Source organism: Chiloscyllium plagiosum, unplaced genomic scaffold (genome assembly GCF_037043375.1).
Source record: "Chiloscyllium plagiosum isolate Xiang-an unplaced genomic scaffold, Cpla_swu_hap1 HiC_scaffold_28, whole genome shotgun sequence".
Classification (NCBI taxonomy): Eukaryota; Metazoa; Chordata; class Chondrichthyes; order Orectolobiformes; family Hemiscylliidae; genus Chiloscyllium; species Chiloscyllium plagiosum.
Genome location: NW_028270166.1, coordinates 34,787,305 through 34,859,393, shown reverse-complemented (window position 1 = coordinate 34,859,393; position 72,089 = coordinate 34,787,305). Strand labels below are relative to the sequence as shown.

General features: G+C 41.2%; 1 long non-coding RNA gene across 1 annotated transcript; it reads left to right on the top strand.

Annotated features, from left to right (window-relative positions):
* Window positions 1-27,424: 27,424 nt before the first annotated feature.
* On the top strand, window positions 27,425-71,882 carry LOC148142525 (uncharacterized). The gene is made up of 3 exons (XR_015751921.1): window positions 27,425-27,595; window positions 41,602-41,794; window positions 71,279-71,882. It is a non-coding gene; the product is annotated as an uncharacterized LOC148142525 (long non-coding RNA).
* The last annotated feature ends 207 nt before the right edge of the window (window positions 71,883-72,089 follow it).

Genomic DNA, 72,089 nt, shown 5'->3' with positions numbered 1-72,089 from the left:
GTACAAGAGACCTGAATTAGAGTGCAGATATCTTGGAGGGTTGTCAGGTTGGAGGAGATTGCAGTGATAGAGAAGACCATGGCACAGAAAGACTTGAATTTAAAATTAGAGCATTACTTAGCTGGGAGTCAATGTCAGAGTGGATGAACAGCAGAACTGGAAAAAGCACAGTAGGTCAAGCAGCATCAGAGGAGAAGGGGCATCAATGTTTCAGGTCAGAACCTTTCATCAGGAGCCAATTTAAGTCAAACACAGGGATGAAGCATGAATGAGACTCAGTGTGAGTTAAGAAACAGCAAAGTTTTAGATGCCCTTTAAGAGATTTAAGAGACAGCTAAGAGGTTCAAGTGCAAATCATAGCAATACAGTGTTGGGAAATATCCAATAATTGGCAGGAACACTCAAGTCATAAATGCTGTTTTACTTCATGAAGTCTTGCAGAAAGACTGAAATACCAGCAGGGTGCGCTGTATTCACATATCTCAACCATATGTTATGGTGTGATACATAAAACATTCCTATGGGCAAAGTCTTTTTAGTTTGATTTGGAATACATTAGCACAACAATGGCAAAAAAATCAATTCAATACAAGCTATTTCTATATAGGATTGTGTTTCTAGTGTACAAAACAGCAGCGTGTTCAACACGCGGACTAGTGTGTGCATCTCATAGTAAAGGATATGATTACAGCAGGCTGGCACAGATAATCCGATATAATTGCATTTCAATCCAAACATCCACTTTTAATACAAAAAATGGAAAAATGACATGCATTATCACATCCAATTTTAGTTTTCCAAATTTCTAAACATGCGCTACTGTTCTTGTGATTTGGCAGTTTGCTATTTCTGTCAGTCTCTGGGTATATGTTACACACAGGTCTTACATTATGCGGGTCTCTCTGTGGAAAGCTTGCGTGTTGTTCTTGGTTGTTCGTCTGGCTGATGTTTGTTCCCCAACACAAATGATGAAATTACTCCCCTATGGGATGTCAGTGAGACAGGACTTGGAGAAACCCTAATGTAATAAGGTCAACCAGTAGGGCAGATCAGGAATGAGTGCCTGACCATTGTTTTTGCCTGTGAACATTTTCATCAATATCTGCCTTAATGTGATGTGCAAAACAGGCAAGGTTGGTGTGAGAACAATTGTTTTCCAACAGGAAACGTGCATGCCATCCAACTAAAAGTGGAGAGTGGATTCTCAGAGCTGGAGAGTGGATTCTCAGAACTGTAAGTGTCAATGAAATTATCCCAGAAGGAAAAACCAGTAAAACTGGTGAAAGGTACATACTGGTCTGACTCATCTTGTATACTTCACAACGGGGGACCTGTCCAACCAGTGCATTCATTACTAAGTATTCTCATTTTGTTAAGTCCTGTTTTTAAAAATCTTGTTTTAAGAGTCCTGTTTCCCTTCAGCGAAGCAGCATCGCAGGAGCCACAGGCTGCAGGAGAGGGTCAGGACTGGCCGTCTCGTTCCAATCTTTTTGAACTTCAAAATGTTTTCATGGACAGGTCACCATTATGGATGGCGGGGTGGGGAGGCTTGTGGAATGTGAGGGTGAAGGAAACCGTTTATAAGCTACCACTTGGCTGTTCACAGGCAGTAGGGCCTTTTGGTCCTGCTTGATCTACTACAGGAGACCGCCCTCTAGGCAGCTAACCTGGTCACTGCACCCTGTGGAGGCCAAGTATCTCGTGCCAATGTTTGGAATTTGTAAAGTGGATGTTTTACCATTTTAAAAGTGAAAAGCTAAGTGCCACTCTGGTGCTTTGTGACAGTTCATCCTTTGCCGCTAATTTCTCACCTTATCCCTTTTACGCTGTGAGCAATGTATCTCATCAATAGAGATCAGCACTTCCAGGAGAGAAGGTGAGAGTCTTGCGATCAGAGAGGAGGGTAGTGATGTCCAATAGCTTTCCTTCTATGTGGTCAAAACTGTACTCATGACATACAAAAAAAAATCCAAAAATCACTCATTATTTTGAGTTAAAAGTTTGGTTCAGCATTAAAATCCTTTTTTTAATCATTTAACAGCTTGGGCTGCAACTCTGAATTTTTATTGAATTTTCACTTAAAGGAAACACAATGAAATGGAAATTTTGTAATAGTGGATTTCTTCAAAAAGGACTCTCTGAGAGTATAAACCACCTGGGTGCTTGAATATTAACTTCTGCCCTGAGCAGTTCCTTTATACTCATCAAATTGAGGGATGTTCATGCTCAAGGCTAAAGCATTTTCCTATTTCATAACTTACTTTTGGCATTAAATATTTCCAGATCAACCACCCAACCTGGTGGATGCAGAAATACGTTCCAAATGCAGAAACACGTTCCTTCCACACTGTCATAGCAAGTAATCCCAGGGCAGGTACAGCATGGATTAGATGTGAAAATAAGCTCCCTCTGTACTGTGTCACAACCCAGTCAGGTAAAGCATAATTAGGGTACAGAAATATTCTCCTCACTACACGGTGTTATCATTGTTCCCAGGGCAGTTAGAACAAGGGTTAGGACAGAATAAAACTCCCTCTACACTGTATTAGCATTACTCCCAAGGTAGTTGCAGCATGGGTTAGATACAGAGTAACTCTCCCTCTGCACTGTGTAATCTTAACTCCCAGTAACTAAAAACCAGAAGAACTGCCGCTGCTGTAAATCAGAAACCAAAACAGAAATTGCTGGAAAAGCTCAACAGGTCTTGCTGCATCAGCGGAGAGAAATCAGTTCTGAGGAAGGGTCCCTAGACCGGAAACATTAACTCTGATTTCTCTGCACAAATGCTGACAGACCTGCTGAGCTTTTCTAGCAATTTATGTTTTTGTTGTCCCTTATCATTACTCCTAGGTCAGGTGCACTGTGCCTCGATATAGACTAACTCTCCCTCTCTATACATTGTAATCATTACTCTCAGGGTAGGTACAGCATGGGTTACATATAGATGAAAGCTCCCTGTACACTGGGGGGGTGCAGGACTCCCACATATGACTCCTGTTGTGCATGTTGCTTGTTTTATGTCCCTACAGAGGTCACTCTAATGTATGTTCTGGCCTATAAACCATGTGTGCTTCTCTCTCTGGTTTTCCCTGTGAACTCCTATTCTCGAGGTGGTCACTAAGCATCCTTTTCTCCTTCTTTGTTTATCTACTTCTTGCCAGCCACCCTTGGATCATCCATTTTGAATATCTTATCACCTCTTGTTACGTGCACAATCCAGTTCATTTGCCTTTTTCTGATAACATCAATCAAGCCAAACTTTTCCTGAATGAAGTGCCTTGCAAGGTCATGGCATTAATCAATTCCAGCCTCCCCACTACTGTTGACCCACTCCAATTTGCCTATCAGACCAACAGATCCACGTCAGATGCCATATTACTTGCCCTTCACTTCTCCCCAGAACATCTTGACACCAAGAACAGCTACATAAGAATCCTACTCATTGAATACAGTTCAACTTTCAACATTATTATCCCCTCGAGACTGATTACTAAACTTAGTGATTGCGGACTAAGCCCCACTCCCTGCAACTGGATCCCCAGCTTCCAGACCCACAGGCCACAATCAGTGAAGATCGGGGACAATATTTCATCCTCACTAACACTCAACACTGGAGCCCTCCAGGGATGCGTACTCAGCCCCCTACTGTACTCACTGTATACCCATCGCCAAATACCAGACTAATGCCATTTACAAGTTTGCTGATGACATGACCATAGTCAGTCGAATCTCAGATGGCGACAAAACAGACAACAGATGGGAGGTGGAAGACCTGGAAAAATGATGCTCTGAGAACAACCTAGCTCTCAATGCCAGCAAAACCAAATAACTCATTATTGACTTTCAACGGGATGTTACTCATGCCCCCCTACACATTAACAGCACAGAAGTGGAACGAGTGGAGAGTGTAAAGCTCCTGGGAGTGATCATCCACAACAAGCTTTTTGGACTGTTCATGTGGATGCCCTGGTTCCAAAGACCCAACAACATCTCTTCTTCCTCAGGCAGCTGAGGAAATTTGGCAACTTGGCGAATACCCTTGCCAGCTTTTATAGGTGCGCCATCGAGAGCATTTTGTCTGGAAGTATCACAACCTGGTAGGACAATTGTAACATTCAACATTGGAGACAGTTACAGAGAATGGTGAACTCAGCACAGACAATCACAAAGGCCAACCTCCCATCTATAGAATCCAACTACCAGGTCCGCTGTCAAGGAAAGGCCGCCAGCATTCTCAAAGATCCATCCCACCCTGGCAATGTTTTTCTACAACCTCTACCATCGGGAGAAGGTACAGAAGCCTGAACACACACACCAGCCGGTTTCGAAACAGTTTCTACCCGACTGTTATTAGAATACTGAATGGACTCACAAACTCTTAGCATTCGCCTGTACCTGTGTTTTTGTTTTTGCTGCTGTTTACCAATTATTTACTATCTATGCTACTTAACTATGGGATCTGCCTGTATTGCTCGCAAGACAAAGCTTTTCATTGTGCCTCGGTCCATGTGGCAATCAATTCAGTTCAATTCAATCACTTCTATCACCTGCTGATTACTTTTTTTATTTGAGCCTCTTTATCTAGCCATCTTGTTTTTTGCACTTGTCTCCAAACCTATATCTCAAAGCTCCCTAGAAGCCTGACCTCCTCTTTCCCCAGTGGTCAGTAATAAATTCATTAAAATTTTCACTCATCGTTTCTTTAATTTTCTATTCTGTTAACTGGTCAGTAATTTTCTGTTCCTATTAAATTGTAATCCTAGCTGTCACCTTATTGTCACATCTGCCAGACATTCTGTAATTATGTCTGCCTGACCTTTAAATCATCTCAGCTAAGCTAAATTTCTCCCCATGTCTTGAATGTTCACTCACTCTTTCCTCAACATTTTCATTAAGCATTCCTGACTGTATTGAACTTCATCCCATGATCCATCACTATAATGTCACCAACTGCCCAGTCACCAACAACTGTCACCCATTCATGACCCTTGCAACTAAAACTTCGCAATCAATCCATCTAACACTGTTCACTCCTTCCTTTCCCAAATTAAATATGTTGCTTTCTTTTCCCTCTGCATTCATGCAGCTGAGAAATAGCATCCTTGTCAGTTGTCACAATTCTATTTGTCTGTTCACCAGTTCTGAATCTCCACCTTGCTACCTTAGCTCCTGAAATTTGTTCCACAAGTAAAGACTGTATTAGATGTCTGTTCAATGCTCCCTGATGAAGACAGGTGGTGACAAACTGTTAATGGCACTGGATTAGTAATCCTGAAAGTTCTGAGTAATTCCCTGGGGACCTGTAGGGAGCAGTAGTGGTGCAGTGGTAATGTCACCGGAATAATGATCTGTGGGGAACAAAAACAGAAATTGCTGAAGAATGTGAATAGGTCTGGAAAAGTCTGTGGAGAGAAAGCACAGTCAATGTTTTTGGTACAGTGACCCCTCTATAGAACACAAAGGAAAAAGTGCTCAGTTTCTGGTCAACGGTAACCTCCAGGAGGATTCAGTGATGGTAATGTCATTGAATGTCAAGGGAAGATAGTTCGATTCTCTCTTGTGGGAGATGGTCATTGCCTGGCACTTGTGAATGTTTCTTGCCACTTGTCAATTTCAAACTTGAACTTTGTCCAGGTTTTGCTGCATTTGGACATGGACTGCTTCAGTATCTGAGAAGACACAACTGGTGCTGAACTTTGTGCAGTCATCAGTGAATATCCCCATTTCTTATGACAGAGGGAAGATCATTAATGAAGCAGGTCAGTTATCTCAGTTCCAGAATACCTCTGCAGGAATTCTTCAGGGTAATGTCCTTGACCCAACCATCCTCAGCTGCTTCATTAACCACTTTCTCTTCGTTTCTGTACCCTGTGCCAATTTGTACATGGTTCAGGCAATAACTTTTGATGTTTACTTTTCAATTCAGTACATAGCTTCTCGTACACTCTAAGCAGAACCTATTTCCTGCCTCTAACAATGTCAAAACCTAATGTCAAAACCTAATTAAGTGGTGCAGTTAGACCAGTTAACCTAATTGATTCAAGAAATAGGTTTTATGGTTGTGGCCACAGTTGTTTCTAATATAGCTGAAATGATAAATTATTTTTCATGCATAGACATTAAGAATCATTGTTGCAAAAGAAAGTCTTGATTCTATGCATCTTATGTTAATTTTAAAGATGGCTTTACTGACAACGTTGGTATAAAAAAATTTATTCAACACCATATCTATTATAAAAGCACAAAGATAAAAGAATCGTCAGCTCAATATGCAAATCTCTTGTTATTTCTTTTTGTCCACGGTGGACACATGCTGTTGTCCACTAAATTAATATGGTTCTTTTCGAACTTGCTTATCTATAATTCATGTAAATTGATGCATGAAACTTGAATATTCATATACTGGAGACACAAAGAAAAACATTAAACACACAAAAGATGTCCAGAAACAATACATAAGTTTTTTTTTAATATATAGATATATGGATTCAACATATGTGTTTATTTGTTCTGTTTACAGATAATGCACTCTATCAGAGGCAGCTTGCAATTTGCAGTGTTTTTGACTTACAAAATCCAAATTTCTGTCTTGTGTCGATCAATAGTTCATATTTTAAACAATTTCTTTTAAAAAGGTTCTTCATTTTGCCAATTCAGGCCGACTCCAACAAATCACTGCACACATGAATCAATTGGTATGTCGTTAATTTATCAAAAAACTTCCTGGACCACTTCCAGTGTGACAATTTCTGGATAACACCCCAATTATTATAATAACAACAAAGCAAATCTTTGTATAGCCTCTTTAAACTAATAAAATACCTCAACATTTTACAAAAAACAAACTTAAAGTATTTTTGAAGGGATGAAAGTTATTTTTTAATAAATTCTGTTTTAACTGTCATCACTCTTTTTCTCAAATATTAAGAACAATTTCTAAACACATAAATTGGTAAATGATTGTTAACAGCATAACTGAACGTGCCCATACCCTCCAGCTTACTGTAAGCAATGAGTGAGAGATCTTTTATTACACATGACGAGTTGGCTGAGCACATGAAGACAATCTTGGACTTTAGATAATTGGGAACAGTTTAAGCTTTATTTCCTTGGCTTCCAAGTTGCATTCCACTCTGCAGTTGTGTTACATCCTGTAACAGACTGTCAACCATCTGTTAGTCTGTGTATGTTCAATCAGTAAGATTTCAGTTTATTGCTTCGATGAGTCAGTATATTAGTCTCGACAGCACAGGTGGCATTCCATTAAATAATGTATCATTTGAATTCTTCCATTTGTTTATTTTTAAATTGACCCTTAGTGAGCCACAGAGGAGTTTTGCTTCCCTGAAGTGTACTGTTTGCCTTTCATGTTCCGTCGACCATATTCCTTTTCCCTTGGTGCCCCTCTCTCTTTGATGGGGAGAGAGAGTTCTTGAGCATGATGCTGACAATCTTCAGTTTCTTAATTCACTTAAATAAATCAGCATCCATTTGTTTAACCAGTTTGAAAATATTTTTAAAAGTTAAGACACCTCTGCAGCATAGAAATAGGCCATTCAGCCCAACAGATGCATGCTAACAATTGTTCTCCACACAATTGTTTCTCCCATCCTTCTTCACCAAACCCCATTAAATGGGGGAGATAATGGTCTAGTTGTATTATCACCATACTGTTAATCCAGAGACCCAAGTATTTCCTAGGAGGGTGGGGAGGCTAAATTAAAATCTGCCATGACAGCTGTTGGAATTTGAATTCAATAAAAAATCCTGGAATGCAGAGTCTAACGATGACCATTGCCAATTGTTGAAAAAGCCCATTTGGTTCATTAATGTTCTTTAGGGAAGGAAAATGCCATCCATATCTGATCTGGCCTACATATGACTCCAGACCAACAACAATGTGGTTGACTTTTAACTGCCCTCTGGGCAATTAGGGATGGGCAATAAATACTGGCCCAGCCAACGATGTCCACATCCTGTGAATAAATTTTCCTTCTATTTCTTTCTCACTCCGTACTTATCGAGCTTCCCCTTAAATAAATCTGTACCAATTGTCTCAACTGCTTCTTTTGGTAATAAGTTCTGTATTTTAACTAACACTGAGTAAAGAGGCTTCTCTTGAAGTCCAAATTGGATTTGTTTATGATAATATGGCCCTAACAACTAATTTAATTCATGGGTGCAAAGGTCTTCTTTACCTCAACCCTATCAAGCTCCTTCAATAGTGCAGCATCTTGCTACGACCTGGCTGGTTTTCAGAGACTTGAGTTGCCTTTTCAAAGGACGTCCTGTCAAACCATACATTAATCAGGCTCTGATGCAACCATTAGGTAGGGCCTTTGCTGGAATCAAAACCCCAGGGTCACAAGTTGCTCCATCTACATGCTGTCAGCAAATCAGAGACTGGCAGTTCTTCAACTCAGCAGCACATTGGAGGAGGCTGTGGTTGCTGATGGCAGGGTAACCCTGGAATCCTGGGGTAAAGGGTAGTGTCAGAAATAAAGGAGGGAGACTGGCTTCCAGTGGGCACACATAGCTACCAATCTCCATTCACTCAATCCAGCACTGAATGCCTTTGATAGAGATAGCTCCCACTGTGATGACAAGCTAAATGCATAGGTTAACCTGTCTGGTACATTGTGTGGCAACAGACCTGACTGCTACTGGCTTAAACCAAGTGGTAGTTTGTATTTGGCCAGTTAAGGGCCTCAGCTGGTAATGGGGCAGGAAGTTTGACCTGGACTTCAATCTTGGGTAGATTAGAAGAAGTGAAGATTTGTGTATGTTACCAGCCGACCTAAGTAAATGCCTTCCTGCCTCCAACCTCACCACCACTGGGAGCAGAAGATTCCACTGGCAATCTTAAAGATCTTCAACAGGTCTAGAAAAAACAGCCACCATCTATTGATTTTTGTCTCATTACATCTCAGTTCTTATATCATTCCAGTAAGTCATTTTACACCTTTCCAGTGCCTCAATATCTTCTAATATTATGGAGATTACGACTGGATATTTCAACAAAGTGTGGGCTAACCAGGTTTTAGTACCAATTTAACCAAACTTATCTGCTTTTCAATTGCCTTCATCCTAAAAGTGAAGCCCAGGGCTTTGTGTGTACATATTAAGGGATTACTGTTTGACTATTTTTATTGAATTGTGAATTTCTCCATCCAGGAATATGGGGCTTCCTAATCCTACCCACATATAACTCTATTGAATTTCAATTACCAACTGCACACTCACTCTGTAAATTTAGTATCGCCTACCAGTACTTTGTCACAGTTCTCCACTGTATTAATTACCATTTTGGTGTCATCCACAATTTTGGAAACTGTGGGCTACAATTTTTGTAGGGAGTCAGTGAAGTCAGGGTAATGGGAGAGATTGGGTGGGGAGTACACTGGGGGCAGTGCTTCTGATTGGCACTGAGTGCCAAGAGAAGGTGAACTCATTTGCTCAGCACCAGTCTGGGTGGACTTGATATATGATGATGGCCTCTCTCTTCTGCTCTTAAATCCCAGTGACATTGGGAGGAAGCCATCAATTGATCACCTAAAGGCTTCAATTTGCCTTAGGACAAGTGGGCTTTTCAAGGTCTTTCTGATCACAGGTATGTGAAGGTAGATATACCTCAGTAATAACACTCATGATAGAAAGCCTAACTTTACACCCCACCCCCTGCTGCCATCCTGCCCCTGATGGGCATAACACTCAGCTTCTTTCTTCTGATTCCCAAATTCAGATCATTTAAATAGAGAGACAGAACTCTGAGGCTCAGAGGGATCTGAGTGTCCTTCAAATCACATAAAGTAATATGTAGGTGATTCGATCAGTTGGCTGGGCAGTTGCTCTGCAATGCAGAGTAATACCAATGGCATAGGTTTGATTCCTGCACTGGCTGAGACTCACATGAATTGAATTGAATTTAATGTCACGTGGATCGAGGCACAGTGAAAAGCTTTGTCTTGCGAGCAATACAGGCAGATCACAGAGTAAAATAGCATAGATAAGTAAATAATAGGTAAACAGTGGCAAAAACAAAAACACAGGTACAGGCGAATGCTAAGAGTTTGTGAGTCCATTCAGTATTCTAACAACAGTAGGGTAGAAACTATTTCAAAATCGGCTGGTGCGTGTGTTCAGGTTTCTGTATCTTCTCCCTCATGGTAGAGGTTGGAGAAAAACATTGCCAGGGTGGGATGGATCTTTGAGAATGCTGGCAGCCTTTCCTTGACAGCGGGTCTGGTAGATGGATTCTATAAATGGGAGGTTGACCTTTGTGATTGTCCAGGCCAAGTTCAACACTCTCTGTAACTGTCTCCGATCTTGAATGGTACAGTTGCCATACCAGAAACATCCAGACAGAATGCTTTCGATGGCGCATCTATAAAAGTTGGCAAAGGTATTTGCCATCATGCCAAATTTCCTCAGCTGCCTGAGGAAGAAAAGACGTTGTTAGGCCTTTGTAATCAGTGCATCACATGAAGAGCCCAAGAAAACCTGTTGTGCGTGACCACCCCCAGGAGCTTGACACTCTCCACTCTCTCACACCTCTGTGCTGTTAATGTGCAGGAGGAGCATGAGGAACATCCCTCCGAAAGTCAATAATGAGTTCCTTGGTTTTGCTGGCATTGAGAGCGAGGTTGTTCTCAGTGCATCATGAAGCAGTCAACCTCCCCCCTCACCTTAGGCATGGTGACCACGAGCAGTCACCTCTCTCTAATGCAAGAGCAGGCCTCTGGCCTTTTAGAGCTGTGGTAACTTCACCTGTTAGTGTGTAGGTATAAGTGGTTAGGAAGTCAACTGAACCATTTGTTGTTTATTGCAAGGAGAGTGCAATATAAAAGTAAGAATATTATACAACAGTTATGTAAGGGCATCGGTGAAACCATATCTGGAGTACTTTGTAAAAACAGAAGTTGCTGGAAAAGCTCAGCAGATCAGACAGCATCTGTGAAGAGAAATCAGTTAACACTTTGGATCTGATGATCCCTCTTCAGAACTCAAGACTTGCTGAGCTTTTCCAGCAATTTCTTTTCCTCAAAGTATCATGAATCTGATGAATTGTGAGGAAAAGTCACTATACCCAAAACGTTAACTCTGATTTCTCTCCGCAGATGCTGCCAGACCTGCTCAGCTTTTCCAGCAATTTCTGTTTTTACATCTGATTTACAACATCCACGGTTCTTTCAGTTTTTGTTCTGGAGTGCTGTGCACAGTATTTGTCCTTCTGTTTAAGAAAGGACAGAATTGCATTCGAATCAGTTCAACGAAGGATCTTTTAACTGAATCCTGAGCTGAAAGGGTTGCTTTGTGAGGAAACTTTGGCCAAATTGGGCAGGCACTCTTAGAAGTTTTAAAGAAGGAGAGGTGATTTTATTGAAAGACATATTGAAAGATATTTCCCCTGAGGGGAAATAACAGGGAGGATACTGAAACGATATGTCCCTATGTGGGAGGGACTGGAACTAAGGGACAGAACTTTAAAAATAAGGGATCTCCTATTTGGGACAGAGATGAGATTTGTTTCTTTTTTCCTTCAAAGTGTCATGAATCTGATGAATTCTCTTCTTGAGAGAACACTGTGGGAAAAGTCATTGAATCTTTTTAAGGTGGAGATTGGTAGATTCTTGACTAACAAGGGAATCAAATGGTAATGGGACAAGCAGAAAGGTAAAATTGAGAGCAGAAAAGGATCAGCCAGGATTGTAATGAATAGTAGAACAGGTTTGAGGAAACTATGCCCACTCCTAATTCTTATTTTCATATATATTACCCTCTTTGGGACTTATGACCTCTGGTTCAGACAATCCTTAGGTTCCTGCAGGAAAAGTACTTCCATTAAGATGGGCTTTGCCTGTCTCCTTGGAACAGGCAGTCAAAGCATGGCCCAATGGGAGCTGGGAAGTTTCACCTGCAGCACGACAGTACAGGAAATTCCCTGCTGTTTTACAAAACATCCTCAGCAAACCTTGCCCCTCTCACCAACCAAACTGCCTTCATTCCTGATACCGAAGGGCCAGTAAGATCCTGACCTAAGTTTCTAAATTTGTTTTTTTTTTACTCATTCGCAGGATCTCTGGCGAGGTCAGATTGGTCTTAAGAGGGTACATTGCTGTGGGTCTGGAGTCACATGTAGGCCAGATAAGGATGGCAGTTCCCCTCCCTAAAGGGCATTAGTGAACCAGATGGGTTTTTCCAACAATCAATTCGTGGTCTCTTAATTCTAGGTTCTTATGGAATTCAAATTCCACCATCTGCTATGGAAAGACTCAAGCTTGGGTCCCCAGGACATCACCTAGGTCTCTGGAATAACAGTTTATTGATAATACCATCGGCCATCCCCTCCCCTCATGGAATACCTGATCTTGGGATTGCTTGGTTGGGAAACTTGAAGAGAATTTTATTCCACATCTCTCTCATGATATGTCTGATTTGCTTAACGGCCCTGTTATGGGCACTAAGAACATTATTTTCAGTCCAATTTATCCATAGTTGGAAAATGTAAATCGTACTTAACTGTATTGGTAAGCGAGTTGCCCAAAGGGGAATGTTTTCATGCTCACCAGTAATAGATTTTCTCCCTTGGAGAGGAAATGGTTACAAAAAAAGGTTTATGTACTGCAACAGAAATAGCAAAGCCTAATGCATTACCAATAAACTTTGCTATTCTCTCATGGAACAGACACTGCTGAAGAGAGTTATTATTTTGATGGGGTTTGATATGAAGCCAAGAGCTGCTCAACTTAAGACACAACTCATTCTCGTTGCAATGTGGCAATGCTTGTATCAACATAATGTCTGAGATAGCTCAACTCAGCTGACACTGCAAACACATTCTGATTCTGAAACTGTAGATAGCTTCAAAAATAAGATCTTAAATAATGCTAGTGCAGAAACAGTATTTTCCGCAGCAACCTTGGAATAATATGAGAGCAATCTAACTGCTGTCTGCTCCAGGGCTCCCTGATTGCAGTACAGATTATTATCCAGTATAAGGAAGGGGATACTGCTGGGCCATTAGTGAAGTTCCCTGAATCTATTCTGAATTAAATGTGATTTATTTCCTAGACTGAACCACAGACAATATGAAATGTTTAACAATATATACATGGCTCACCTCCAGCCCAACATTGACACAGAATCACCATGTGCAGTGGAAATAATCCATTGCATGACCACATTTGCATTCCTTTTTTTTTTGCATTTATTAAATAGAGGGAAGAAAGGAAACTGTGCACATTTCCTTGTTTCATTTTACTCAGACTCCTGCAGTTTTCTGAGCTGACAGTCCTCTGATATCCACCCGTTAATTGAAACTCCAGTTCCCACAGTCCTTCTCAGCTGAAACTGCACTTTCGGGTCTCCTCATGTGATGGTTTTCATAACCAAAATTCTAACTTCCACAATTTGTATCAAACAAGCCCTGACTGCCTGCTAGCCTTTCCACCTGAATACCCACCCTGCCCATAGCACTGGCTCCTGTTAACTCTGAGCCGCAAAGTCCTAACTGACCTTCTGATCTGAAGCTTCAACTCCCAGGAAAACACTGGCAACCTCAATTTCTCTGAAAATTGTGAAGGGCAAAGAGGAGTCCCAATGGACAAACAAGGATGATGCCAGGGTATGTAATAGAGTCATAGAGTCATTCAGTATGGAAGCAGACCCTTTGGTCCAACCAGTCCATGTCGAACATGACCCCAAACTAAACTAGTCCTACCTGCCTGTTCCTGGCCCATATCCCTCCAAACGTTTCCTATTCATGTACATATCTAAACGTCTTTTAAATGTTGTAATTGTACCCACATCCACCATTTTCTAAGGAAGTTCATTCCGCACGTGAACGACACTCTGTGTAAAAGAATTTCCCCTCATGTCTTTTTTAAATCTCTCTCCTCTCACCTGAAAAATGTGTCACCCTAGTCTCGAAACCCACATCCTCGGGAAAAGACAGCTAACATTAACCCTATCTGTACCCCTCATGATTTATAAACTTCTAAAAGGTCACCCCTCAACCTCCTGTGCGCCAGTGAAAAAGGTCCCAGCCTATCAGCCTTTCTTTCTAACCCAAACCTTCCATAACTCTCAACATCCTAGGAAATCTCTTCCAAACCTTCTCCAGCTTAATAATATCCTTGCTATAATGGGGGGGTGGCCAGAACTGGACACAGTATCCAGAAGAAACCTATTGGTCACAAGTTAATTATGCATCGTGAATTGGCTCAGGGAGGGGGCGGGTGAGGTTTCATTGTCAAAGTTAATGCCATCATTAGGTGACCTCATCTTCAAATATTTTCGAATGTGAAATTTAAGTGTTGAAGAACTCTACCAACAGTGTGACTGGAAACTACAGGGATAATGTCATAGAGTCCTACAGCATGGAAACAGGCCCTTTGGCCCAAACTGGTCCATGCCGACCAAAATGTCGATCCACATGATCCGCATCTTCCTGCACCTGGCCCAAATCCCTCTATACCTTTCCTATCCATGTATTTATCCAAATGCTGTTTAAATGTTGTTAATGTACCCCCCCCCCCAAAACCACTTCCGCTGCCAGCTCATTCCATATGCCGACCACCCCCTGTGTAAAAATGTTGCCCCTCAGGTTCCCTTTTATTCTTTCCCCTCTAACATTGAACTGATGCCCTCTAGTCTTCGATTTCCCAACCCTATGATAAAGACTGAGTGCATTCACCCTATCCATGCCTCTCATTATCTTATATACTACTTTAAGAACCCCCTCAGTCTCCTATGCTCTAAAGAAAAAGTCTTAGCTTGTCCAACCTTTCCCTACAACTCAACTCCTGGCAATATCCTTGTAAATTTCTTTTGTACTCTTTCCAGTTTAATAACATCCTTCCTCTAGCAAGGTGATCAAAACTGAACACAATATTCCAAGTGCAGTCTCACCAACGTCCTGTACAACTGCAACATAACTTCCCAACTTCAATACTCAGTGCCCTGACTGATGAAAGCCAGTGTCCAAAAGCCTTCTTCACTACCCTGTCTACATGGGACTCTACTTTCAGAGATCCATGTACCTGAATTCCAAGGCCCTTCTGTTCCATTACATTCCTTAAGGCCCTACCATTCACCTCCTACCTTGATTTGACTTTCCAAAATGCAATAGCTCACACTTATCTATGTTAAACTCTATTTGTCATTTCTCAGCCTACTTCCCCAGCTGATTAAGTTCCTGCTGCAATTTGATAACCTTCCTCACTGCCCACGATACTGCCTATTTTAGTGTTATCTGCAAACTTCTTAATCATACCTTGTACAGTCTCATCCAAATCATTTGATATCGATAACAAACAGCAATGGGCCCAGCACTGACCACTGAGAAACATCACTAGTCACAGGCCTCCAGTCCAACAAGCATCCGTCCGCTATTAACCTCTGCTTCCTACCATCAAGTCAACTGTGTATCCAATTTGCCAGCTCCGCCTGGATTCCATGTGATGTAACCTTCCAGAGCAATCTACCATGTGGAAACTTACCAAAGGACTTAGTGAAATCCATATAGACTACATCTACCATACTGCACTCGTCAACCTTCCTGGTGACTTCATCAAAGAACTCTAACAAATTTCTGAGGCACAATCTCCCATGCACAAAGCCATTCCGACTATTCCTAATCAAATCAAATAGAGTCATAGAGTCATAGAGATGTAAAAATTCATTTGGTTCACTTAGAGTCATGGAGTCATAGAGACATACAGCGCAGAAACAGACCCTTCGGTCCAACCCATCCATGCCCACCAGATAACCCAACCAAATCTAGTCCCACCTGCCAGAACCTGGCCCATATCCCTCCCAACCCTTTCTATTCATATACCCATCCAGATGCCTTTTAAATGTTGCAATTGTACTAGCCTCCATCACTTTCTCTGGCAGCTCATTCCATACACATACCACCCTCTGCATGAAAAAGTTGCCCATTAGGTCTCTTTTATATCTTTCCCCTCGCACCCTAAACCTCTGCCCTCTAGTTCTGGACTCCCCAACCCCAGGGAAAAGATTTGCCTATTTACCCTATTCATGCCCCTCATAATTTTGTAAACCTCTATAAGGTCACCCCTCAAGCCTCCGATGCTCCAGGGAAAACAGCCACAGCCTGTTCAGCCTCTCCATATAGCTCAAATCCTCCAACCCAGGCAACATCCTTGTAAATCTTTTCTGAACCCTTTCAAGTCTCACAACATCTTTCTGATAGGAAGGAGACCAGAATTGCACGCAATATTTCAATAGTGGCCTAACCAATGTCCTGTACAGCCGCAACATGACCTCCCAACTCCTGTACTCAATACTCTGACCAATAAAAGAAAGCATACCAAACGCCTTCTTCACTATCCTATCTACCTGCGCCTCCACTTTCAAGGAGTTATGAACCTGCACTCCAAGGTCTCTTTGTTCAGCAACATTCCCTAGGACCTTACCATTAAGTGTATAAGTCCTGCTAAGATTTGCTTTCCCAAAATGCAGCACCTCACATTTATCTGAATTAAAATGTATGTATATCTTATCACTCAGAATCTTCTCAAATAACTTAACTAACACAGATGTTATTGGTCTGTAGTTTCCAGGTTTTTCTTTGCAAGTCTTCTTGAATAAAGGCACAACATTCGCTACCCTCCAGTCTTCTAGGACCTCACTCTTGGCTAACAATGATGCAAAAATATCAGACAGGACTCCCTCAATTTCTCCCTCAATTGTTGCAGTGTTCTTGGATATACCTGGTCAGCACCAGGAGATTTATCTACCTTCCTACATTCCACTACATCCAACATCTTCTCTACTGTGATATTGAATTTGCCCAGGATATGACCACTAACTTCCCCATGTATTGGAATGTGCTGAAGTTAAAAAGGATATAATCATGGCCATGCAGTTCCTGTCTCCTATAGGGATTACCAAGGGGATGAAAGATTATCGGAGATATGCAGGAATGTAGAGTTAAGGTTAAAATCAGATCAGCCATATGTCTTATTGATTGGTAGAGCAGACCGGAAGGGCGAACGGCTGAATCTTGTTCCTTGTTTGTAAGCAGGGCCTTAGAAAATCTCCTGCAGTTGGCATCGTACTTTCATTCAACATCCACATATGTGCCTTTTTCAGTGCAACTCTTGAGATTGTGATTAGCAATGGGCAGACTGACTGATTTCATTCAACCCCAACATAATCCTGGCACAGGCCCAACGTGAGCTGTTGTGCTCTGGCTAAGGTCAGTTACTTCAGCACCTATTACAAGAGGCATACCGTGTATTTACGTAGCACCTAGTGACTTCCTCAAGCTTTACAACTGGTAAATTACATTCTGAAGTGCATTCAAACTATTTAAACCACCCTATCAGCCTATTTGCACATAGCAAGATTGCATAAACAGCAAATAAGTGAATGGCCAGATAATCTCATAGGTTTTGTTGAGGAACGAATTGGCTTAGATGTCAGTAAAATCCTCTGTCTTATTCAAGTTGCTCCATTGATCCTTTTATAAATTCACCTAACTGCCTCAGGTTAAAATCTTATCTAAAAGATAAGATATTGAACCTGTGATGCTCTGATCTGTCTTGTTAAGGGCAACAGCGATTGCTATAATCACTATTCACGTAGTGCCCACTCAGTATACTCACGTACTCAATATTCAGATCTAACCACTTGCTAACTGATATGCCATCCATTCTGACAAACCTCTCCATCTACTTTATATGAGGTTTCATGGTGAGTGCTCTGTAATTGACAGGTAGGTATGCAACTGTATTTGTCTGGATATGATTTATGACCAAGCACTGTTTTACTCTGAGATGATAAATAATTGAAAAGTTAATCTAGGCAGAAAAGACAGTTTTAACACTTGGGGTGATAAAATTGAATCACATTTAACTGAAAGTTCATATCACTTGCTGATACTGTTCTGTCACATTGATTTGTACAGTGGAATCCTAATGAACCTCTCACAGTTTTGAAATAAAACACATTGTTTGATGCATAAACCCTACAAATGACTCATAAACATAGTCCATCCCATAATACCAAGTGAGTATTTCTACTGACTGATAAACTATTCCTCTGAGACCAGGAGTCCCAGGCTGGACTCTAGGATTGATTTCAGCTACAACACTGGGGCAGTAATTGGCCAAGTTGGATTTGTCCTGCTTTTTCTGTGCAAGACATATCAGGGCAATTTTCCACATCATCGAGTAGATGCCAGTGTTGTAGCTGTACTGCCACAGCTCGACTAGGGGCGTGGCAAGTTCTGGAGCACAAATCTTCAAGACTGTTGTTATCAGGGACCATAACCTTTGCAGTATCCACTGAGCCCAACCATTTCTTGATATCATGCAGAGTGAACTGACTTGGTTGAGAATTGGCATCTATGATGCTGAGAACCTCTTGGGGAAACCGAGATAGATCACGCAGTCAGCACTTCTGGCTGAAGATTGGTGCAAATGCTTCAGCCTTACCTTTTGCACTGATGTACTGGGGTCTTCCACTATTGAGGGTGGGGATAGTTGGGGAGTCGTCACATCCACTGAGTTGTTAAATTGTCCACTGTGATTCAAGATGGGATGCTGCAGGACTGCAGTGTTTAGACCCGATGCATTGGTTATGAGATTACATAGCCCTGACTATTGCATGATTTTCTGCAGTTTGGCTGCAAGTAACCTTGTGTATAGTTTCACCAGGTTAACAGTTTATTATTAGCTAGGAATGATGCTGCTCCTGGCATGCCCTCTTGCATTCTCCATTGAACCAGGATTGATCTTCCAGCTTGATAGTGTTGGTAGAGCACAGGGTATGGCAGCCCATGAGGTTACAGAGTTAGGTTGAATGTATCAGCTGTTATAGATGAAGCTGAAACACTTGCAACAATCTTCAAATAAACATGCCAGATTAATGATCGATCTCAGCCACCTCTGGAGATCCCAGCATCACAGATGCCAGACTTCTGTCAATTTGATTCATTCTACATGATATTATGAAACAGTTGAAGACTGGATACTGCAAAGTCAATGGGACCTGACAATATTCCAACAACAGGACTGAAGACTTGTGCTCCAGAACCTACCAGACCTCTGGCCAATCTGTCCTAGTACAGCAACCGCATTGGCAAATATCCAACATTGTGGAAAACTGACCCCGAAGATTATCCAGTGCAGCTTCAGTGCTAACATTAAAAAAATGACAAGTTGAACCTGGTCAAATACTGCTCTATTTGTCTCCTTTCAATCACCAACATGGTGATGGAACAGATTGTCAACAGTGCATTGAGCAGCACATGCAACTGAAGCTGCACTCAGTTTGGGTTCTTTCAAGACCACTTCGCTCCCGATGTCAATAGAGCCTTGACAAAGAAACTGAACTCCAGGGGTGAGGTGGGAGTGATTGGCCATGACTTCAAGGTTACATTTGACCAAGTATAGCATCAAGGAACCATGCAAAGCTGGAATCATTTAAAATTAAGGGAAAACCATCCACTAGCTGGTTTTACAGTGGGGGCCAATAGGCATTTTTTTGTGTGACTGTACGCAAGGAGTGAATGGGCATTCTTGTGAGTATGAGAGTGGGAATAAGTGGAGTTATTCGAATGGCACCATGGAGGAGGAACTTCAGCTATGTGTAGAGACTGGAGAAGGTAGGCTTGTTCTTCTTAGAGTTGAATAGGTTAAGAGGAGATTTATAGAACTTACATAATTTATGACAGTGTTTTGATCAGCTGTTCTATTGCTGATCATAAATAGTTTTAACAATGTAACTATGAATCTGTTTCCAGCGGCTGAAGTGTCAGTAGCCAAAAAAACACAGATTTAAGATAATTGGCAAAAGAGCAAGAACTGATTAAAAGAAAACATTTTCTTACACAGTGAGTTGTCATGGTCAAATGCAGAATGTTTGAAGCTGTCTTATCATATTTTAAAAAAGGGTGTCAGATTACAACTTGCAGAGAACAAATCTCATGGCTATGGAAAAGAGTAGGGAATAGGGATGAATGAGGTAGCTCTGCCAAAGAGCTAGCATTGGCACCGTGGGCCAATTGTCTTTGAATTCTTTGCTTGTACAATGACAGTGTTTGTGAGTCTCTGTAATCAAGTGATTGGAGAATCTTTGTGGCTTTATAGAATGAAGATGGATTGACTTGAATGGTCGATTGCTTCAATCAAATTTTACTTTCATCACAACAAAAATCTTTAATCTTACATATTGACATCATGTCTTTACTACATATTTAAGCTGATTCGCAGCAACGACCTGCTTAATGTATGTCCCCTATTTCGCCTTTCTACTGCTGTTCTGAATGAGATTGTCAATTGACTTGGCAACATTTAACAATGCCAAACAAGGGTAGGCAACCTTTTAATGACATTGTGTGAATGGATTGATGCCTTCATTCAAATTCCTGAGTGTACCATGTTTGGGTAATTGCTATATTGATCTACTTGCTATTAAAATCTGATCATACTCTATCATTCTGAGCGTAATTAACATGATGCCATCAAAATGTGTCAGGTCAATTGTTAGACCCATTTAGTACTTAGTTTCAGAATGGATAACACCAATTATAGCTCTTCAAATATTTTTACAGGAAAACCAACATGTTCTGCAATTACTGTAATTCTGCCAGTGCTTGAGGAATTCCAAGTTAGTCAAAGACTGCATCCGTCACAATTGACAGTGGCTTTTGATATTGCGAGAAGCTTTCTAACCAATAAAGATTTATTCATTATTTAATTTCACAGAAATAATAAAAATCTGGCCTCTTGTTTGTTATTGTAAATGCACTTGACCTGATTTTAGTTAGGCAAATATATTAAATGGAAGTCTGCATTTCCTCTACCACCAAACCATTTGCTAGAAACTTGGCTTCCTGGTATGTTTTCCTTGGATTCCTGAAGAAGGGCTCATGCCCGAAAGGTCGATTCTCCTGCTCCTTGGATGCTGCCTGACCTGCTGCGCTTTTTCAGCAACACATTTTCAGTTCTGATCTCCAGCATCTGCAGTCCTCACTTTCTCCTTCCTGGTATGTTTTGTCAAGCGTCTCTTCCTCTTTTGCTGTTAGCCCTCTGTAAAGACTCGGTCAGGTCAGGATGAGGATAGTGTGGTTTCTTTTCCTGTCAAGGTTTTAAAGGAATATGAAATGAAGGAATTTCATGGGCGTCATGAGGATCGCAAAAGTTAAGAGTTTCCATGACATTAGGGAATGACATCCCAGTGGTTCCTCATGGCCATCTAAGAACCTCTGATATAGAACGAACTTGCAATAACAGAACACCTTAAAGGTAGTGGAATCAAAGAATATTGTAATGTAGTTACTATTGTAATAATAGCAAGTGTAGCAGTGAATTGAGCATTGAAAACTCCCACAAACAATAAACTATCATAACTTTCTAGAAATTACAGCTAAGTGTCAAATAAGTGTTCTCATCCACTTAATTGATTTTAAAAATGCTTTAAACGGTTTAAATTAGCTGTCATTCTCTAACATTACAAAGAGTAAGGCATCCAACAGAGGTATACTAACATCTTCAAAACCCTAAACCATGATGCTGGCTGCTGTATCAAGTCCAAGTAGGCCCAAGTAGGGACTCTTTCAAAATCATTGGAGACGACGTTAAGATTTTGTACTCTCACCATTCCTTTCCATCTTCGTTATTGACTTTATCATAAGGATGGTCATGACTGGTGCAGATTTTGGCATCCATGGAAAAATACCAATTAATAGACCTAGCTTTCACAGACAACATCATCCTGTTGGCTGAGAAATCCTGAACAAAGCAAGGCATGACCACCAGGTATCAAATTTGGCCCATGTATCAGCTGTAGGAAGAGCAAAACAACGCAACATGACAGGAACAATACCTCTCTATCGTGATTGGATCACAGTATATTATGGACATCACCCATTTCCCCGAGCCAGAAAGCAAATGTCCAACATGGTGACTGACTTCTTTGCAAGAATTGGCAAAGCAACTTTGGTCTTCCAGCAACCCAATACAGTGTGGGTATCCAACACCATCAACAGGGTAATGAAAGTGAAATCTACCCTGGTAAGGTATGGAAGATGTCATAAAAGTATGACTTTTCCACCAATGTCGCCTATGTAAAAACCTGGATATCACAAAAAGGATGTGCTGTAGGACAGGTCATAGAGAGATTGGGAGGGATATTGAGACATTGTGATGGAGAGACAACTTATGATGACAGGGTATTTCATTTAACATCTGGCCAGAGTGGAATGGCCACCACCAGGATGAAGAAGAACATGGGACTGGCCAAAGAAGATGTGGTGAAGTACATTTAAGGAGAACCTTAAAAAGTGGGACACTACCTCACCTGGAACAAAAAGATTGAAATGGAATGGTTGTTAAATATTGCTACCTATTGTTCATATGGGACCAGAGAAATTATGTTAAAGTCACCATTGAGTCAGAACACTCAAGACTTTAAGCATATAATCTGGGCTGACAGCTTTGAATTTAATTAAATATAAGACTTAGAAGAAGGTTCTGAAGGACAGTCACTCGATCCAAAATGTTAATTCTGCTCTCTCGTCACAGATACTACCAGACCTGCTGAATTTTTCCAGCAATTTCTGATTTTGTTTTTGAGGCCTAGCATTTGTCTTATCTCACCATTGAACATCAAAAAATCCCAAGGCATCAGCATCAAAATTAGGTTAACTGTTTACGCATCTCATCTTATAAAGAGTTAAAAATGTGATCTTGCTGTGTATAATGTGGTTGCATCTATTTGCATAGCAACATTGTCTGTTAGATAACTTGCTATATGGGGTGTCCTAATATTGAGAGAAGATGTTGGTCAAGTCCAATTTCTTCCTCTTGACAGTTAGCCCAAGGTGAAGTCTTTTGATTATGAGGATCAAAATAAATTAAATCCCTAAAAAACAAGTGTGATCTGTGGAAGAATGTTTTAATATGCGACAGGACTAAGGAGCACATCATAATGAGGTAATAATGTCTGTCCACTCAGGGCAAACAGGATGTTCTCAAATATGTAGTGGCTGCATTTGGAGCCATGCGTCGTGACTGACTAATGGGTTTATTTAGTTTTATGAGGTTTGGTTGGGAATGCCTAAGCTGCTAGCAGGAATGTTGGAGATCCTCAGCAGATTAGACTCAATGGATGCTTAACTATGAGAAACTACCAACTATGAACATTCTAACTCAGCAACATTCAAATTCTATGCAGGAGTAGCCCATTCAGCCCCTCAAGCTGTTCTCCCATTCAATAAGATCATGTCTGATCTGTGACGTAATTCCATATACCAGCCTTTGGCTTATCCCTTAATATCTTTTAACTAAAATTTATCTGCCTCAGATTTAAACTTAAAACCGATTCAGCATGTACTGCCATTTGTGGAATAGAGTTCCAAACATCTACCACTCTTTGTGTGTAGAAGTGCTTCCTAATATCTAATATCTCTCCTGAATGGACTGGCCATAATTGTCAGACAATTCTCTCTACTTCTGGAATCCCCAAGACTGACACTCTCATGCATCACTGTGGGAGTGCAGCATTGTTAGAGATGCCGACTTTCAGATGGGTCATTTAGGTTTCATTTCCCTGCTTGGGTGGTGTAGAATATCCCCATGGCAATATTTAAAACAGAGTGGAGAAATTTTCCAAAGTGTATTGACCAATATTTATTCCTCATTCAACATCACAAAAACAGGCTCTGTACTGATATTCTTAGCAGCTTTCTATGCAGGTACCTGCTGCAGTTCCTGCAAAGTGACTCTACCTCAAAAGTATTTAACTGGCTGTGAAACACTTTGGTAAATAATTGTCAAGAAAGGTTTAAGACACTTAACAGTCTTTACTTTCATTATATAGTTCCTTGTGCCTGCTCCACCAGTCAGAATGGTCATAGCTAATTTTCTACCTCAATTCCACTGACTTACGTCATGGTGAACTGCTGCCTCACAGGGTCGCAAGTTCAATTCCACTCTCAGGTGACTGTCTGTGCGCAGTTTGCACATTCGCCCTGTGTCTGCATGGCTTTCCACTGGGCGCTCAGTTTCCTTCCACAATCCAATGATGTGCAGGCTAGGTGGAGTCGCCATTGGAAATGCAGAGTTATTGGATAGGGGAGTGGATCTGGGTGGGATGCTCTTCGGTGGGTCAGTGTGGACTTGATGGGCTGATCATCTGCTTTCACATTATAGGGATTCTATGACCTCCCAGTTCCCCATATTCCTTATTTCCCTGAGACCAAGAATCTATTTTCCTCAGCCTTCAGTATACTCAGTGACATAGCATCCAAAATGCTGTGAGATACAGAATTTCAAATCCTCACGACCTCTGAGTGAACATAAATTCACAGCTGGCCTGAAAAATTTGAAGATTCATTTAACTCATTATAATGTTAACAGTCTGCTCTTGTTTAACACAAAAGAAATTTAAGTGGGATTTGATGCCAAAGTGTGCAGCTTTATACATGTTTGGAACGAGTAGCTGCACACTCAGAGCAGCAACTGGTCACTAGCAATTGTAACAATACTGGTGATAAAGACAGATGACAGTTAATGTATTCATGTCACTTTCTTCCACACATGTGCTTTGCAGAGACATTAAGAGATTTCTTTTGTACAGGTTGATGCCTCAATTAAAATACTAAATCATATAATGCGTCTAATGAGAAGAAAAATCATTGGACCATGGGGCCTCCCGACAATTAATACCCTCATCCCTCCATCTCTTATATTGACCCATAGGTAGCAGGGGTCTCACCATGCGGGGACCCCAACAAGCAAACTGATGCCGGCTGCTTGCAGGCTTTCAGTGTCTCATTATCAGAAATGGTGGCACTGAGAGCCTCACCATCTCCTGCCCATGCTGTTGACCACCAGTGAATGGGACCATTGTTATCTGTTTTAAATCCAGTCCAATAGATGGAACAATGCCTTCCACAATTTTCTCAGATGTGCTCATTTTACTATCTTTTCCATAATTCCAAGTATTATGGACCAGACCAAACCCCCAAAGTATAATAATAGGATAGCCTAGATCCCAATTTTTTTCTTATTTTAAAGGCAAGTGCTAGGCGTTGCATTCCAGATGCAATTCAATTGGTCAAACTACTACTGGAAGCAAGACACATTTTACTCATACACTATAATTAAAAGGAGGAGAAAGTAAGGTCTGCAGATGCTGCCTGACCTGCTGCGCTTTTCCAGCAACACATTTTCAACTATAATTAAAAGACAACAAAAGAATGCATAAATTTTAATAACTTAACTCTATTGGAAAATTAACAGAATAATAGATTATTTAACTACAAAGCATCAATTGTTCCAGTATAGTAATATCTCATAAACACACCCTTGGCAAAGGCAAATTCAGTAAAATAGAATTTCACATGCAATTGCAGGAGCAGGAAGAGAACCCCAGCTTTAAGCTGTAACAGAGAGGGGAATAAGAGCTTCCACAACCAGCTTCAAGACCTCAGCAGCTGCTCCTGAGAAACAAAAACTAAAAATCTTGGTTCTGTGGGAACTTGACCCCACTCATTTAGGCTACTTCTACTGTTCCATCTTTTTTACAAAAAAAACCAATGCTTCTCAAACTGTTTACTTTATTGGCTCTGATTAGACTGATTGGCACCTTTCTTCATGAAAAAATCCTGGATAAAATACACCCCTTAAAACCACAATATTGTCATACAAGCACAAGTCCGTGTGTGTCAGCCATTGTCAACAGCTTTCACTGTTCACCTTGTATGCCACCAGGACTCAAAAAAAAAGAAACAAATTTCAACAGAACAATTCAAAATTGAATAATTTCCTACTGCGATCCAGTTGATGGTGGGCTCTGCAGGAAGTTTACTAGAAATGCAGTTGAACATCAAAATGCCAAATGCCAAAATGACACTGGCACCTCGCGGACAGGCCCTGTGACACCACTTCATGTGGACTCAGCTTTCTTTGGGAGGGTGTGTTTGCCCAGGTGTGAAGACCATGAACAGTCCGTTGAACTATCTGTGAAGAGTTTACTCTCTGGTAATAAAGAGGGCCTTCTGCAGCCCCATGACACAGATATCCTTCTACATTCAGCAAATACTCAGACAGCAGAAACCCATTAATCAAACAGGAAATCATTCATAGTCAAGCAGCCTGTGGTGTGATACCAGCCTCTTTATAGTCCGTATCGGTAGCAGGTAGGAAGCAGAAAAGAGTCTCAAAAAATAAGGAGATGCTTCTCTGTTCAAAGCAACCTTCTAAGAACCTCTTTCAAAGTTCTAAAGTACGTATTGATGTTTTTAAATATCATCGCAGCAGGAAGTGAAATGTCTGTTAATTTCAGTGAAACCTACACTCGAGTTTAACTCTACCTTATACTGTGATTATAAAGGCTGTACCATCCTGCCCATAAGAAGGCATACAGTAGATCAGCCTTTCTTAGTTGTGGAATAGATTATAAGAGCAAAGAAGCTGTAAAGGATTTTGGTTAGACCTCTTCTAGAGTATTGTGTGGAGTTCTGGTCACCACAGTATAAGAAGGATGCGATTGCATAAGAGAGGGTGCAGAGAAAATTCACCTAAATGTTGCCAGGAATGGACCACTCTAACTATGAAAAGAGGCTGGATAAGCTCGAGTTGTTTTCTGTAGAGCAGAAAGGCTGGGAGGGTAGGCATTTGATTGAGGTGTATCAGACTATGAGGGGCACGGGCAGGGAGAGTAAAAAGCGACTGTTACCCTTAGTTAAACGATCAGCACCAGGGGACGTAAGTTTATGGTGAAAGGCAAGAGGTTTCATGGAGATCTGAAGAAGAACGATTTTCACCCAGAAGGTGGTGGGGAATCTAGAATACACTGCCTGGGACAGGAGTTGAATCAGGAAACGTCACAACTTGTAAAAAGTATGCAGTACTTGAGTACTTGAAGTGTCATGACATTCAAGGCTCTGGGCCAAGTGCAGGAAAGTGGGAGAGTAGTTTGGTGCTGGCTCGATGGGCCAAAGGACCTCCTCTTTGCTGTATGAATCGTTGGCTGTTCTACGACTGAGCTGAGTTTGCAAGCGTATGCCTTCACGGTGCCATCTAGTGGTGGCATTCACAGTAAGTGCACCCTATCGCATGCAGTTCCTGTGTACTTCCAGCTGAAATAATCATTTTCATTGTTAAAGATCATACAGCACTGTCCATAGTTTGGCTTGCTGCACACCATCCTGTTCAATAGAAGACCAAATAAATTAAATACAGCAATGGAAGTCAAATTGATTATTATTGAAGACTGCGAGCATCAATTCTCTGATTGATTGGCTTAATAATAGATTGATAAATTACCATTCAATCTCTGGAGAAGAAGGGAGGGGGCATAGTTTGTGAAATGCATGTTACTTGCAAAATAATGATGATGATAATAAAATTTGCACTTTATTCTATTCCATATACTTCAGGTAGATTACAGCACCACAAGCAAGGCCCAGGAAGAGTGTGTGGATGAAGTCACAGCATTAATTTTACAAATACACCTAACTAATTGGAAGTCTCGCCCACGAGGCACATACATCAAGACATTACTAACACAGAAGCACTGAGCAGTGATTTGAAGTCCCACGTGTACATGGCTAGAGGTGAGCATCGCTCCGGTTAGTGCACATTTAGAAATCCCTGCCCTTGCATCTGGTTTGGACAGAACTGGCCAGCCTAAAATAACAACTCCTTCATGTTCTGTAAACTTTTCCTGTAATGTCAGCACTGAAGACTTTGAAGAGTTTGGAAAGTCTTTGCAACTTTAAGTAACAGCCCCTTTAGTAATGAGAGCAATTAACTAAACACTGTACTTCAAATTAGTACTGGAGAATCATAATGTACTTCAGAATAATGATCTGCCAAGCCAACAAATTTAGACAAATGGGAGACATCAAAGCTTTCTAATGGGCAATGAATTTGTTTTTTTTTTGCTGAAGAGTACATTTGACAGGGAACCTGGGGAGGTAAAGAGTAGATCACCCTTGATTAAGTTACTGGTGTATACATTTTATACACTTAATTGATTACACAAATTTTCTAACTTATGAGAATTGAAGGTCATTTTGTTGCTAAAATTATAGTATGTCTTATTACTACTAATGAATTTTCCCTTCTCCTCACCTACAAACCCCATCCCATTTACCATACATTCCTCACAATAATCAAATTAAATCTGCATCGCTACTTCCCATGATGAAGGAGGAGCAGCACTCCGAAAGCTAGTGCTTCCAATTAAACTTTTTGGACTACACCCTGGTGTTGTGTGATTTTTAACTTTGTACACCCAGTCCAACACCGGCATCTCCAAATCATGACTCCCATATTTTATGTACAGCCAAAACAATCTGCACCTCAAAATGTAGCAGGTTATCGGGTCAGTCTGAGGTTTATATGCCCCAGTACAGGTAGTTCTTATATAATGCAATGGTTGTATTATTGTGCAACCTCACATTATAGAAAAATCACACTTTAGAAGCAGTGCTTAAAGTGTTGGTGATGTAATTGTGTTACAGCCAACAAATTTAAAAAGTTTATGCTTTAGAAACAGTGTCCCCAATTCATCAATTGCACTACTCCAAATTTGCGCTAACGAAACATGCATTACAGCAGAAGGACCTGTGCAGTGGAGGACTTTAATCTTTTGGATTTCCCTCACAGAGGGTGCCTTTCTATCTGAAGCAGGCAATTTACTCTTTGCAGTGCATTGAATCATTTGACATTGGTCATTCCTTCTCCATGGTGACTCCTATGGAGCTGTATGTGTCACGTATCAACAATTTTTTTTTCTTTTCAATCCACCTTTAGATTGTGCTGAAGCATGTAATCTCTGTACTTCAACATGTTGATTGGTTTGCCATCTCTCATTTATCCTCAGTAATTGTATTATTGGTGAAACCAATATGTTCCTATCCTCAGTTCCAATATTTTGGGATTGCTTATTTGGCAAGACTTCTGTCACAGTTACAGGGCATTCTTCCTGGGAAGATAAGAAACTTAAAAATTCTGTTTCATCTTCTCTTCTGAAAGGCCTCAGCGGCTAACATCAGACTAGAACCTGTCACAGCTATTTGTTCACCCATCTGCATTGCAATCCAAGTTATATCATTATAGATTCATCAATTGGCTCAAGTGGGGCTTATTGCTCATTGACTATCTCATTGCTTGTGCTTCTTCACCACCAATACTGATTTTTGTCTGAATTCTCTTTCATTTTGATAGCAGTAGAAACCATTTCTCCCAAAGCAATATAGTCCAAACTTTCCATCTCAGTGACAGTTTGAAACAAAATTCCTCTACCCACATAACTAATCTCAATGGATTCTGTTTGGGTTCCACCTTGAATCGAGGGATCCCCATGAAATTGTCTCCCAACCTTTAACCAGTTATTCCATGACCGACTATTCTTTCATTTATAAGTTTATATTTTATAGTTTAATTCCTTCTGTCATCAGAAGATTGCGGTTGAAACATGTAATTCAAGTCAAGAGTGAAAGTTCTCAATGGTGAAGTATGGATGTTGAATAGTAATTCCTGCCGGCATGAAACTTGCCCAATTCTGATGCTGGAAACTTTTTCAGTTCTAACAACTTGAAGATTTCTATCCAAACTCCTCTGGCTCAGAACTCCATTAAATAACAACATTTCAGCCGCGGCGACTGTTCTTCTCAGAGAAACTTTACTTTCTTCTGAGACCTCGAACCTTCTTGTTCTGCAGTCAAAGCTAAACCAATGGCTTTCTGATTTGTTGTAAACTCTGCACAGTAAACATTCCACACATTAGCACCAAAATGGTTCAAATGATTTTTTGATCTATTTAAAAATTTAAGTTCACAGAACTGTCACACTTCCATCTGCCTCTACTTATAATCGAAATCTCAAAATGTAGTGTATTTATTATGCAACTTTCATGACAGCGAGTAGCTATTTGACATCTTGCTTTGCTGTGACAGTGTCCTACTTTGGCACATTTTCAGGAAGCAATCTATTGTGTGGCAGAAAATAATTAAATTCTTTATGGAATTCTTAATTCGCATCGTCTCTGCCAGCTCCACAGCCATGAAAATATTTTTTGTTTATATTGTCTGATAGCTGTCCTACTCATTGTACTCATGTCATTTCTGTTTTTTCTACTTTGAAAACTGGTCACTTGTGCCAAGGTCACCTCTTAAGATTTATTGTTTCCAGACTTCTGCTTGACTTGCTATTTGAATGGTTTTCTCTAGAGTGAAAGTGTCTTTTGGCTGCATGTCCAGTTTCCTTTGAATAAACCAATCAAAGGCGATTCCTATAATTTATCCTGTAATTTGGGGCGGCACAGTGGTACACTGCTGTCTCACAGCACCAGCATCCCAGGTTCAATTCCAGCCTCGGGTGACTGCCTGTGTGGAGTTTGCACATTCTTCCTGTGTCTGCGTGGGTTTCCTCCGGGTGCTCCGGTTTCCTCCCACAATCCAAAGATGTGCAGGTTAGGTGAATTGGTCATACTAAATAGCCAGGGGTGAATATGGGGAATGGGTCTGGGTGGGTTACTCTTCGGAGGGTCGGTGTGGACTTGTTGGGCTGAAGGGCCTGTTTCCACACTGTAGGGAATCTAACTTAATCTCTTATGAATTCTGTGTTGAAATGACCATTGTTGCATTGATCCAGTAATCTGCAAAGGTCATTAATGAAATCATCTGTTGATTCCCCTGGATATTGAACTTCTCTCTTAAATATTGTACTTATCAAAATTATATATGTTCTGATATTAAACAAAAAGATATTGTGTACTTCTTCAAAATTATCTGTTTTTTGTTTTACCTGACAACATTATCAAATATAAATCCATTGTTTATAGAACAGCACTTAATCATTCAATTCTAATTCATTATCTAATTCAGAAGCTACTCCGTATCATAAGGATTGTTTTCTCCAAAATGTCCAAAATTCTCTGTTTTCTTTGGCCTATCTCTGAAATTAAATCCTTGTGATAATATTATTTCTGATGCTATATCTTCACAATGTGGAATATTTGTTTTCCTTGATTAAAAGGCTTTACTTTTCAGTAATAACAATGCTGTTGATCAGTACTGCTGCATTCAAACATTTTACTGTCAAATTGGAGCATTTACACCTTCTGGAGATTAAAAATAATTACTGCTGCCTATTTTGCAGTGTGTTTGAATGACTCCCGCTGTTTGCAACCTTAATAAATAACGCCCATTTTGCTAACAGCTTTCCTGACTGTGGTTTTAATAGTCATAGTTTTAATAAATGACCCCTGCTAATTGCAACTTAATGAAATAAATCTCATTTCTCTCAGCTTTTTCTATGCCCCGTGATTTAAATAAATGCTTCCTGCCTTCAGCACGGACTGAGTGAAGGATCTCCCGCTTTTCTGTGTCTTAATAAAATCTCCTAACTTCCTTCTCCCATTATATCAGGGCTGTTTAGGTTTTCTAATCTGTCCCTTTATCGCTTTAAGCCCAGGATGTCCCAGGATCTACAACCTCGCGTTGATTTTATTGTCCTTGATTTCCTTTGCTGTAGTTGTGCATGTCTATCTATCTGAGCTGTAGGTCTTTCCTTTACTTTCCACTTACTCAGTCTGTAATTGGTGTCACTTGTTAAAGCTTCCTTTGCCAATCAGGAGTTTTAACTTTACTCATGGAGCCTTTGAAAACTGAATCACTCTTTGGCTGAACTCTTACTCAGATTGTTCTTATGGACCACCACCATGTGATGGGTCACTGCTTGGGGCAGACTACATGACTACCTGAACTTCATGAGCGTTCATTAGCAGAGGGATTGAATTCAAGGGTCGTGAAGTGATGTTGCAGCTGTACAGGACCTTGGTTAGGCCACTTTTGGAGTAATGTGTGCAGTTCTGGTCGCCTCACTTTAGGAAAGATGTGGAAGCTTTAGAGAGGGTGCAGAGAAGATTTACTAGGATGTTGCCTGGAATGGAGAATAGGTCATACGAGGATAGGTTGAGAATGCTAGGCCTTTTCTCATTGGAACAGTGAAGGATGAGGGGTGACTTGATTGAGGTTTATAAGATGATCAGAGGAATAGATAGAGTAGACAATCAGAAACTTTTTCCCCGGGTACAACAGAGTATTACAAGGAGACATAAATTTAAGGTGAAGGGTGGAAGGTATGGGGCGATGTCAGGGGTAGGTTCTTTACCCAGAGAGTGGTGGGGGCATGGAATGCGTTGCCTGTGTGAGTGGCAGAGTCAGAATCATTGGTGACCTTTAAGCGGCAATTGGATAGGTACATGGATGGATGCTTAAGCTAAGATAAATGTTTGGCACAACATCATGGGCCGAAGGGCCTGTTCTGTGCTGTATTGTTCTATGTTCTATGTTCTAACTTTAAGAAATAAGGATAGCATTTAAAAGTGCCTTTCCCTTAAAGACGATTATGTCTACTTGGATGAGGGTAGAAATGTGGTCACCTTTCCGTACAAGCTGATAACGTGTAGAGCTGGAAATAGCACAGCAGGTCAAGCAGCATCCGAGGATCAAAAGAGTCAACGTTTCAGACATAACTCTTCTTCAGGACTTCATTTTCTGCACACACTGAACTCTAGCATCACCGGCGTGGAAATACAGAAAGTCTCCAATTACCCAGCACATAGTGTTTCAAGCAAAAGCAAAACTAAGCTACATTTGGGTTCACTGACGAGAACTTGCAACTCAGTTCACCTGTAAACCCCCCCCCCCCCCCCCCACCAGAGAGATGATGGCTTTATGGTATTATCACTAGACTATTAGTCCAGAGAGCCAGGTAAAGTCTTGGTGAACCCAGGTTCAAATCCCACAATGGTAGATGCTGGAATTTGATTTCAATGAAAAATCTGGAACTAAGAATCTAAGGATGATCATGAAACCATTATTAGGAGAAACCCATCTGGTTCATAAATGTTCTTCAGGTAAAGGCAGCTGCCACCCTGACCTGATCTCACCTCCGTGTGACTCCAGACCCACAGAAAATTGGTTGACTCTTAATGGTTCTCTTGGCAACCAGGGCTGGGGCAACAATACTGGCCTAGTCAGTGGTGTCCACATCCTCCAAGTGATTGAAAAAAGCCTCTCACTGCCCCCTAGACTGTCTTTACCCAACCACTACTTCTGTTCCTGATCCTGTCCCCAGTATGTTAAAATATTAAAGTTGCCTCGAAGAATCCTATCAACTGAATCATCGAATGGTGACAAGGTCATGTCAAATACGTGATGGGTTATAATATAGTCAAGGAGATTGGAAATACTAAGGTAGAGGAGGTGCTGGAGCAGTGGTAATATTGCTGCACTGGTAATCCAGAGCACCAGGCTAATGCAGTGGGGTTGATATCCCACCATGGCAGGTGAAATTTAGAGTCAACAAAATCTGAAATTTAAAAAGTTACTCTGAAGGTGATCATGTAATGCAGTGAGTGTAATACCATCAGCTAGCTGGATCTCAGAGCATATGAGTTCCCTGATTGGGACTCTTAATCTGCTCCAATCAGGGAGCCAAAGCTGACATGAAAGGATGAATATCAGGGATGATGAGTAGCTGAATGCCTGACTCTGTGAGAGGCATTATTATTGTGAAAAGCTATGCATTTGTAAATAAAGGGTGATTGGCGTTGGGAAGCTGGCCTCTGAAGAGTTATTACAGTAACCACTGCCAATTTTTGTAAAAGTTCATTTGGTTCACTTTGAGTCATGGAGTCTTAGAGACATACAGCGCGGAAACAGACTCTTCAGTCCAAGTTGCCCTTAGGTCTCTTTTATATCTTTCCCTTCTCACCCTAAGCCTATGCCCTCTAGTTCTGGACACCCCCAGCCCAGGGAAAAGACTTTGTCTATTTATCCTATCCATGCCCCTCATGATTTTGTAAACCTCTATAAGGTCACCCCTCAGCCTCCAATGCTCCAGGGAAAACAGCGCCAGCCTATTCTCCCTATAGCTCAAATCCTCCAACCCTGGCAACATCCTTGTAAATCTTTTCTGAACCCTTTCAAGTTTCACAACATCTTTCCGATAAGAAGGAGACCAGAATTGCATGCAATATTCCAACAGTGGCCTAACCGATGTCCTGTACCGCCGCAACATGACCTCCCAACTCCTGTACTCAATACTCTGACTAATAAAGGAAAGCGTACCAAATGCCTTCTTCACCATCCTATCTACTTGTAACTTTCAAGGAGCTATGAATCTGCACTCCAAAGTCTCTTTATTCAGCAACACTCCCTAGGACCTTACCATTAAGTGTGTAAGTCCTGCTAAGATTTGCTTTCCCAAAATACTGCACCTCACATTTACCTGAATTAAACTCCATCTGCCACCTCTCAGCCCATTGGCCCATCTGATCAAGATCCTGTTGTAATCTGAGGTAACCTTCTTCGCTGTCCACTACACCTCCAATTTTGGTGTCATCCGCAAACTTTCGAACTATACCTCTTATGCTCACATCCAAATCATTTATATAAATGATGAAGAGTGGACCCAGCACCAATCCTTGTGGCCACTGGTCACAGACGCCCAGTCTGAAAAACAACCCTCCACCACCATCTTGTTTCTTCTACCTTTGAGCCAGTTCTGTATTCAAATGGCTAGTTCTCCCTGTATTCCGTGAGATATAACCTTGCTTTCATGTTCATTGGGGAAGCAAATCAGCATTCCTTACCCAGCCTGTTCTAAATGTGACTCCAGAAATGTAGTTACTCTTAACTGCTCTCTGAATTGGCCTAGAAACATAATTGCTTCAAGGGCAGTTAAGTTTGGGCATCAATTGCTGGCCTAGTTAGTGATCTCAACATCCCATATAAGAACTATCTTAATGGGGAGAGACTTCGGGTGCTCTGGTGCAGAGGGATCGAGGTGTATTTATTCATGAGCCACAGAAAACGAGCATTCGGATATAGCAGATAATAAAGAAAGCAAATATATTGGCTTTTATAGCTAAAGGAATAGAATATAAAGGTAAGGATGAATTGTTGCAACTAATCAAGGTATTGGTGAGACCGCACCCTGAGTATTGTGCACCGTTTTGGTCCCCTTATTTGAGGAAAGATGTCGCGGCATTGGAGGCAGTTCAAAGAAGGTTCACCAGATTGATCCAAGAGATGACGGGTTTGTTGTATGAAAAGAGTTTGAACGGTTTAGGCCTATACTCTCTGGATTTTAGAAGAATGAGGGGAGATCAAATTGAGGTTTTCAAGATGATAAAAGGTGTGGAGTAAAATGGACGTGGAGCTTTCTCTTATGGGGCATTCTGGGATGAGAGGTCATAGTCTTAGGATAAAGGGTAGACAAGTTAAAACAGAGTTGAGGAGACACTACTTCTCCCAAAGGGTTGTGAATCTGTCGAATTCGGAAAGTAAGTAAATTTAAGGAAGAGTTAGACAGATGTTTAATTGGTAATGGGTTGAAGGATTATGGGAGAAGGAGGAAAATGGGTGAATAGCATATCAGCCATGATCAAATGGAGGAGTAGGCTCAATGGGCTGAATGGCCTAATTCTGTCCCTATATCTCATGAACTTATGAACTTATAATAAGAAAATCTCAGATTGCTGGGGTCATTTGCTACACAGTCTGAATTGAATGTACATAGCTCATGTTGAGATAAATGTCAAAACTGGTCCAGAGAAGGTTCATGAGTTTGATCCTGGGTATGGAGAAATTTTCTTATGAGGAGAGCTTGAGTAGGTTAGGCTTGTACCCACGGGGGTTTAGAAGAATGAGATTCCTATGGGGCTTGACAGGATAGATGTTATTTCTTTCAGAAGGTAGTAAATCTATGGAATTCAACAGCAGAGGATTGATGAGGCTGTATTGTTAAGTGTATTCAAGACTGAATAGCTTTTTAAACAGTAGATGAATCAAAGGTTATAGCGATAGGGCAGGAAATTAGAATTGAGGATTATCAGACCACCCATGATCACAATGAATAGTGGAGCAGACTTGATGGGCAGAATGGTCCACTTTACAACGATGTTACACCTACAGCATGTGCCAATAGCTTCAGTGGCAAACACATTGCATACGCTTCAGTCAAGTGGCTATGGCTCAAAATACAAGTTGAATGAGTCTCGGTTAAGTCAAGGGGGAACTGGGGTCAGTCATTTTGGTCCTATCACAGTTAGCACCCAGCCTCAGTCCAATGGTTTTAACACAGCCAGTCAACCACTTAGGACAGTCAGAGTCAGAGGTTCCAACTGGAGACTCAGTCCTACCAGTCTAATGCAACCTAGGCACAATTAGTGCTAAGTCAGTTGGAGAGCGGCACAGATCGCTGGAGGGTTTGGTCACCCATTAGACAAGACTGCCCTTCCAAGTTGGTCAGGACAGGAGGCTGTGATTCATGTTCGAGGTCTGTTCAATGGAATTCAGGGAGGGTAGTGTTATCAGGGGCCACAAACTGTGGTTAAAAAGTTGGGTAAGTCAGTTTTGGGGATTACAAGTAATATGTTGGGATGTAGAGGTGATAATAATTGTGACAATGGAAAACTCAGTACATAAGTGTGGGAGTCAATAGAGCATTAGGCGCTATTATCAACAATTAGTATGCTGACTTTGATGGGAGGGGAGGCTGACAGCATCCTGCTCAATAGTAACTCACCCCCTACAATATAATGTCACAAATTTCAGATACAGTTTGTGCTATTCCCTTGGAATAATATGCTAACAGAGGGATTATAAAACCCAGTTCTAATTCTTCCAGAGTGCACTAGTGGGACTGAACATTCTTCTGTATACCAGGCTAAGTTCAAGACTTAGTTAAAAATCATACAACACCAGGTTATAGTCCAACAGGTTTATTTGGAAGCACTAGCTTTCGGAGCACTGCTCTTTCATCAGGTGATTGTGGAGAATAACATTGTAAAACACAGAGTTTATAGCAAAAGTTTACAGCGTGATGTAACTGAAATTATATATTGATAAAGCCCGGTTTGTTAAGTCTCTCATCTTTGCGAATGACCATGTTGGTTTCAGTTCTTTCATATGTAAATTGCAAAACTTTTTTTAAAAGTTACAATTCTCAAGTGCACTTTAACAATTGGTGTCATGTCGGCCCAGATAAGGTATTGAAAGTGTTAACTCCCTGTGAGGCTGTCTGTGCCACAATGGTCAGACTGATTCCAATCTAAAAAACGGATTTACAGAATCTTACATGGATTCATGCAGTTTTTGAGCAAAGTAAAATGTAATCCTGCAAGTACAAATTCACCCCACAAACTTATATGTGTAGGTGTGCATGTGGGTTTGTGTGTGTGTGGGGTGGGGGTTGTAATGAGTGTCTGTGAGAGGGTGTGTGTATGTGTGTGAGTGTGAGTGCAAAGGGGTTTAAGTCTGTCAGGGTGTGTGTGTGTGTGTGTGGGGGGGGGGGTTGGAATCTGTGTAGTGCAATGGGGTCACCTGTAGTGTGACATGAACTCAAGGACTCAGTTGAGGCCATCTCCATGGGTACCGAACTTGGCTATCAGTCTCTGCACGGCCATTTTTCATTGTTGCCTGTCCTGAAGTCCACCTTGGACGATGGTCACCTGAAGATCCAAGGTCGAATGTCCCGGACCGCTGAAGCGTTCTCCGACTGGGAGGGAACAGTCCTGTCTGTTGATTGTTTTGCAGTGTCCATTCATCCATTGCCGTAGCCTATATTTGGTCTCACCAAAGTACTATGCCTCAGGGCTTCATGTCGTCAAGCCACTATCACCTAATGAAGGAGTGACACTCTGAAAGCTAGTGTGCTTCCAATTAAACCTGTTGGACTATAACCTGGTGTTGTGTGATTTTTATCAAAGAACAGTGTACTCTAGTCACTCCTGTGTTGCAAGCAAAAGAAGCCCCTCTTTCACTTAGAGTTCTGCAAGCCAGACAAAGGAAATGGGACAACAAAAGCACTCTCTCTCACCCTGAAAGATGAAATTCAATCACAGTCAAAAGGAATCAGACGAATGAATCTCAACTAATCCACAAAAGCAAGAATTGTGAAGACAGCTATTCAACTACTAATTCAACATTACTCTATTGCAAACTTAATAACAGTCAACTAACAACTTCTTGGGAAAAATGCAGAGATTGATCCAGATAACTGATTTTTAAAGAAAACTTTTACCTTTTTAGATTTAACGCTAATCTCTAATCTGTGTGTATGAGTGTTGCATGACTAAAGCTTCTCACATTTAATTCATAAACTACCCTTTTAGTTAATTAAAGAAAGCCTGTTTAAATTGTCTCCCTTTTAAAATGTAAGATCAATTGGTCTGGAAGAAAGGTATACACAAGGAAAGGGATCCTTTATAAATTAATCTTGATGCAACCAATCACAGGGAGTGTGACTGGTTGCAAAAAGTGGATAGTTCATCCCTCCTCAGCTGGAAGCCAAACCTATTGGGGTATCCCATCTGGAACTGGAACAAATTGGGGAATCTTACCCAGGATCGGATCGTAACAATGTGCCTGCAGTTCACTTTTTCTTTATACATTCATGGGATGAGGGTGACACTGGCTGGGCCAGCACTTACTGACGATCTTGCCCAGTTAAGCATCAACCGCAGGCTGTGGGTCTGGAGTCATATGTAGGCCAGACCGAGTAAGGATGGCTGTTTCCTTCCCTCAAGGACATTAGTGAACCAGTTGGGTTTTTCTGAAAATCAGCAATGGATTCTTGGTAATCCTTACACTCTTAATTCCAGATTTGCTTTTATTGAATTCAAATTCCTATATCTGCCATGGCAGTATTTGAAACTAGCTCCCCATTATCTGGGTCTCTGGATTCACAGTCCAGTGATAATACCACTAAGGCATCACATTGGCAAAGACTCTGCATGTGGATGAAGAGCATGGTATGTGAGCAACAACCTGTCCCGGGGCATGAGGAAAGATGATGCCATCCAACATTCTTTAATGGAAAATCTCCGCCTATGATTCTTTGATGAATGGTCTGACAATCCTGAATTTCCAGAATAACTCACAATCACTTTGATGAGTCTCTGGAGGATAAAGAATATCCAACTCTCAAAAAGGATGATTCTTTCAGGGAAAAAAAAAGAGGATAAGAAGTGGGGTACGGAATGAGGTAGGGAAGATAGATATTTTATTTTATTTGACAGAAAGGAATGTGTATTGCTGTTGTGATAATATGGAGGGAAAGTAACTGGGATAATCTCTTGGTCCAACACAGCACTCTACTGACCTTGACCTGCTGAATCAACAACAATGTCACATCATTAAAGCACAGAAGCATGACAAGTGCTTTGAGATTTCTGATAACTTGCTGCTATTTCTGATCTATTCTAATAGTGTGCACTGTCCCTGCATTGATTACATGAACTCTGTTCCATTGGCCAATTGATCGACCTTTGGTTCTCATTAATAACTGGTGGGACAATAGTCCTCTCTGCATCATTGCATTGATCTTGCTGACAAATACTTGACAAATTAAGTCAACAAACACTATAATTCAACTCAACTAAGCAACTCAAGTAGAAGGAAGCTAACATGTTGTTTATTGATGCATTGTTCTGTGTTGACTTTGAAAGGCATTATTCCACTATGTTTTGCTTTTATGCAATATATCCTTATCCTCTTAGATGAAAAAGTCTTCAAAGTCAAGGATTGCATTAAAACAGTTGTATTACTCATTTGATATGAAAAATCTGAAATATTATGATCCTTTTGAGCACCTCACCTCATGTTCCAAATGCTAAGTGTGCAAAACACTTTTCACGAACCCTTTGTGTAAATTGTTTGATCACACAGTGGATTTTGTTTTTGAAACTACATTCTTGTAGTTCAGTGGGTTATGACACTGTCCTTTCAGAACTGACTGAATCTAGTTGATGACAGCTGCCCATAAGGATCATGGGTGAAATGAGTTTGGACAGTCTCAATCCAGCTTGTAATGAGTAGGAGCCCATTATGTAAAACCATTGTTAAATTGGAGCTACTTTGCAAAATAGTGACAACCTCACTCAAAAAATTCCTCACTTTGTCAATCTTCCAACACTATAGGGGCTTTGAAAACCCAGCAAGACTTGGGAGGCAATGGCCATGTGATATTATTGCTGGATTGTTGATCCAGAGACCCAGATAATGTCCTGGGGATCCTGGATTCAAATCCTGCCACAACAGATGGTGGAATTTAAATTCAGTAAATTTCTGGAGTTAAGAGACCATAAATCCATTGTTAATTGTCCTAAAAACCCATCTGGTTCACTAACATCATTTAGGGAAGGAAACTGACCTACATATGACTCCAGACCCACATCAATGTGGTTGACTCAACTGCCCTGTGGGCAATTAGGGATGGGCAATAAATGCTGGCCACGCTAGCGATGCCCTTATCCTGTGAATGAATTTTTTAAAAAGACTTGACTTATTTCCTTTTGCATTATAAACGTTTCCTCCAAAAGGACTGCTGAACTTAGAATCTAGGCTCACACATGTTGAATAACCAATTGTTGAATCACTAAAGAGTAAACAGTTCTCATGAAACTTTACTCAGGTAGAACCAGTGTCCTCAGATAAGCTAAATTCAGAGAGCATGCAAAACAACATTTTTCACTGTACCTTGGTATATGTGACAACAATAAATCTTTCAATAAGCTAGTCAAGGAATATTTGCCTTAAAACAGGAGTAAAGCACTAAAGGTTCTAAATGCACAGCAATCCCTGATGTTGGTGCAGACTCTGTCACAGAGGGGAATCCATGTAATTGATTTTTGATTTGATTTATTATAGTCATGCACCTAAGTACAGTGAAAGGGTTTGTTTGCATACAGTGTAGCAGAGCATAACATACAAAGACACAAAAGATCATAGGGTGATTGAACGGAGCGCGGAATACAATGTTACAGTTGCAAAGAATTTATACAAAAAGCAAGATCAACATTAGCTTGGAAATTTGAGAAGTCTATTCAGAAGTCTAATAACAGCAGGAAGAAGCTGTTCTTGAACCTGCTGGTGAGCATGTTTAACCTTTTGTATTTAGTTTCATGAGATTCAAGGCCTCTGACATCAAAGATAAAATTAGACAGGAAAAGAGATCTGTTGAGCACATTCAAAAAGATGACAAGCATGAGAATTAATGTCACAGGAAGAACTGGAAAATGACTGAGTTCCAAGAAAGGATTCAATATAAGGCTCAATTGATTTTCTGGAACTGAATCTGTCTTCATTGCTTAATCTGACTTGAGGAAATGAAATCTCAAAATTGAGCGTGTATCTTCCACTCACCTCAGATTGTGTTTCATGAGATGGTCAAATATTTGCAACTGCAAAGGACTTCCTTAGTCAGAAACATTTTGCAAATGCTCAGAGAAACCTGGCTGAATCTCACATAACTATATGGAATGGATGAGAGTAAGCTCAAATGGGATAGGACAACCATAGTTGTCAGAGCACCAGTTGAGAAAATGAAAATGAAAGGCAAAAACATCTTGATAGATAATTCATTGCCTGAGCAATAACATAAAGACATGAAGATGGCCAGCTGAAGTAGGTTTGACACTGGAGGCCAAGTTTTCACTTCCCAAGAAAAGGTCACAAAATGCAGAACTATTTCTCTTTACTGGTAAACAGTTGTACTCTGCTGTCCACACCCATATTATGTTTGTGCATCTTTATTGCAGATCGGGAAGGCCTCAGGTGCAAAACAGATGCAAACATCTTCCATGATCTGTGTCATGATTACGAGAACAGAAAAATTGCACTTCCTCACACAAATAATTTCCATATGCTGACATGGGTTTCAGAAGCACTCCTTCTCTGAGAGTTTGTGACAATTGAGGCAGGTTTTCTGAAGAGTTGGGAACATTTTGACAAGTAAGTGTGAAATATTTTGATAGCTTGGAATGTCGCCATTAGGTGCCATATTGTAGTGTGGATATGTATTAACTGTGATGATTCAACACAGGGATCCATCATATACAAGTAATTGACCATCATTGTGCATACTTTTTTATGCTTCTTACATTGAACAAAGTGCAATAATTCAATAAAAATGCAGACATGAAACCTTGTTAGCCTCTACTGCCAAGGTTTCTGCCACAACTTAAAATCTGCAAAAAAAAATCCGACTTTTCAAAGTTGAAACAGTTCATCAACTGCTGCCTCTCCCTCAACTGATATGCATTTTGATTTAAAATAGAAATGGAGCATTGTTTTGTCCTTCACTGTCAGTCAATTTACCTGCAACCTTGACTTATGAGGATTTTAGACATTATGAATTCTTGGTTGGGTTTCAAATTCTGTAATGGCTACAACTCAGTAATTAGTCCATTGATCCAAGAACAATTGGTAATTTAAATAACAAAATATGGCCTTGGTGTGTTTGTACACAAACCTAATAAGCTCAAAGGATTTGATTTTTTTCCACCATAGTAGTTTTTCTTTCTTTCTGGTATCAACGACAGTGTGTTTGAATTCAGGGTTTCACTGGATTGTTGGAAGTTTAATTTTTTGCAATGATTTTAAAATTATTTTCACTGCTAATGCTTGGCTCTTGAGGACTGTACATGGTGCATACTGCTTGAGTGACTATTAAGGATAAACCCACACATCCCCAGACCCATGACTGTAATTCAGATGCGGCGGAAACCTGTAACCAAGACACTAAAGCCTATTACAGAGACCCTGGCCAATGTCAAGTAGCAACTGGAGGAACAGCAGAGGATGAACAGGAAGTTGAGGGAAAGGTGAACTCCACTGCATAAAATCTTGTATTATATTCAGTGTTTCAAGATGATGCCAGAGCATGGCGACACTTTGAGTATAACACGTGAAAAACGCTTTTCACTGTAATTTTATATATGTGACAATAAATTTTAATCTAAGCAGCAACACTGAGCAAGTATGGGGGAATCTGAGTGGGCATGGGGTTGGCATAGAGGTGGATGGGAAGGAGGAGACATGAGATGGCACAAGAAATCTAAGGAGACGTGGGTGACCTAAGGGGAGTCAAGATTGATGACATACAGGAGCATGGGATCCTAAGATTCAAGTTGCTCACACAGGGGATGGTGCATGTATGGAATGAGCAGCTAGAGGAAGTGGTGGAGGCTGGTGCAAATGCAACATTTAAAAGGCATCTGGATGGGTGTATGAATAGGAAGGGTTTAGAGGGATATGGGCTAAATGCTGGCAAATGGGACTAGATTAATTTAGGATATCTGGTCGGCATGGACAAGTTGGACCGAAGGATCTGTTTCCATGCTGCATATCTCTGACTCTAAATGGGTGACATAAATGTGGGGCAAGTTCTCAGGGGCCTGGTTCCGAACTGAGTTAGGGTTCACAACTTTAAGCTCCACAAAGGGGATGCCAGATGCAATCTTCATCAGAGAAGCTGTACAGTTTGACTTCACATTCAAGGCTTAGGTTTTGAGCTGAGTAATGACAGCTGGGCTGCCCAGAACACAGGTTCAAATTAATAGCCAGAAAGTTCATGGCTGGCAAGTATAGTATTGGAAAAGCCTGGCCTTTTACTCCAAATCTAATCTTTACAGAACCTGACCTGGAGTATTTAATGGGACTGAAGAGAAAGCGTTTTGCTTATTTTAAATGTCTATTCGGGTGAGTGTTGGAGCCCATTCCCTGAGAAAAAAACAGTTCAATCCATGTTTTACCCAATCTGCAAACATGTGATGCCCAAAATGGAAAGCATTCCACTTGATAGATTTTTGACCCTCACTGTGATGTACAAAAAAAACACTGAAAAGATTGGAAGATCTTCATGGATGACTTTCTTACTGAACACAAACTAATATGTCACTGGCACCACTGTCCAAAAGAGCATTTGTGCTTTGTTTCCAATTATTATAAACTCTTCCAATGCACACTTTCCTAAACCCTTAATATGTTTTCACTTTTGCCAAATATCAAATTTCTTTGCACATTGTATGAACATATGCTGCCCATTAGTCTGTTGGCTCTTTGCAGAGATTTCTACCACAATTAGTACTTGTCTAGGTCACTGCAATTTACAGATTGATCTGTTAGTGTATGTCAGTGCCAACTTCTCTTTGTGATGGGCTGGGGGATTGTTTTTGAGCAAAGTAGCATTGATGTTAAATTAGTTAATGCCTCGCTTCTATTGAGTGCGTGAGCGGATATAGAGAGACCTGACATAGTGACAATGCGAAGAGACCATTTCCCTAAAGGCACAAAAGGTAGCCTTGGCTGCTGTAATACTAAACTATATTGATCAAATAGATCCAGTTCAGTTCCTGCCATGTGATTAAGACAGATTAATTCAGATTAATCTAAACTATCAACATCTTTTCTCCACCAGCACACTACACCCACTTCCCCCACACATGTCTCCCCCTCCCACCCTACACTATTGCAAAAATGTTGTCCCCTCCACATTTCACTTCAACTCCGATGAAGAATCATCTAGACTTGAATAATTATTTTTAATATGCATTTGGATGCTGCTCCTGGAATGCTCTCGTAGACTCCAAGGTTATTTCCCTGTCTTGATGGTGGCTCAGTGGTTAGCCCTGCTCCTTCACAGCATCAGGGACCTAAGTTTGATTCCAGCCTTTGGTGACTGTGTGGAGTTTGCACGTTCTCCCTGTGTCTGTGTTGGTTTCTTCCAGATGCTGTGGTTTCTTCCCACAGTCCAAAGATGTGCAGGTTAGGTGGATTGGCCATGCTAAACTGCCCATAGTGTCCAGCAACATGTAGGCTAGGTAGATTAGCCCTGGGAAATGCAGGGTTACAGGGATAGAGTGGAGGGAGTGGGATGCTCTTCAGAGGGTCAGTGCAGATTTGATGGATCGTATGGCCTCTTGCTGCACTGTAGGGATTCTATTCTATGATACAGGATACTGGGAATGTGAATTTACAGAGAATGGAAGAATATAATTCTACTGGAGCTGATGGCCTTTAGTTCCTCATGGATGACTAATTTTGAGTTGCCATATCTGTTTTTAATCTATCCGATTTAGCACGGAACTTAATCTCCCCAAGAACTTCTAGGAGACCACTCCAACCAATGGAGTCGATATTCAGAGGTTCTTCAACAATGTGCTAATGTCAGAAGGAGGTCTGTGTCTCTCATCCCGCTGGGTTCCAGGCAGTTCCTCCAAAGTGTTTCTATTTATAGGTGGGCCCCAAACAACAAGGTTTGAAATGTACTGCTCTGGGCTCGTATTTATTGAGCATTCAGCTATATTCACACAATTGGCATGAAGCACTGGTGCCCCAGAGGGTCAACACCTTTCACAAGAAGATAGAAGGAAAATGATTTGTCTATTTATATTTTTGCAATCATTACAGAGCTTCTTTGATATTGGTTTTAATCTTTAAGATGGTCTTCACCTGATGGAAGGTTGCAAAACCATATTAATGTTTAAATTAGAATTTATCTTTAATTGGCACACACAAAGTTATTTCTGGCATATTTATGGGCATGTGTCAAAAATAACAAATGATTTCAAATGTGTTTAATGTATATTTTAATTTTGTGAAGGAATTCATTCAAATTATGCATCTAAGCTTAATTTAATATTAATAGATGCCTTTCAATTGTCAAGGGGGTAATATCATTCCCTAGATCTGTTCCTAGTGTTGAGAATCATTGTCTTCTTTGACTTTGTTTTCCAATCACCTCTAAAAGCATAAACCCACGCTGGGGTACAATTCCATTGCTCCAGTGTGTGTTCTTCACTGCACATTCTAATACATGTATTTATAAGCACAGGCTCAGCTAGTCATACACAGACAAAACAAACAAATAGGAGCCTGAACAATATGGTGAGTTGTGGGAGAACCACACGGCCCTGTGGTCCACTAGGATTATGGCAACATTTTCTTTACACACACACACACTCTCTCTCTCTCCCACAACATAGCACACACACTCTCCCACAGCATAACACACACACATACGCACATACACACAAGCACGAACACACATTGGTTTTCACATTCACACAGACATATTTATAGACTCTGCTATCAGATACTGAAGCTGTTGTTGATGCTTCTCCTCTCTCCCTAACCAGAGGCACAGATTTTATCAATGATTTGATGTCTATTGGGTCATTGGGAGTCTTTAGGATAGAATGGTGAGAGAATTTATGTTTCTTCTATTTTGTGGATGAAAAGCAATAACATAAAGGCAACGAATTGTAGGAAAATCATGTTTGAAACTATAGTACTCAGCTGACATCATTAAGCTAAGGATAGATCAGAAACTGAACCAGAAATAACAGAGTTTTGCCCAAAGGAGCAGATTGACACACACCTACCCCATCATTTACGTCCACCATGGACCAATGAATTGTTCAATCCTTCACTATTGTCACATCACCCAACAACTTTGCATTAATCTATGAAGTGATAATTATATCACAATTCACAATTCATCTGAAAGGAACTATTGGAAGGCAATGGCCTAGTGGTATAATTGCTGGACTGTTAATCCAAAGACCCAACTGATGTTTTGGAGCCAATTACTGCTGATGCTGGAATCTGTACTGAAAACAACAAATTTTTGGGACGACAGCAGGTCAGGTGGCATCCATGGAGAGAGAACAAGCTAACATTTTGAGTCTAGATGATCGAAACATTAGCTTGCTCTCTTTTTCTCTCCATCGATGTTCTGGGGACCTGGGTTCAAATCCTACCATGGTAGATTTGAATTCAACAAAAATCTGGAATTAAGAGTTTAATGATGAACTTGAATCCATTGTCAATTGTTGGAAAATCCAGTTGGTTCATTAATGTCCTTCAGGGAAAGAAATTGTCATCCTTAGCTGGTCTGGTCTACATGTGACTCGAGACAATTAGGGATGGGCAATAATTGCTGCTGTAGCCAGTAACTCCCAAATCCTGTGAATGAATTTCTTTTAAATTCCCAGCTGGGAAGTTTCTGTATGTTGCACAGCCACACTTCTGTTTTTTTTGACTTTCTTCTTTCGTGGAATGTCATTGTCACTGGTACTACCATCCTTCTAGATGGCAGTGTTTGTGGGTTTGGAAGGCGCTATCTCAGGAGCTTTGGTGAATTTCTGCAGTGTACCCTGCAGATAGTACCCACTGCTAGTACTCACCATCCATAGTGGAAGGAGAGAATGTTTGGTCATGTGATGCCAATTGTTTGGCTGCTTTGCCCTGGATGGTGTCAGGTTTCTTAAGTGTTGCTGGAGCTGCATTCATCCAGGCAAGTGAGGTGTATTCCATTGCACTCCTTGTAGATAGTAGACAGGCTTTGGAGAGACAAGAGGTGAGCTCCTTGCTACAAGATGTCTGCCTTCTGTCTTGCTCTGATAGCCACTGTACTCATATGGCTAGTTTAATTCACTTTCTGGTCAATGATGAACCCTAGGATGTTGATAATCCAGAATTGACAAAGGAAATGCAGTTGAATATCAATGGTTGATGGTTAGATTCTCTCGTGTTGGAGGTAGGCACTTGTATTGGGCAAATCTCACTTGCCACTTATTAGCCCAAACTTGAATAATATCCAGGAGTTGTTGCATTTGGATGTACATTGCTTCAGTATCTGAGGAGTCAATGATGGTGCCCAACATTGTGCAAACATCAGCAAACTTTTCCATCACAACCATATTTGTTCAGAATATGACTTCAACCAGTGAAGAGCATTTCCCCAACTGACTCTAGTTTTCATAAGGCTCCTTGATGCAACACTCAGTCAATATGGCCTGAATGTGAAGGGCAGTCAACCCAACCTCATGTCTGGAGTTCGGCTCTTTTGTCCATGTCTGAACAAATCTTTCACAAGGTGAGTTGCTCAGTGATCCTGGCAGAATAGTAAGCAGTTAATGCTAATCAAGAGCTGTTTGATAGCACTATTGATCACCCCCTTTCATAATTTTACTGATTAAGAGAATAAACTGATAGAATGGGAATTTGCCAGGTTGGATTTATCTTGCTTTTTCCAGACAGGACATAGCTGAGTAATTTTCCATATTGTCAAGAAAATGCCAGTTGTAACTGTACTGGAAGACAATGGCTGCAGGGGGTGGGGAGCAACAAATTCTGGACACGTCTTCAGTGTTATTGAAGGAATAAAACAAAGAACCATGGATGCTGGAAATCTGAAGCAAAAACAGAAATTGCTGGAGCAACATAGCAGGTCTGGCAGCATTCGTGGAGAGAAGAACAGAGTTAACATTTTGAGGCTGTTCTGAAAAAAGGTCTCTGGACCCAAAGCATTAAGTCCTCAGATGCAGCCAAACCTGCTGAGTTTCTCCAGCAATTTCTGCTATTGCAGGAATGTCGTTAGAGACTGTAACCTTTGCAGTATCCAGTACCTCCAGATATTTCTTGATATCTTATGGAGAGAATTCATTTGGCTGAAGACTGGCATCTGAGATGCTAGGAATCTCTGAAGGAGATCGAGATGAATAATCCATTCAGTCCGAATATTGTTGAAAGTATTTCGACCCAATCTTTTGTGCTGATGTGTTGGGCCCTCCTTTCATTGGGGATGGGGATATTTATGGATCCTCCACCCCTCTCGTGAGCTGTTTAACTGTCCACCACCTTTCAGGAATGGACAGGACAGGACTGTAGAGCTTGTTTGTGGGATCACTTAACTCTATCACTTGCTGCTTATGTGTTTGGCATGCAAGTAGTCCTGTTTGGTAGCATCACCACATTGACACCTCATTTTTAGGTATGCCGGGTGCTGCTCCTGGCATGCCCTCCTACACTATCCATTGAATCAGGGTTGATCCCTTTGCTTGACGGTAGTGTTTGAATGGGGGGATATTCCAGACCATGAGGTTGCAGATCGGGTCAGAGTACAATGCTGCTGCTTTCATGGCTCACAGTACCTCTGACATGCCCAGTCTTGAGTTGCTAGATCTTTTCGAAGTCAATATCAGTTAGCACGGTGTTAGTGCCGCATAACATGGTGAAGTGTAGCCTCAATGTCTAGAAGAATTTTGTCTCCACATGGACTGTGCAGTGATCACTACCCTAACACCACAGAGTCAGATCCAACCACGGCAGGCAGATTGGTGAGATTGAAGTGAAGCATGGTTTTCTCTCTAGTTAGTTCCGTGCCACAGACTCTGGGGGAACACAGAAATGAAGTAGCCAATCCTGACATCTTTTCATCCTAAAGAGTGACCTCAGGCGAGGGTACATTTCAATTGGCACCAAAGTCCTTGGCTCCTCAAAACATCAGTGGGTCCTAATTAGCTATTCCACTGTGATGTGCATCGCAGTCCAACCTAATATTGACACATATGGAAGTCAGTGGATAGTGACAAGAGGGGTATCACAATCCATAGCACAAAGTTGCTAACTGTGATGTTGTGAAACTTGAAAGGCTTCAGAAAGATTGATATGGATGTTGCCGGGATTGGAGGGATTGAGCTATAGGGAGAGTCTGAATAGGCTGGGGCGGTTTCCCTTGGAGCGTCAGCGGCTGAGGGGTGACCTTATAGAGGTTTATAAAATCTTGAGGGTCATGGATCAATTGAATAGCCAAGGTCTTTTTCCAGGGTAGGGGAGTCCAAAACTGGAGGGCATAGGTTTAAGGTGAGAGGGAAATATTAAATGAGATCTGAAGGGCAACTTTTTCACGCAGAGGGTGGTGCGTGTATGGAACGATCCCCTAGAGGAAGTGGTGGAGGCTGGTACAATTGCCCTATTTAAAAGCCATCTGGATGGGTATATGAATAGGAAAGGTTTCAAGGGATATGGGCTAAATGCTGGCAAATGGAAGTAGATTGATGTAGGATAAGTGGACCAAAGAGTCTGCTTCTGTACTGTACATCTCTATGACTCTATGGTCCACTTATCCTACATCAATCTAGTTCCATTTGCCAGCATTTAGCCCATATCCCTTGAAACCTTTCCTATTCATATACCCATCCAGATGGCTTTTAAATAGGGCAATTGAGAGCCCCTATAATAAAGTCAAAGCTTAAAGAATCAACTGAGTTGAATATAAACTCATCTCAAGAAGCTGAGCCAGAAGATAAAGCCGATAACAATTGTTGAGATGGAGAAGAACACAAAAAAAAAGAAATTCTGCAACAACGTGTCCTTGGAATAATGTGACTCACAGAGACACAGCAATTTAATTTACATTCAAAGAGCTATAAATAAAGCCCCAAACAGTTCTGGTTATTATTATTATCTATGTGTGTCATGCTTCAGTATATATATGTGCTCTGTAATATCGCAGTGCACATGCACTTTTTAACTGGTTTATTTTTCAAGTGAAACAATCCACTTTCTTTCATTTATACAAGTTTAGGAAGTGAATAGGTTCAGATAGCACAACTGTGATCAGTGCTCTCTGAAAAGATTGATAATATTTAATTACTCAATCCTTTTGCTAGCAAGAGAGAAAGATAACGCAGCATACAAATGAAGTGGCAGTCATTATTTTGATTAATGGCCTTCATACATTTCAGATGAAAGGTTGAACGTTTTATTTGCTCGGGGTGTCCATCATTTGTTTTCCTCAGGTGGAATGTGACAACCCTCTGAATACTGAAACATGCTGAGAGAGAGCTCCCGCTCCTGGGAGGAATATTAGAAGATGGTCCATGAAATCGCATTGACATTTCCTAGCAAAGAAGCTTTCACACTTAAAACATTCACATTTGCAACCGTGTGGTTCTCCAGATAGACTTAGATTGTCGATCATAAAGATAACAGCCTTTTTAAGTGGTATGTGATTTAAGTGCAAGCTCAGAAATTTTTATTCATTGCGCCCTGCGCCCCTGAAGCCACTGACTTTGCAAAAGGGCTACCTCTGCCGTCCTTCAAATGAGAATTCTTCCTGATGATGATCTTCTTGAACTGTTGCAGTGGACCATTGTCTGACATATCCTGCTGAATCTGTTCTATGATCAAAATTTAGGGAGGCGATGGTGTAATGATAATGTTACTGGTGTCGTGATTGTAACGAGGTCAACCAGGTGGACCTCATAGAACATGAGTTCCCTGATTAGGCCTGTCAATCTGTTCCAATCAGGGAGCCCTGGCTGACAGACATAAACAGGAGTGCCTGAAAGCTGGCTCTGGGGAGCTGGGTCAGTGTCAAGTACTCCCCAAGTGTAGATAAAGGGTGACTTGGAGACGGGATACCAGGCTCTGTAGAGTTATTTCAACTGGACTAGCAATCCAGAGTCCCAGACAATTGATCTGGGAACACATGTTCAAATTGTACCATGGCTAATGATGAAATGTGAATTCAATAAAATATCTAGAATTCAAAAACTAGCCTAGTGGCAGCCAATGTTGAATGTGGTAAAAATTCATCTGATCGACTAATGCAATTTAGGGAAGGAAATCTGCCAACTTTACCTCATCTGGTCAATATGAGACTTCAGATCCCAGCAATATTATAGACTCTGAACTGCCCTCTGAAATCGCACAGAAAATTAATCAGTTCAAAAGCAATTAGGATTGTTCAACAAATGCTGACCTTTCCAGCAACACCCACACTCCATTCAGAAATTTAAAAAAGGTGAGATAAAAGCAGGCTTGCTGTAGAATGGGATCTCTGTCAAGTCAATTCAGTTACGACACGTACTTTTTTCGACTGCCATTTGTTATGATCCCAGCTGATGTTATTACAAGGTAAGTCAGATCCCAGATTGACATCTGAATTGATAGATCATATTTTGTTTTGCTTTCATTTAACAAGGTGGCTTTTCAATGATACACTGGTCCACAAAGCTGCAAATCAGGTTTTAATAATACATACAAGTTTATTTGGCAAAAGAACTAAAGGTAGAATTGAAAAAAAAAAAATTTTTTTGCATGACAAAGATTTCAAAACATGCAATAAAGTACACTCCCATCTAACCCAACACCATCGTCCATCCACACTCAAACACGAGTGAGAATTCACCTCTCTAACACACCTATAAGGTATCATAATTGGTTCTTTCAACTCCTGCTTCTGAGAGTTTGATATCTCTTAACTGATTAGTCATGCAACTGAGATTCGACTTTTTCAGCTTCATTTAACCCCTTCTCACCAAACATTTCTGATCTGAAGTTTTCAACTGAGGGAACCTATTTCTGAAATATTCTGAACTAACTTGTTTCTCTCAGAGAAATCTAGTCCTTCTAAACAAAATTCAAAGCTAATGCTCCTCAATGTTTACTCTGGCTGTTCGTAAAACTCTCCCACTGCAAATAAATCCCCATTATCCATCTCCCTCACCACCACCCAACCCCATGACCCCCTATCCCATATTCATTTATACAATTCATGACTCCTGAAATACTGAGAAGTTGATCATTAAAACCCTCATGCACACAGGCCAAAACCCACAAACCACTCAATCTAAATCCAAACTCTATAGCAGAGAATATTAAAGCATTTATAAATCACACATGGATCCCTGAATAGTGATCTGGAGTTTTTTAATACACTATAGTCCTGGTGAACCAGAGGGGTACTCTCTAATTAGAGAGAAGACTGGTGGTACTTTAACCTGAAGGGCACCTCGCCTCAGTTAAGGTGAAAGATTGAGAAAGAGAGTCCTTCATGGTAACCTCAGCTGGTGCAGGAACTAAATCCACACTGTTGGAGGGGATCAGTTTAGCTCAATTAGTTGGATGATGTCAAGTGATATCAATGGCGTGGGTTTAATTCCCGCACCATTTGAAATGATTATGAAGAGCTCTCCTTCTCACCCTCACTCCTCACCTGGGTTAAACCACCATAAGCCATTTCTCCCTGTCTCTCACTAATGAGAGAGCAGCCCTATGGATCAGGAGTAGGAATCATACAATTACAAATTAGGTACAGCTCACAAACAGACCATTCATCTCAATCTGTCCTCTTGAGCCTCCTCACATCCTTATCTCTCCAAATCCATCGGTTTAATCCCATATCCCTTTCTCCCTCATATTTACCTCCCTTCCCCTTAAATTAATCAACATGATTCACCTCAACCATTCTGTGCTGTAGTACATTCCACATTCTCATCACTTTCTGGGTAAAGATGAATTAATCTGAATTTCCTGTTTGATTTCTTGACAACAACCTTTTAAATATGCCCTTTCATTTTGTTCTTGTTACAAGTGGGAACATTCTCTTTGATGGAATATTATAGGAACTGAATGAACATGGCTGTCATGCAAAATTGGGAAGAATCATATAAGAGTGAAACTTATCTCGAAGTCAAAATTAAATTGCTGTCTCTTTTAACCAAGACAGCCAGGCATGATTCTCACAAGGCAGTGCCAAGTTGCTGTTAAGAGTTTAGATTAGATTACTTACAGTGTGGAAACAGGCCCTTCGGCCCAACAAGTCCACACCGACCTGCCGAAGTGTAACCCACCCAGACCCATTCCCCCACATTTACCCCTTCATCTAACACTACGGGCAATTTAGCATGGCCAATTCACCTAACCTGCACATTTTTGGACTGTGGGGGGAAACCGGAGCACACCCACGCAGACACAGGGAGAATGTGCAAACTCCACACAGACAGTCGCCTAGGCAGGAACCCAGGTCTCTAGCGCTGTGAGGCAGCAGTGCTAACCACTGTGCCACCCACAATGAATTTGATTTGATTTTATTGTCACATGCACTCAAAGTACAAAAGCACAGGAGTGCAGTGATAAGTGTATAATGTCGCAATACAAGGAACCATCTTAGGTACAAGTATCTAGGTACAGAATCTGAAGAGCAAAGTAGAAAGCAAGAACAAAATTAAAAGTTAAACATTGGAGTGATTAAAGTATAGTGTAAAACAAATGAAATAAGGTTAAAGGTTACATATTAAAGAACTTCTTAGTTTTAGGTGGAAAATAAAGATATAAAGCTGAAAGTTCAAACATTGCAGTTTTTCCTTGAGCACTTAGCCATAGTGGGACCTCACATTGAGGGGTTATTAAGGGGATTATTGTTTGTTAAATTAATTAATAAGTTAAAATTGTTTGTTAACAATGTTATTAATTGCATGCCCCACATCATTAATATGCAACTTTTCATTGTACAATCCACCATCCAAGAATGCTCGACACAGAAATCAGAGTGGGCACCTGGTGACTTTAACTCATGTTGCCTGTAAAAAGCCTCCATGTTAATCAGCACTGAATAGAATCTCAGGGCACAGCTACAGGCACAGCTACAGGCACAGCCTACAGGCACAGCTACAGGCACAGCCTACAGGCACAGCTACAGGCACAGCTACAGGCACAGCCTACAGGCACAGCCTACAGGCACAGCTACAGGCATAGCTGCAGGCACAGCTACAGGCACAGACTACAGGCACAGACTACAGGCACAGACTACAGGCACAGCTACAGGCACAGGCTACAGGCACAGGCTACAGGCACAGCTACAGGCATTCTTCATCCACAGACATGGAGGAGATGTGCTGAGATGGGCTGCTGGGATATTTGACGTAAAATAGGATATGATGGCTGTTGGGGGTAGTGTACCTGGTGACTAGGAGGAACTTGGTGCTGATGGTGTTCTCCACGTACTGCATTCCTGGCTATCACTGAGTCCAAACTGCAACAGGAAAATGGTTGTGACAATCCTCAGGGTGCGTGCAATCAGTGTCAGCCTAATGACCCAAAGCACAAGCTCCACATCTGCTGGGCACTCGGATAATGAAGGGACAGGTAGATGTAGTATGTGGTTGCAAACTGCAGCTCCACTTACTTTGCCACATTTCATTGTTCATTTGCAATGCATGCAGAGTAAACACGCTGAGGGTTCAAACACTGGTCAAAAGCAATTCAATCCATAATATTAATCTTCCAACATTGAATATTGGCATCTAAATGATGCAGAAGTTAGCAGCAATGACCTAAGAAGAGTCAAATGCTGGCCAAACGTGACCCATACCTTGTGTCACAATGCTGCCCCTTTAACAAGGTTATTTTGTCCTTGGATTTCTTCAAGAGCAGTCGTAAAAGCAGAGGTGCTGATATGTCTGGAAATGGCTACTTTAAAACAATGGCAGGGGAGTAGCCAGTCCTCCAGGTCAGGTTGTTTTTCGAGTTTGGTTGTTTTAGTAGGCAGTCAGAAACTGCTGGTAGCAGAGAAGCTGTTACTGTGAGAAAGGGTTCCATGCTTGAACAGATGTTTCTTGCCTGACACTTCTGTCTGCAATCTCTCCTGCCTGTAAGAAACTGAGTTTGAATTTACCATTTGCCGGGGGGGGGGTGTTTTTGGGATGTTGCGGGAATTGAAACAGCTTTGTTAAGTTGCAATTTCGAGTCGGTTGAGTTTCCAAATACTTCAGTTATTCTAAATTCTGTTTTCTTTTGTTTGTGTTTCGTGTGCAAATAAATTCGGTTTTGCTTAAAGCCTAGTGCATCACTCCTGGAATATCCATTTCATTTCTGCCTTTAAAATAAGAAAAAGTTAGGGTCTGGGCTACCTTCTTAAAGTATTTTGAGGAGGGTTTTGCTTGGTCTGTAACACTTATGAGATCAACAAGGAGGAGGTGGAGACATCACTTCATCATTTGCTATTGTACGTTTACAATGGACTGTACTGAATGCAGTGATAGGTTTCATGGTTGATGAGGGCTTGGGATAAGAAGGGGTTTGGAATACTCTCCCTTTTTGATGTAATGTGCAGGTCACTCAGCTGACCCAGCACCTTCACCGAGTTGGTGCACACACTGAGGCTGGAACTGAATGAATGATGGAGACCTGATTATCGGGCCCTGCATATCTCATCTGCGGGATATGCTAGCACTATCTGCTTTCAAAATCTGTTTTGCTCCTGATTTCCCCACCATTAGTCATTATCCACAGGAGTCCTGATGGGATTTTGGTCACTGTAGCTGCCTTCCTACAAAAGTAGGAGGATTGGGGCTAATGGCCAACCCAGGAGTAAGCAATAGACATTGTGAAGGACCAGGAGTACCAAACTCAGGCAGAGGGTGCAACAGCAGGGCCCCTCAGGATGCACAGGGTCCACAGAAGGAACAGAGATTTTCGAAACCAACTCTATCTCCAGGGGTGGAGCAAAACACAGTATCAGTGCAGGCTCCTTTTACTCTGGGACACTAGGACAGAACTATGCAGGAACAGGAGCTGAGGGCTCCTGTGTAGGATCTAAGTTGTGATGCACTCACAAATGCATCATGAACAGTATTTGCTCAGCTTCCACTCTAGGACTTGAGCACAAAATCTCGACCCATGCTCCAGTATAGTTCTGAGAATGGGTTAAACTGTAGGAAGTTGTTCTTCAGATGAGACAGCAAACTGAGATCCTGCCTGCCTTTCCCCAAGTTGTCCTCCAAAGTAAAATAACAGGGAGTTCTCCCCAATATTCTGACTAAAAGTTTTCTTCCAGCCATCAGATTATCATATTATTTATTTCATCAGTGTTTAGTGGAAGCTTCCTGGACACAATCTAGCTGCCAAACATCCTCCATTATCACAGTGACCACACTTTTAAAGTGTTCCATTTGCTTTGAAAAGTGCTTTGGAACATCCTGAGGTGATGAAAGGGCTACGTAAATACACAATTTTCTTTTACTGGGATGGATTTTGGAAAATGTTTGAAAACCCTATTCATTGGCCTTTCTAGGAATGTCCCAACATGAGCCTCACTACAATTCAGCCTTTGGGCTGTGAATGTGTTCCTTGATTAAAATATCTTTATTAAATCATTAAGCTGTTGGCTTGACTCAACTGGTGAACAACCATCATGGTTTCAAAGCTGACTCTCAAATTTGAGCCCAGAATTTAGGTGATTGTGACATTCTTTGAAAGACATTACTTGAAGGGCCTGTTAGCTTCTTGGGAGGCAGCTGGAAGATGTGGTTGAGGCCAAGAAACTCATCTTAGTCTCGGAAACTGGCCTTCGGGAACAGCTGAGTGCTTTGAAGGGCTATCATTCTGGAGGCATAAAATCAAATGAGATGGAATGTCCTCATTGTCCAAACTAATCTTCTGGATCTAAGTAACAAAATATTAATTGAATCCAGGATCTGGATCAGATTTCCAATAAATGGGCACTAAATAACTAAATAGCTCTGGTTGTAATACATTAATGTCAGGATATTGGAGACTTTTCTCTATACCTCAGGATGTCCTTCCTTGTAGCATTTAAGCTTTGTGACCTTAAGCATGCAGCTTGAATGTACTTTCATTTGAGCCAAACGGCAATAATACGTTATACATTACATTGTAAAATGCTCTTGTCATTGATGAGCTAATCTCAAAGGGCAGATCTGTTGCTGGAGCCTGGGATTCTCCTCTGTCAAGTCCAAAAACTGCAACCCCTTACCTTTATCAGGAAATAGAAAGCTTATTAAATCTTTACTGATAAACTTCATTTCAGCCAGTTAAACTACAGCTCTTCCTTTAGACTTGGAGCCGCAAAGACTTGACATTTTCAACTCTATATTTCAAACTTGGTTCTGCTTTGTAGGTAGTACACAAGAGAATCTTTGTTGAAGATTACTAGTTACCTTACGAAGGTGCTGAAGGGACATCACCTTCAGCTGTTTGGCCCTTGTGGCAATGATGTTCCATAATGATGCTGAGCAAAGTCTTCCATCATTTTTTAACCTTGTCACCATGTTGGAGTGTGATACATGACCAGTGAGCATGGTGAATGATTTGGAGGAGCACATAATATTAAATTTTACTGCTCTTGTCTTCACTGGTGGTGGATGTTACAGTGTTGAGAAGTGATACGATTGGCGAGTTATTGTAGTGCATCTTGTAGATAGCCTGGTGTGCCTGTGGTAAGGAGAATTGACAGCAACTGATGAAGTGCAAAACAAGCAAATAGCAATGGAGGCTTGATGCAGTCAAGCCACTTGAGGACTTCTGGTGCTGCATTCCTCCAGGTAAATGATAGGTAATTCATCAGATTTCTGAGTAATGGAGAGGTCAGGACATAAACCGTTCATCACAGAGTACCCTGTCTCTGCCTTGCTGATGTAGCTACAGTGTTGGTATGATTGGACCAGAGGTCATCTCAAAATGTTGAATGTAATGGACCTATCAATTCATTTTGTAGTAATGTGAGATCCACACTCTGGTGACCAACAACAGGGAAAGCAGCAGCTTAGTGGTAAATGTCACTGGACAAGTCATCCAGAAACCCAAGCTGATGTTCCAGGGATACGGGTTTGATCCTACCATGGCAGATGGTGAAATTAGAATTCAGTAAATATCTGAAATTTTAAAACTGACCTAATGATGACCATGTAACCACTGTCGATTGTTGTTTAAAAAAAACGATTTGCTTCATTAATGTCCTTTAGGGAAGAAAATCTGTCATCCTTACCTCGTTTGGTATACATGTGACTCCAGACCCACAGCAATGTGATTGAATCTCAAATGTAATTAGGTATGGAAAATAAATGCTGGCCTGGCCAATTATGCCCACATCACATGAACAAATTGGAAAAAAAAAGACAGATTTTATTGATCATTACTGTGTAGACAGGACAGTATGAGAAGAGAATCCATCAACAGCCTTACAGACACTGACCCCAGTTGTGTGTGATCGGACAGCACTAAGATACAACTGCCGTTGTACTTTCTTAATAGGAATTTCCAAAGGAAAGGTACAATTCCTTTCCTCTAGATATTTAAAACTCGGGGACGGATCGTTAGGCTATTTACTGATCAAAATGGTCATTGTTGACAATGTGAAAATGACAAATAATACCATCCACTCAGGAAACAGTCCTTCTCATGATCTGATGCTGCAGAAAAGCTGTTGATAATGCAGCAGCAATGTCTGACTCCAACAGCAATGACTTCCAGGTATGACTACAGCCAATCATCTATGCTCTCCTTGACCCATACTAATCTCAGTTTTGCTAGGACCCCTTCAATCACGTATACCTCAGTCAGCACCTGAACCGATTGGAATCAGTTTGTCTCAATACAGGGAGAGACCATGCACTCTTTAGTAAGGAAACAAAAATAACTGCTCATTTTTCTGGTTTCTATATTGATATAATTGTTTGGAAGATCACACATGAGTTTGGGTGGGGGTGGGGCAGGGTAGTGAGGTGTAGAAAATGCACACTCCTCCTCCACTCCCATTCCCCATATATGGACAGATATATGTTAAATCAAAGTAATACACAGCATCCTACAACATATTTCCCTCTATATTCATCATTTGAACCCACATGTTCAGCATTCTAAGGTCAATGGAGTGAGCTCCAGCAACTTGTTCAGCACAGGCTCGCCAATTCTGGTTGGATTTTTTTACTGAAGATACTGTCAACTGCCCTACCCAGTCAGAGCCTGTCCCACTGACCCATCTCCCCCAAGACCAGTGCCAATTCCCAAATACATGAGCGTAACTACTCAACATAAATGAAGAACACACAACTTTTTAATGTGTCCACGAGAATGACAATAGACAATAGGTGCAGGAGTAGGCCATTCTGCCCTTCGAGCCTGCACCACCATTCAATATGATCATGGCTGATCATCTTTAATCAGTATCCTGTTCTTGCCTTATCTCCATAACCCTTGATTCCACTATCCTTGAGAGCTCTATCCAACTCTTTCTTAAATGAATCCAGAGACTGGGCCTCCACTGCCCTCTGGGGCAGAGCATTCCACACAGCCACCACTCTCTGGGTGAAGAGTTTCTCCTCATCTCTGTCCTAAATGGTCTACCCTGTATTTTTAAGCTGTGTCCTCTGGTTCGGCATTCACCCATCAGCGGAAACATGTTTCCTGCCTCCAGAGTGTCCAATCCTTTAATAATCTTATATGTCTCAAACATGTCCCCTCTCAGTCTTCTAAACTCAAGGGTTTACAAGCCCAGTTGCTCCAGTCTTTCAGTGTAAGGTACTCCCGCCACGTGAACCTACGCTGCACTCCCTCAATAGCCAGAATGTCTTTCCTCAAATTTGGAGACCAGAACTGCACACAGTACTCCAGGTGTGGTCTCACCAGGGCCCTGTACAGCTGCAGAAGAACCTCTTTGCTTCTATACTCAATCCCTCTTGTTATGAAGGCCAGCATGCTATTAGCCTTCTTCACTACCTGCTGTACCTGCATGTTTACCTTCATTGACTGGTGTACAAGAACACCCAGATTGTCTGTACTGCCCCTTTACCTAAATTGATTCCATTTAGGTAGTAATCTGCCTTCCTGTTCTTGCCACCAAAGTGGATAACCATACATTTATCCACATTAAACTGCATCTGCCATGCATCTGACCACTCACCTAACTTGTCCAGGTCACCCTGTAATTTCCTAACATTCTCATCACATTTCACCCTGCCACCCAGATTAGTATCATCAGCAAATTTGCTAATGTTATTACTAATACCATCTTCTATATCATTAACATATATTGTAAAAAGCTGCGGTCCCAGTACTGATCCCTGCGGTACCCCACTGGTCACTGCCTGCCATTCCGAAATGGAGCCGTTTATCACTACTCTTTGTTTCCTATCAGCCAACCAACTTTCAATCCAAGTTAGTACTTTGCCCCCAATACCATGCGCCCTAATTTTGCTCACTAACCTCCTATGTGGGACTTTATCAAAAGCTTTCTGAAAGTCCAGGTACACTACATCTACTGGATCTCCCTCGTCCATCTTCAGAGTTACATCCTCAAAAAACTCCAGAAGATTAGTCAAGCATGATTTCCCCTTCATAAATCCATGCTGACTCTGACCTACCCTGTTACTACTATCCAGATGTGTCATAATTTCATCCTTTATAATAGACTCCAGCATTTTTCCCACCACTGATGTCAGACTAATTGGTCTATAATTTCCTGTTTTCTCTCTCCCACCTTTCTTAAAAAGTGGTATAACATTAGCCACCCTCCAATCCGCAGGAACTGATCCCAAATCTATCGAACTCTGGAAAATAATCACCAACGCATCCACGATTTCTCGAGCCACCTCCTTCAGTACCCTGGGATGTAGACCATCCGGCCCCGGGGACTTATCAACCTTCAGACCTAACAGTCTCTCCAACACCAAATCCTGGCAAATATAAATTCCCTTCAGTTCAGGTCCTTCAGCTACTGTTACCTCAGGGAGATTGCTTGTGTCTTCCCCAGTGAACACAGATCTGAAGTACCAATTCAATTCTTCTGCCATTTCTTTGTTCCCCGTAATATATTCCCCTGTTTCTGTCTTCAAAGGCCCAATTTTAGTCTTAACCATTTTTTTGCCTTTCACATGCCTAAAAAAACTTTTACTATCCTCCTTAATATTATTGGCCAGTTTACCTTCGTACCTCATTTTTTCTCTGCATATTTCCTTCTTAGTATGACCTTGAATTTTAGAACAATTCTGCAGAGTTGTGCAAACTAACCCATTTACTAAAGCCTGCACAAGAACCCACAGAGTGTGACATTGCACTGAATGAAAAGAACAGTTTATTAAAATGCCTTAACAATTGTTTTGTCACAACCTCTACCACCCAAATGGGCAAGTTCAGCAGATTCACGGAGACACCACCAACTTCAAGTTCCCTTCCAAGCCGCACACTTTCCGCACATTAGAACGATATTGGTGATTCTGTCACGGGGTCAAAATCCTTGAACTCTCTCTCTCTATAGTACTGCGAGTATACACACTAACCAACCACTACAGAAAGAGGAATCAAAGCAGTGAAGATTCAATAATTTCTGCACAAAACACACTCAAGACAACACTTAATAGTGAGAAAGAGTTGGATCCACTGTAAAGTCTTCTCAGTTAAGAGCAACTGGAAAATCACAGCCTCGGTAGTCAGATTTCTCAGATACATGGTTTGAAGATTCACCTGTGACTCTGGAATATTTTTAGAATTTGTGTACAACTTACGTGTACAGTATGCTTCTGTAGATTTTCAGTAGCTGTGGTAGCTAATCTCATCAAACATAATGACTTAGAAACGAAGAATGAAAAAAAGCAGAACACACCCTAAAGGGAAAACGACTGCAGAATTCTGAGGTGCAGAGAAAGTTAGGTGTTCTAGATTTAGATTTTAGATTTAAATTTAGGTTTTTATTCAAGTGCATGACTTGCAAAATGTTTGCATCCAGATATAGCGCGTTGATCTTGCTTTGCACACCTCCTGTGCAGTTGTGGCATGTATGCCGTGCTTTGTCTAAGCACTGTATGATCTGCATGTCCTTGTTTGCTATGACCTGCCTGTACTGCTCGCAAAACAAAGCTTTTCACTACACTTAGCTACATGTGACTACAGTAAATCAAAATCAAATTAAATCAAATATTGGAGTGTTATCCTTTATTACAAAAGTAATTGAAGATACAAGTCAGGATGTCAAATTTCAGTTATATAGGCATTGGTGAGACCACATCCTGAAAACTGTGCAGTTTGGTCTCCCTATTTTAAAAAAATGTAAATACAATGCAGGCTGTTCAGAGATTTACAAGATTGACACCTGGGTGAAAGGTTGTCAGTTCAGGTTAGACAGGCTGGACTTGTTTCCACTTGAGTTCATAAGAGTGACAGGTGACTTTATTGAAATGTATAAGATTCTGAATGTTCCTAACAAGATGGGCACGGAAAGGATGCTTCGTCTTGTGAGTACGATTAGAACTAGGAAATATTTTTAAGGTGGAGCTAGGTAAGACGATAAGACATAGGTGCCACAATTAGGCCATTCGGCCCATCGAGTCTACTTCACCATTAAAGCATGGCTGATAGGTTTTTCAATCCCTATTTTCCAACTTTTTCCTTGTAACCTTTGATTCTTGTTAGGATAGGGAATCAAGGATTATTGGGGTGGATTGGAATCCAAAATCCAATCAGATCAACCATGATCTTACTGAACAGCTGAGCAGACTCAAGGGGCTGAATAGCCTTCCTGCTCCCATTTTGTATGTTCATATATAAGGAGGAAATTTGAGGGTGGTAAGGAGGGAGCATAATTACCTGTTGGTTAGAGAAGAGGAAAATCAATGTGCCTTTCCATTGCTAATCAATAACCAGTGACTCCTACAGTAAATTGGAAGGTGGAATTCGTTGATGCCTTTGGTGTCTGACATGTTTTTCTGACACTCAATTTTGAGTGCCTTCAGTTGCTGTTAACAAAACAGTAATGATCTCAAAACTAGGTTGCTGACATCAATGAGGTAAAAACAATGACTGCAGATGCTGGAAACCAGATTCTGGATTAGTGGTGCTGGAAGAGCACAGCAATTCAGGCAGCATCCGAAAAGCTTCGAAATCGACGTTTCGGGCAAAAGCCCTTATCAGGAATAAAGGCAGTGAGCCTGAAGCGTGGAGAGATAAGTTAGAGGAAGATGGGGGTGGGGAGAAAGTAGCATAGAGTACAATAGGTGAGTGGGGGAGGGGATGAAGGTGATAGGTCAGGGAGGAGAGGGTGGAGTGGATAGGTGGAAAAGGAGATAGGCAGGTAGGGCAAGTCCGGACAAGTCATGGGGACAGTTCTGAGCTGGAAGTTTGGAACTAGGGTGAGGTGGGGGAAGGGGAAATGAGGAAACTGTTGAAGTCCACATTGATGCCCTGGGGTTGAAGTGTTCTGAGGCGGAAGATGAGGCGTTCTTCCCCCAGGCATCTGGTGGTGAGGGAGCGGCGGTGAAGGAGGCCCAGGACCTCCATGTCCTCGGCAGAGTGGGAGGGGGAGTTGAAATGTTGGGCCACGGGGCGGTGCGGTTGATTGGTGCGGGTGTCCCGGAGATGTTCCCTAAAGCGCTCTGCTAGGAGGCGCCCAGTCTCCCCAATATAGAGGAGACCGCATCGAGAGCAACGGATACAATAAATGATATTAGTGGATGTGCAAGTAAAACTTTGATGGATGTGGAAGGCTCCTTTTAGGGCCTTGGATAGAGGTGAGGGAGGAGGTGTGGGCGCAGGTTTTACAGTTCCTGCGGTGGCAGGGGAAAGTGCCAGGATGGGAGGGTGGGTTGTAGAGGGGCGTGGACCTGACCAGGTAGTCACGGAGGGAACGGTCTTTGCGGAAGGCGGAAAGGGGTGGGGAGGGAAGTATATTCCTGGTGGTGGGGTCTGTTTGGAGGTGGCGGAAATGTTGGCGGATGATTTGGTTTATGCGAATGTTGGTAGGGTGGAAGGTGAGCACCAGGGGCGTTCTGTCCTTGTTACGGTTGGAGGGGTGGGGTCTGAGGGCGGAGGTGCGGGATGTGGACAAGATGTGTTGGAGGGCATCTTTAACCATGTGGGAAGGGAAATTGCGGTCTCTAAAGAAGGAGGCCATCTGGTGTGTTCTGTGTTGGAACTGATCCTCCTGGGAGCAGATACGGCGGAGGCGGAGGAATTGGGAATACGGGATGGTATTTTTGCAAGAGGTAGGGTGGGAAGAGGTGTAATCCAGGTAGCTGTCGGAGTCGGTGGGTTTGTAAAAAATGTCAGTGTCAAGTCGGTCACGCTTCAGGCTCACTGCCTTTATTCCTGATGAAGGGCTTTTGCCCGAAATGTCGATTTCGAAGCTCCTTGGATGCTGCCTGTACTGCTGTGCTCTTCCAGCACCACTAATCCAGAATGCTGACATCAATGAAGCAGACATGTCCATTTTGACAGGGCCTGCTGCCAACTGACCAAATCACTAACCTACTATAGGTCATAGACCCCTATGAATGTGGATATCAAGATCGTAAGACAGTAAGGTTTTGCTCCTGTCTGCCATGAACCAATCGTGAGTGCTCTGTCCAATAGCCAATACCAAGATGCCTATTTGCAGTTCCATTGATTGCTTAAATGAGACAAGGCCCACAAAATCACAGGCACCTGTTAAATGAGAGAACACCCTGGCCAGTTGAGTACACAAAGGTTCAAGCAGACCACATCATCTGTATCATTTGCAAGAAAACCTCCTTTGACAGGCAACTATGGATCCCCTTGGAACTGAACTCCAACAAGCAGTCAACGTGTACAAGAGAAAGATGGATGCAAAAAGAAATTACTGTGCATAATTGCAAGTTTCATCTAAATAATTTACAATCATTAGTGTAAAGGCAGTGAGCTTATTGACGACTACTTTGTAGCATGTTTAAACAAATGGTAGGAGAAAGCAATCATCATCTCGGTGTGCGCACAACTGTGCGCTAACATGTAATCTCGAGCAGTCAACTGTCAGATGCCTCAGGAACATTCCCAAAACCACTATAGTCACATAAAGAAAAATGCAACCATTTATTGCAGCTTGATGTTTATAGCATCACCCCAGGCAGTTTACAAGTAAGAAAGATGAAGGTTTAAAGAAAAGAGTTCACGTATTGCCTTTGATAAAGGGAGGTTATTAGTTGCAAAGTGATACAATTACAAGGAATTTAGAGCTTGTTGATTTTGTAAATTTATCAGCCACCTATGAATAGTTTCAGTGGACTAGAGCAGGGAACATTGTGACAAAACTTGATTTCACATTATCACAGCTTAGAAATAGAGTGAGGCCATTGGGCCCGTGAATCGTCCTTATCCTATTTATTAACAATTTCCAACAATCCATTAAATGACTGTTTGGTTGTCTCCACTTTATGGCCTAGATTTCTACCCCATGTGTATGACAAAGGTCTTCTCATCTCCAATTTCAACTAGAGTCCTTTTTCCCCCTCCATAGTTTGAAGTACTTCCCTTAAGTTTGGCAGAGCAACGATGCTGTAAAGAGTGGAGGGAAAGAGAGTCACAAGATCATATCTTTGGCGGAAGATGAGATTACTGCTGACATCACCAGAAACAGTATTCGATGAGTGACTCCAGGTTAGTAATAAAACTGATTATTGCGATCTGCCAACACAAACTACAGGCTGTATCCTGCTCATATTGACTGTAACGATTTTTCCATTTCTTTCTTAAATTACTTCAACACAGTCATAAACCTACAGCACTGGACTGTAGCTGTCAGCCTGTGCTGGTTTCTTTGAGCAGTCGAGTGAGTCTGTACAAAGCAGCAATGTTTCCATTCGAGGTGCTGTGACCCTTTCACTCCTGCACCCCCCCAAACCCAAAGGCAATTCTCATCAACAGTTATCAATGTTGCTGTAGTATATAGGGCACTAAATTACGTCAGTAATATCCACATTTTAATCCTTAGACTTGTCAGAATGTCAGTATGCTGAGTGACTAAACTGCTTTTAGATTGGTATCAATGGGGTATTTGCAGTGCTGCTTCATAGATAGCTAACACTGGCCCCACTGTATATCAATCAGATTCCATTGAATTACATCTCCATGAAACCCAATATAAAGCACACTGCGCCACTAAAATAAACACTAAAATAATTCCCTTTAGAAACTGTATCAATTTTACTCTTTCCTGCTTATTCTAACCATTTATTGCTATTTTTAAAGCTCCTAGTTCCTTTTCATCCCTTCTGCCTCTTCGCTGCTGCCATCCTGAACACTGTGCAATGGAAGTGTAGATATTAGATGAGGCAAGAATCTGGGGAGGATGTGCTTTTCCCAGATGCAAAAGATGCTAAAGCTTAGTGCCTAATCTCACCAGGAACCCCATAGAATCAGTTCTTTAAAGGGAGGCAAGGATGCAAGCCTCTGATACACATTGATTACAATAATGAATTGGGGCTTGTAAAAACATGTAGATAGTGGCAGTGCTACTTACTGCTTGCCTCTAATATCTTTCAAGGCTGAAAAAGTCCATAATGTAAACATTAATTGTCTTTTTACCAAACAATGCTGTCTGACCTTCTGAGCGGCTCCACCATTTTCTCTGACTGTTCTACATATAAGGAATTTGTTCCAATGTTTCAGTTGACTGACTCTGATCTCCAGCATCTGCAGTCCTCACTTTCGCCTGAAATGGATTGCAGTCCAGGCACAAGCTAATAAAAAAGTACACATATTGTGAAGGTATATTTGTTTTTAGAATTCCAACCTCAATACTTCTAATTTGGCTAATTTCACATTTTATCAAGCAACAAGAATAGGCCATTCAACCCCTCGAGCGTTTTCTGCCAGTCAATTCCATCATGGGTGATCTAGATGTGAAGTCCATTTATTTTATTTTCTCTTGGGTTTTGGGTATCCCTGACATGGCTAGCATTTATAACCCATCCCTAATTGCCCTTAATAAATTCATGGTGAGCAGCTGCTGTCCATGTTGGGAAGTCCTCCTATTGTGGTATTAGCAATGGAGTTCCAGGAATATTATTCAGTGATAGAATCATAGAATCCTTACAGTGTGGAAACAGGCCCTTTGGCCTAACAAGTCCACACCAACCTCCGAAGAGTAACCCACTCAGACCCATTCCCCTACCCTATTATCCCACATTTACCCCTGACTAATGCACCTAACCTACACATCCCTGAACACTGTGGGAAATTTAGCATGGCTAATCCACCTAACCTATGCATCATTTGATTGTGGGAGGAAACTGGAGCACCCGAAGGAAACCCATGTTGAAGGAATAGTTATATAGTTTCAATTTAGAATGATGTGTAACTTGAAGATGGTTGTGTTCCCGTGTACTGGCAGCCCTTGTTCCTTTGAGACCTCACCTTTGGACAGTATTGTCAAAGAAGTCCTGGTGAATTGCCACAGTGAACTTTGTAAACACTAGAGCGACGTTGCACCCAGTGCAGGAGGGGTGAATATTTAAAGTAGTGAATTGGCTAATAATCAAGTGGGTTGCTTTATCTTGGATGATGCTGAGCTTCATGAATATTATTGGCACTAGATTCACCCAGGAAAGCGGAGAGTATTCTGTCTCACCGCTGACTTGCTTGGAGGTGGGAGGAAGTCATTTGGAAGTCATTCAGAAGTCACAAGGTGAGTTCCTTACTGCAGAATATGGAGATTCTGACCTGATCTTATGGTCTCAATATTTATGTGGCAGGTCCAGTTACATTTCTAGTCAATGGTGATCCGCAGGATGTGTCTGATGGAGGATTAATCAATGGCAATTAATTGAATGTCAAAGGTATGTGGATAAACTGTATCTTCTTAAAAAAGGTAATTGTCTCACATTTGTGTGGCATAAGTGTTACTCCCCACTTATCAGTCCAAGTTTAATTGCTAACTAGATCTTGTTGCATCCAGGCGCAGACTGTTCAGTTATCTGACTAGGTATGGATGACCAAATGAAATGGTTGTTTTTTGGTAATGTCAATGGATTAGTAATTCAGATTAATGTTCTTGGAATACAGGTTCAAATCTCACCATGGCAGCTGGTGGAATTTCAATTCAATAATATTAATATCAAGAACGATCAAACTCAGTAATTGTGTCATGAGGCTACCTTTGACTGTCATGAAAGATAATATCATAGGGAAGGATATCTACTGTCCTTGCCTCATTTGGGCTTCATGTGACTGCAGAACCACAGAAATATGGTTGACTTTTAACTGCCCCCTGGCAAGGCCTAGAAAGCTACACAATTCATGGGTAATTAGAGATGGGCAACAAATGCTCCCTTACCAACAATGGCCAAATCCCATGAAAGAATAAGGAAGGGATTATCAGCAAAAATCCCCTGTTATGATGGAGAAAGGGTCCTTAATGAAACAGTGAAAATAAACCTAGGACCGTACCCTGAGGAACATCTGCAGCAATGTCCTGGGACTGAAATGATTGACCTCCAACAACCACCACCATCTTCCTTTGTGTTATGTATTAATCCAGCCAATGTAGCATTTACTATTGAGTAAAACACAACTTCTTGTATTGAGCAAATGCTGTGTTGTCACCGTGTTTAGATCAACCTGTGATGAAGTCACAGCACAACCAAATCATGTGACACAAAACTCAAAGTGAGGGTCGGTGATCAGCTTACTTGTGAGTAAGTGCCATATGGCAACACTGTCATTGACAAGTTCCACTAATTTGTTGATAATTGAGAGTAGGCTGATGGGGCAGTAATTGGCTGAGTTGGAATTGCTCTGATTTCTATGAGCTGGAAGTAACTGGACAGATGTTCAAATCGTCAGGTGGATGCCAGTATAGCTGCATTGGAAAAGCATGGCTATGGGCACAGTTATTTCTGGAGCACAAGTCTTCAGTGCTAGAACTGGATGCTGTTCAGATTCATGGCATATAGAGTGCCCTCAGCTACTTCTTGGTATCTGGCAGTGAACACATTTGGCCGAAGGCTGGTGTCCGTAATGCTAGGGTCCCCAAAACGAGGTTGAGATGAGTATTCTAGCTTAGAGCTTTTGCAAGCATTTTAGCCTTGTCTTTTTCACTGACAGGCTGTGTTCTTCCCTCATTAAAGATGGTAATGATCATGGGGATTCTCCTCTGTCTGCTTGTTGGTTGATCATGACTAAACGTGGCAGGCCTTGAGGTTTGACCTAAATCATTGGTTTTGAGATTGCTTATTTCTTTCTGTGTGCTGCCTCTTTCACTGTGTCACATGCAGGGTTAATGTTGAGGGCTTCCAGTAAGTCCAGTATTGTGGCTTCAGTAGGTAGGCACCTCATGTTTAGGAATGCCTGGTGCTGCTCCTTGTGTGCTCTCCTACGCTTCTCATTGTCTTAGAATGAATACCTTGGCAGAAATTGTACAGTGATGGATATGCTGGGCAGTAGGGTTTCTGATGTGCTCTTTTTGCTCTTCAGGCTCCTAGTACCTTGTGTATTTGTTACTTCCACCAGTATGTGGCATTGGGTAATGGAGACTTGATGTAGTTTGCTGCTCTTTGTCTTTGTTTTTCTCTTTGGCATCTATAATCATTGGTAGCAGAAGATACACCACCATAGAGAAGACCCTGGTTTCGATAACGAGAAGGTTTATTGCATGGTATCAGTAAGCGCATTTTGTCAAGTAGAATTACTAGGACCGTTGGGAGATGATATAAGATACATCTGTTTCCTCTGAAAGCTAGAGTAGAACTCTTGTCTCCACTCACAGACTGTGCATGACATCCCTAGAATGGATGGAGCCAATTTAACAGGAACATGAATCTCTTCAAAACCATCACTTTTTATATTTCCACCTAAGCTTTGTTCCTCATACTTAACCCTTATACAGTTATCCTTATGAATGCAATTGCCCCATCTCCCCTCAGGTCTCTGACTGCACAAATGTGGGCGGTTTGGATGTTTCATACTTTTCTCAGAATGCATTCTCTTCGGACATGGAAGAACAGTAGGTCCTTTCCTGGAGGACTGTTGACCCTGCTCTGATGTGTGGATCATTTTGCTGCTGGAAGATATTTTATTTCTAGAGTATACTTCATGAAGAACATCATTTTTGTAGATGTTGCTGATCCATTAACTTATCTGGAAAACCTTAATCTTTTGAATTACCTTCTTCTATTCTTACAATACTTCTTTGCAGCAGTTTGATAACATTGACTGACTTGCTGGGCCATTTAGAAGGCAGTTGAGGGTGAACAATATTGCAGTGGATCTGGAGTCATAGATGCTAACTGGGTGAGGCAAATCTTCTTCGCTGAATAACATTCATGAATCGGATGGGTCTTTACAACAATCCAATAAACTTCATTGTCACTATTACTGAGCCTTTTATATATATATATACATTCCTCTGTAATGTTGTGGGATTTGAACTGATGTTTCTGGATCATTAGTCCAGGCTTCTTTACTATTCATCCAGTAACAGAACCACTATGCTACCTCACTCCCAGATTTATCCCTCCATGCTCCATATACCTTATGCCCTTAACTAACAAAACCCTATCCATCTCAATTTCAACTCTCCAAAGTCAATACATCCTTCCTAAGGCTTGTTAAGCTGAACACAATGTACTACTGGATGCTGAACTGAAATATCACATCCTCAATGTTGTATTCTTGGCTGCTTGAAATGAAGATCGACATTCCATACTTTTTTCTGATTAGTGACTTTTGAAATTCTACTCCTTATTCTTTGCAAGTTCTTTGCAAGTCACAAGTCCAAAGCCCCAGTTTTAACTGGTGAGAATGAGATGGGGTTCAGATCAAAATACTCAAATTAGGCCCCACCAATGGAATATCAAATTAGGCAAAGTGTAAATTCAGCATTTAGGTCAATGCTCTGTGATCTTGCTAGATGAGTTGAAATCAAGGTTAAAGTCTCAGAAACAGTGCATAAAGTTAACATTTCAATAAGATATATTTTCCTTCTAATTGGCTGAGGTGTTGGAACCACTTTAAGTAACAGTAACCTACACTGTTATATAAATATTAATTTAGTCTTTTTTTTCATTCTGTCTGACTCTAATTCAGTATTTTATTAATTCCATTGCAGTGGTTCTTAAACTTTTTAAATTGATTAATAATTGTGGGCAGTCCCCACAATGTGAATGTCCTGAATATGAAGAGTGGTAGAATAGTGCTTTAAAGGGAAGAGTTACTTTCTTGCAAATATCGGTGAGATCAATGTGTCTGCTTCTCACTGCGGAGTCTGTCCAAATTTAATGTGATATTTGAAATGGCACCTGTAAATCTTTCCATGTAAATCCAACGTTTGTTGTTTTTCAGGGAGAAGAGAGTGAAATTACAGAATGCAGATCCTCGAATCGTGCACAAAATTGTCATTGAAAATGGAGCTTGATTTATTCAGCCTGGTAAAGCAGTGGGTTTTATAGGACGCCAGGAGACTGGTTGTACAATGGTCTGAGACTAATTTGACAGCTTTGTGCATCTTCTTAACTGCAGCAATGCAAGAGGCTGCAGTGGCTGGCACCATTTGTCATTTCATTCCTTGTGGGGCTTTGAAACAAATAGCCCAGCCTTTTAAGCTGTGGCAGGCAGTCAAGAGTAACTACATTGTTGCAGTGCAAATCCAAATCTGATCTCAACATTCTAGGTGGTCATTCATGAGGTCACAATGTTACTAAAATTATACACCGTTTTCTGAATACAGTGACAATGTCCCTTCACTGCAATCAGTGAACATACATATCCAGCCTCTTTTTAATAATCACCAAGTTTTAATTTCCTCCCTTCCAGGGAAGGTGAAGGATGATGGGATTTTTTAAAAACTCATTCACAGGATGAGGGCATCCCTGGCTAGACCGACATTATTACCCATCCCAGAGGGCAGTTGAGAGTCAAGCACATTGCTGTGAGTCTGGAGTCACATGTAGGCCAAACCAGGTCAGAATGGCAGATTCCTTCCCGAAAGATGGGTTTTTCCCAACAATGGTTTTATGGTCTTCATCAGACTTTTAATGACAGACGTTTTAAAAAAAATATATTGAAGTCAAATTCCACTATTTGCCCTGGTGAGATTCAAATCCAGGTCCCCAGAACATTACCTGGGTCTCTGGATTAATAGGAGAAAGTGAGG